Source organism: Amblyraja radiata, chromosome 17 (assembly GCF_010909765.2).
Source record: "Amblyraja radiata isolate CabotCenter1 chromosome 17, sAmbRad1.1.pri, whole genome shotgun sequence".
NCBI lineage: Eukaryota > Metazoa > Chordata > Chondrichthyes > Rajiformes > Rajidae > Amblyraja > Amblyraja radiata.
Window position 1 is genome coordinate 36,175,100 of NC_045972.1, and position 71,898 is coordinate 36,246,997.

The window sequence follows — 71,898 nt, forward strand, 5'->3', positions numbered from 1 at the left end:
CCTGGTGAGCTGAATGGTCTCTTTGCCCAGTTATAAGAAAGTTGTCGTTGCCAAGGAACAGTAAAGCAAAGTCATGTGCAGAATTTAGTTTTGTAATAGAGTGCAAACAGACACTTTGGTCCATCGAGTCCATGCCTACCAACAATCACCCGTACGCTAGTTCTATCCTGCACATTGGGGACAATTTTACAGAAGCCAATTATCCAACAAACCGACATGTCTTTGGAATATGGGAGGAAACCAGAGCACCCGGACAAAACCCACACCTTCACGGGGAGAACGTGCAAACTCTGCACAGACAGCACCCGAGGTCAAGATCGAACCTGGGTCTCTGACACTAGCATCTAGCCATAGCTAAACGACCATAGGCATGTGTAGGGAGTGGGTCATCGTTCAAAGGTACACAAAAATACTGGAGAAACTCAGCGGGTGCAGCAGCATCTATGGAGCGAAGGAAATAGGCAAAGTTTCGGGCCGAAACCCATCAGTCTGAAGAAGGGTTTTGGCCTGAAACGTTGCCCATTTCCTTCGCTCCATAGATGCTGCTGCACCCGCTGAGTTTCTCCAGCATTTTTGTGTACCTTCGATTTCCAGCATCTGCAGTTCCTTCTTAAACACGGGTCATCGTTCAAGCTGAGCTCACTCCCTCTTCTGGCTGTACTGAGCACTGCACTCAATGGAGCATCAGTGGAAATCTGAGGGTTTCCTCAGCCCTGGGGCACAAGTGGGAGGAGAGGAGAGCAGAATTACATATGGATGGATTTAAGAGAGAGTTAGATAGAGCTCTAGGGGTTAGTGGAGTCAAGGGATATGGGGAAAAGGCAGGCACGGGTTATTGATAGGGGATGATCAGCCACGATCACAATGAATGGCGGTGCTGGCTCGAAGGGCCGAATGGCCTCCTCCTGCATCTATTTTCTATGTTAAGGCAAAATGCACGAAAAAGGACAAAATGTTGGAATAACTCAGGTGATCGAAGTTGATGATTTTGATCTCTCCATCAGTCAACCACAAATATCTGGCCAGTGCTTTCCAGTCTTTATTGATCAATTCGGCCAATTGCATATGTTCAGTTGAAGTAACCACCGTTAAAATATCTGCAATCAGATAGACAATAAGTGCTGGAGTAGGCCATTCGAACCAGCACCACCCTTTCAATGTGATCATGGCTGATCATCCACAATCAGTACCCCGTTCCTGCCTTCTCACATATCCCCTGACTCCGCTATCTTTAAGAGCCCTTCTAGCTCTCTCTTGAAAGTATCCAGAGCATTGGGCTCCACCACCCTCCGAGGAAGGGAATTCCACAGACTCATGAGATAGTGTTTTCTCATCACTGTTCTAAATGGCTTACCCCTTATTCTTAAACTGTGGCTCCTGGTTCTGGACTCCCCCAACATCGGGAACATGTTTCCTGCCTCTAGTGTGTCCAAATTCTTAATGATCTTATATGTTCCAATAAGATCCCCTCACATCCTTCTAAATTCCAAAGTATACAAGCCCAGCCGCTCCATTCTCTCAGCATATGACAGTCCGGCCATCCCGGGAATTAACCTTGTGAACCTATGCTGCACTCCCTCAGTGGCAAGAAATTCCTTCCTCAAATTTGGAGACCAAAACTGCACACAATACTACAGGTGTGCTCTCACTAGGGCCCTGTACAACTGCAGAAGGACCTCTTTGCTCCTATATTCAACTCCTCCTGTTATGAAGGCCAACATGCCATTTGCTTACAAAGACCAGAAACATAAATGGAATAAAGGCATTCCAATACATAGGCTTAAAATGCTTCCAATCTTTTCCCAATGGGGTAGTGCTCTGTGGCAGAACCATCAATATATTCTTCAATACAATTTGTACTACTTAAAAAAAAAGCTGCAAATTCTAGTTTTCTAGAAAGCCTGGCTGATCTGGCTATGATGATAGATCTTTGACCTGGAACGTTGGTTCTCTATCACCTTAGATGTTGCCAGACCTGTTGAGTGTTTTCAGCAGAGACACAGCAACTGCGGACTCTGGTCTAACAAAAAATACACAAAGTGCTAGAGTAACTCAGTCTGTCCGGCAACATCTCTGAAGGTCGTGGATAAGTGAAGGGAGATTTATTTTAGTTTGGTGACACAGCATGGTAACCGGCCCGTCGGCCCCCCTGAGTCAACACCAATCACCTGTTCACATTAGTTCTTTGCTACCTCATCCACTCCCGACACACAAATGGGAATTTACAGAGGCCAATTAATGTACAACGGCCATCTTTTGGATGTGGGAGAAAATGGGAGCACCCAGAGAAAACCAAAGTGTTCGCGGGAAGAATGTGAAAACTCCACAGACAGAACCAGAGGTCGGGATCAAACCTGGGTCTCAGACGTTGTGGGCCAGATGCTCTACCAACTGTGCCACTGTGCTGCCCTGCAAGCCCACAGATAATAGACAAGGTCAGAAGGGACCAGTTACATTCAAGGTGGAGGTGACCCAAATAACTGAGCCAGCTCCGAGTCCATGATGGCACAAAAATCCCCTTCAGCCACACAACCAGATGGGAGCCTCCTGTGGGATTGTTTTCTCTCAAATGCCACAGTTACTCACTCTTCGTGATTTCCTCTCTGCTGGCATCAGGGCACACTTCTAGGAAAAGACGGAAATGCAGTAATAGTTATTTGCTGGCTGTAATGTAGAGTCCGCCATCTCTCCATCACCTTCCACCAACCCACCCACCTTCGTGCCCCTCCTTCTCCATCTTTCTCCTCCATCCTCAGGCTCTCCCTCCCCCCTCCCAGAGCCTTTTGTTTTTCCACCCGACGTTCCCTCCCTGCACAGGCCCCCTCGCCCCCAATCTCTACTTATCTCCACCATCTTTCTCTCCCCTCACTCTCCCCAGTTCTCACCAAACCCACCACTCCTCCTTGAAACCTCTCCCTACTTTCACCACCTTCCCCAGCCCCCTTATTGCCTCCTTGCATCCTCCCTCTCATAACCCCTTTCTTTCCCTCATCTCTTCTTTCCTCAGTCCCTCCCTGTCCCCACTCCCTTCTCTGTACACTCAAGCTGCATTACATCTGCTGGCTCCCTATATTTCCTCAGTCAAGCCATCCACTTAGTAATCATTATTATGGCATCACACTGCATTGACCACAGCAAAATGCCCCCCAGTCATGTATTGACCAATATGGCCAATTCCATGCATTCATCTTAAATAACTATGGTTAAAGCAGCTGCTAACAGATGCTGCTCAATAGATGAGCACTAAGAAGGAATTAGCCTACTAGGCTTCCTGGCACCACTGACCCTTGACAGGGGCTGGGGAACAAGGGGCCAGAGAAGACCCAAAAGACTTGGACTGACACAGAACTTACCAGCCTTGTATTCCTTCTGGGCGGATTCTTGAACAGGCTCTGGAACAGGAAGAAAAACCCATGGGAAGAAGCGGTTAGAAGTGGATCACAATTCGTTCAAATCGAACAATCAGATCCCTGATGATTTTGGATGGTTGAGAAAATACCATCAACACAGAATGGTTCAGGCACAGGAGGCCTTACAGCCCTTCCATCCTAGCAGTTGGTTCTGGGAAGAGAGGGCTATTCGGCCAACTGTACCTCTACTTACTCCCCTATTTGTCCCCCTCCTTGCTCTCCATCAGCCAGCACAGGGATAGACCTCCCAACCGAAGAGGTAAAATACTTATTTGATGACTCACCGTAGCTTTTATTCTGCTCCTCAACAGGTTCTGAACAAAACAAAGCAGAGATAGCAATCAGCTGGGAATATCGCAACAAGAATTAAACTGAGCTAGAGTTGACAGCAGAACAGTTAACTGTGGTCCTGAATTGCAACCTATCGGAGCCTTGAACAACTGCCCTACATTTTGAAAATTGTGCTAAATACGAGGAAAAATGCACAAAAAAGGACAAAATATTGGAATAACTCAGGTCAGGCAGCAACTCTGGAGAAGGGTCCCGATCCTATACGTCTCCTATCCATGTTCTCCAAAGATGTTGCCTGAACAGCACTTTGTGTACATTTCAGTAAACCAACATCTGCAGTTGTTCAAGAAGGAACTGCAGATGCTGGAAGATCGAAGGTACACAAAAATGCTGGAGAAACTCAGCGGGTGCAACAGCATCTATGGAGCGAAGGAAATGGGTGACGTTTCGGGCCGAAACCCTTCTGCAGTTCCTTGTTTCGACTCCAGGAAAAATGTACAACTTTAACACCTTTTTAAGGAAGTTTATAAACTGGCGTAATACTACAATTACCTTTCCATTATTGCCTGTTATTGTCACATTATCCACATTCTTTAGCCAATTAGTGGAGAATGCAATCCAAGGTTATTTGCCCCACTGTTTAGTTGTTAGGTTATGCAACATAGTTGGACCACTGAATAAAAATGGCTTTGTTTATTCCAAATGGAAATTGTGATCCAAGATGCTACGGCACCTGCTCCAAGTTTTTGGTGCAGACAGGGAAAGATTCTACAACATTAGGACATGTGTGTAAGGTGAGGAGTGAGATATTTAATGGGAACCCGAGGGCTAACCTTTTTCCACACATAGGCTGGTGGGTGTATGGAACAAGCTGTCGGAGGAGGCAGTTACTATCGCAACATTTAAGAAACATTTAGTCAGGTACATGGATAGGACAGGTTTAGAGGGATAGAAACATAGAAAATAGGTGCAGGAGTAGGCCATTCGGCCCTTCGAGCCTGCACCGCCATTCAATATGATCATGGCTGATCATCCAAACTCAGTATCCCATACCTGCCTTCTCTCCATACCCCCTGATCCCTTTAACCACAAGGGCCACATCTAACTCCCTCTTAAATATAGCCAATGAACTGGCCTCAACTACCTTCTGTGAAAGAGAATTCCACAGATTCACCACTCTGTGTAAAAAATGATTTTCTCATCTCGGTCCTAAAAGGCTTCCCTCTTATCCTTAAACTGTGACCCCTTGTTCTGGACTTCCCCAACATCGGGAATAATCTTCCTGCATTTAGCCTGTCCAACCACTTGGATATGGGCCAAATGCAGGCAGTAGAGGCTGGTTTAGATGGGGCATGTTGGCCGGTGTGGGCAAGTTGGGCCTCAATGGCGGTATGACTCTAATATTCAACAACTAAAATGATCCACGCCAGGCAGCATGGTAGCACAGCTGCTACCTCAAAGCACTGAGACCCGGGTTTGATCCTGAAGTCAGGTGCTGCCCGCGTGTACTTTTGCACGTTCTCCTTGTGACTGTGGGTTTCTTCCGGGTGCTTCGGTTTCCTCCCACACCCAAAAGACATGGAGGCTTGTAGGTTAACTGGCCCTCTGTAAATTGTCCCTAGTGTGTAGGGAGTGAGTGTAAAAGTGAGATAACATGGAATTAGTGAGAACGGGTGATCAACAGTCAGCGTGGACCAAAGGGCCCGTTTCCATGCTGTATCTCTAAACTAAACTCAACACGGCCCAGGAAAAACATGGCCTGGTGACACAGCGGTTAGTGCTGCTGCCTCACATGTCCAAAGACTCGTTCATCTTCCTGACCTCGGGTGTAATCCATATACAGTCTGGATTCTGTGTTCTTTCTCCTAGGTGCTCCAGTTTCCTGCCACAGGCACATAGGCTGGTTTGTTGGTTTAGAGTTACAACATGGAAACAGGTCCTTTGGTTCAATGAGTCCACGCCGACCAGCAATCCAAACACACAAACAATAGCCTATACACGCTCGGGACAATTTACACCAAAGCCAATTAACCTACAAACCTGTACGTCTTTGGAGTATGGAAGAAAACTGAAGATCCCGGAGAAAACCCACACAAGTCACGGGGAGAACGTACAAACTCCGTACAGACAGCACCCGTGGTCAGGATCGAACCCGGGTCTCTGGCGCTGTAAGGCAGCAACTCTACCGCTGCGCCACCGTGCTGCCTACTGACCATTGTAAACTGCCTCCAGTGTAGTTCAGTGGCAAAATAATCCAAGGGGAATTGCAAAAGGAGGGGTTATGGGGCCACAGGGAGATAGGGAGATGAGGGAATGGGAGTGCTCTGCTCGGGGCTGGTTCAGACCTGGTGAGCTGAATGGTCTCTTTGCCCAGTTATAAGAAAGTTGTCGTTGCCAAGGAACAGTAAAGCAAAGTCATGTGCAGAATTTAGTTTTGTAATAGAGTGCAAACAGACCCTTTGGTCCATCGAGTCAATGCCGACCAACAATCACCCGTACGCTAGTTCTATCTTGCACATTGGGGACAATTTTACAGAAGCCAATTATCCAACAAACCGACATGTCTTTGGAATATGGGAGGAAACCAGAGCACCCGGACAAAACCCACACCTTCACGGGGAGAACGTGCAAACTCTGCACAGACAGCACCCGAGGTCAAGATCGAACCTGGGTCTCTGACACTAGCATCTAGCCATAGCTAAACGACCATAGGCATGTGTAGGGAGTGGGTCATCGTTCAAAGGTACACAAAAATGCTGGAGAAACTCAGCGGGTGCAGCAGCATCTATGGAGCGAAGGAAATAGGCAAAGTTTCGGGCCGAAACCCATCAGTCTGAAGAAGGGTTTCGGCCCGAAACGTTGCCCATTTCCTTCGCTCCATAGATGCTGCTGCACCCGCTGAGTTTCTCCAGCATTTTTGTGTACCTTCGATTTCCAGCATCTGCAGTTCCTTCGTAAACACGGGTCATCGTTCAAGCTGAGCTCACTCCCTCTTCTGGCTGTACTGAGCACTGCACTCAATGGAGCACCAGTGGAAATCTGAGGGTTTCCTCAGCCCTGGGGCACAAGTGGGAGGAGAGGAGAGCAGAATTACATTAAAAACATGGACTTTACAACAAAGCATGTGAACAAGCTCCAAATTAGAACAAGAATTATGCTTTCCCTCTGAAAGCAGGAAAAAAGAGCATCGGATCATAGTTACCACAAAGATTTCCACAGCTCCTCATGTCTCCTTGGCTGCCAGGCCCAGAGTCCACGACATCATTGGACTGTTGCACAGAAAATAAATCCAGGATCAGAAAACAAATGACACAATAGTGTACCTCACTACCATCCTCCTTAGTGGTCTAGAATCTGTACAAATAGCAGACAGAAGCAAGACGGGAACCGGCCATTTGCCAGAGCAGTTCTCTGGGAGTCCGTACCTGTTGAGTCAGGCTCTGCACTGCCTGTTGAAGCTCCTGCTCGTTCCTCTGTTCTGGTTCAAGCTCACTAACACAACCTGTGATGAAAGATAAGGGACAATGAACACAGTCATTTTTTACACAACATCCCAAGATGCTCCCATCTCATTTTACCCCCACCTACTCCCTCTGACGACCACTCCCCAGGCCATTCCCACCTAAACAGTCTGACTGTCAGTCCCCAGGCCATTCCCGCCCAAACCATCCGGCCTTCACTACCCCTAGGTCATTCCCTGCTCACCCCTGACTGCCACCAACTAGAGGTATAAAAAGGTTACGAACAAAACTGTTCTAAACCCGAGCTTTTTTGAACCTTTTCCTACCTCTACTTTCCCTCTCCACTGACTCCCAGTCTGCAGAAGGGTCTCGACCCAAAATGTCACCCATATAATTTCCCCAGAGATGTTGCTTCACCCGCTGAGTTACTCCAGCTTTCTCTACATACTCAAAATGATTCAATGGCTCTATTAGCTTAATGGGATCAAACTCTATGGATGGTGTTAAGTGTTAATGATATTGGAAGGTGCATCTGTGGACAATAGTGACAAGGGGAGCGGTGACATGTAAAAGTATCATTGCCCACAGGCCCTCGCAGTTACACATTGTTGGTTGAAACATACTTGAAAAGGGAGGACGATCATTTGGATTTTGAGTCCAACATCGTTTCATCAGGTTAATGAGAGTTTTACAGGGTTCCAGAAAGTTTGGGGGGATTTCATCCAGGTCAGGTCTGTCTCCATTGCTTACGCACACTTTTATGTGCTGAGAATGTAGAGCATCTGAGGATGATAAATGGCATGGTATTTTGTTTGTGATATGTACTGAGGCACAGTGAAATTCAATGTTGTATACAGTTCAGTACAAGTATCACTATACATAAGCACTTAGATACATATTAGATTAGCATCTCGGATACAACACAAGTGTACAACAGTCGCCGAATCAGTATACAGAGTTGCCGGTTTGGCACCATGTCAATTTCCAGTTGTTTGAACAGGGATCTTGATCTGACCATGAAGGTCCGTTGTCCTGGCAACATTGTAGAGTAGCCACAGTGTCCTCTGCCGCCGAAACATCGCCCACTCCTTCTGTCCAGAGATGCTGCCTCACCCGCTGAGTTACTCCATCATTTTGTGTCTACCGAGCATTTATGTACCTTCAGACTAGACAACACAGGAAATCTCAAAAAAATCCAAGATCCAACTGTCAGGAATCGCAAAGTTCAGGCAGCTGACTCAATAATTAGTCCAAGTGTGAGTTAGGTGTCCAGAGGGTGAGAGGGGTATACAGCCAGGGCTGGAATATATGTGGTGGGCAGAAGTTGGGTTCGAAGTATGAAACAGAAGACATGGTGAAACATATGAGCTGATGTTCACCAGGATTCTGATTGCACTCTTTTTAAATCCCAAGCCAAAGATTAAAATAAAAGTGTTGGAGCATACGTGGGAATAGCATGCAATAGTCCAGAAAACTAACGTTTAGAGATACAGCATGGAAACAGGCCCTTCCACCCTGACCAGCGGCCCCACACTACGTACTAGGGACAATTTTTTTTTTTTACCAAAGCCAATTAACCTACAAACCTGTATGCCTTTGGAGTGCGGGAAGAAACCGGAGCACCCAGGGAAAACCCATGCAATCGTGGGGAGAACGTGCAAACTCCATACAGACACCAACCGTGGTCAGGATCGAACCAGGGACCCTGGCACTGTAAGGCAGCTACCGCTGCACAACTATGCCGCCCAAACTTGAAGGAATAAAAGTTTCTGGAAAATAGTTTTGCCGAAGGGTCTTTGGGCTTTAATATTATCTTTCTCTTTCCATAGTTGCTGCCTGACCTGCCGAGTCTTTCCAGCACTTCCTACTTTAATTTAATATGATACAGTTACAGCTGTACTTACATTTATAAGGTTCTTGGCAAGTCAGTATCTCCCAGATAACAATTCCATAGCTATGAGATTATAAACAGAAAATGATAAAAACATTATTGTCGTGATCAGTTTCAAGACAAGCAACACGACTCCATTAAAGGTCTGACTGAAAGCTAAGAGCTTAACAGTGAAATTGCCTCTAAATTGCCCCAAGTGTGCAGGGATTAGAAGTGAAAGTGGGATAACATTGAACATCGATCATCTGCTCTCACTAGTTCTATGTGAACACAGTGGACAAAATGCCCGTCTCCATGCGGTATCGGTCAATCAGTGCCAACTTCATCTTTGCCAGATACCACTGTCAACAACAATAAGCATCTTGCATCAGGATAATAACTTCAACTATAACATCAATCGATCAACAATTTAAAAACTCACATAACATTGAGAAAATAGGAACTTGTTTACACAAGGGCAAGGATTTGACATAAGTGCAATAAAGATTAATGTTAAGCTTTCACCGATAAAATGTGTGAGGGCAAGGTGCATAATCCTTGGCAGGGAAGGGCTATACGTGAAGGGAAAGTGGAACTTGGGGACTCTTGCTGTGACTCCACAAAGCTTCAAAGGAGAGTTGCATCACTTCCTGGCTACGGGACAATACGTCAGGCAGTTTAAGCATAAATTGTCATGGAGTCATAAATTCATAGTGTGGAAACAGGCCCATCATCCCAACTTGCCCACAACAACCAATGTGCCCCATTTACACTAGTTCCACCTGCCTGCATTTGGCCCATATCCCTCTAAACCCATCCTATCCATGTACCCGAGTCTGTGCTGACCAGCGATCCCAGTACACTAGCATTATCCTACACTCTAGGGACAATTTACTATCTGTACCAAGCCAATTAACCTCCAAACCTGTACATATTTGGAGTGTGGGGTGAAACCAGAGCACACAGGGAAAACCCACATGGTCATGGGGAGAACGGACAAACTCCATACAGACAGCACCCGTAGTCAGATCGAACCAGGGGCTCTGGCGCTGCAAGACAGTATCTCTAGTGCTTGTAGGATACTGTTAGTGTGTGGGGGTTACTGGTTGTCACAGACTCAGTGGGCCAGAGGGCCTATTCCCGTGCTGTATCTCTGAGCTAAACAAAGCTGACAGCCAGAATGTCCTCAAAGGATTTAAAATAATAGATTACATTAGCATTTCCAAATTATTTAAATTTAAAAAATGATCATTAGTCAAAAAAGGTTTGAGGGGGGTGTTGAATACAAGTTCCAGGCACATGGGACAACACTGCCATTTAGAAACTTCACTCACTAACCTGTACACATCAAACTTTTTGTCTTTCTTGGTATTGATGTTCTCCAAGCATTCAGGTGGCATGTAACTAAGGGTGCCGTTGTTTTTGCAGGAATCATTGCTGTATTCACATGTTAATTTCCGCCATTTTGCCAGACCAAAATCACAGATCTGGAGAAGGAAAAGGATGTTGTAAGACAAGAATGGGATGTTTCTTGGACTGAGGCTTTATAAGGCGCTGGACAAACCACATTTGGAGCATTGCGAGCAGTTTTGGGCCCATATCCGAGGAAAGATGTGCTGACGTTGGAGAGGATCCAGAGGAGGTTTACAAGAATGATCCCAGGAATGAGTAGGTTAACATATAATGAATGTTTGACAGCACTGAACTCAATTAAGTTCCTGTTCCTGTTTTGGACTTTTTTCATTAAGCCACTGCCTGGTAATGGCCTTCTTACTTGCTGCAAGCAAAACTTTAATCAAATATGTATCTTCTATCTTTACAATATCTTTAATGTGCCCCAAATACATCACAGGGCAGGTATTTGGGATTTTATAACCCAAGATATTTTTAACAACTGCGTTAACATTTTCCCAGTATGGCATTATCTTTACACAGTTCCAGAAAATATGCGAGTGGTCTGCCTCCGTACTCCCGCACAGCCTCCAACAGTGTTGTTGGACACTAAGTTTTCTGCTTTTTATTTTGGGTGTTACAAAAAAGCGAGTTAGATTCTTCCAGCAAAATTCTCTCCATACTAGTGAGCTCGTGGATGTACATTGTGTTTCACACGTTTGATACCATTCTTCTTCTTCTGTTATTTTGAATTTTTAATTCTGCTTCCCATTTTGTTTTTATGTAGAGCATTGATTCTCCCCCGCTTCCCACCAGAGCTTGGTAGAAAGCAGAGATGACCTGAGACCCCTTCTGTTTGTATGCATCCACAATCACCTTGATCACATTATTTGAAGTTTCATCTAGTTCTGGCCTTATCTCTTTTGTAAAGTAGTCTCTTAATTGCAAGTATCTAAAAAAAGTCTTTGTTTTTGAGACCATACGTTAACTTTAAATCTTGGAAGCTCATAAACTAGCCATTTTCTGAAACTGTATACATTGCCGTTATGCCTTTTTGTGCCCATTCTTTGAACCTTGAATCATACGCCGCTGGCTTAAACTTTGAGTCATATGCGAACCACTTCAATGCATGAACCCCTCTTTTTAGTTTGTATTTTTCCACTATAACATTCCATATTTCTAACGTAAATGCTACTATTGGATCCATAGCACGTCTCAAAGCCCCTCTCAGATATTTGTCTCACACCAAAATCTGGGTCTGGTAACCCTGTATCTCCCTTTCCATCGAGATTCATAATCAGGTCTACACCAACAAGCCAGAGGTCTGAGTTGAGTTGCATAAAAGTATTTCCTCAGATTTGGTAAAGCCATTCCACCCTTGGTTTTCAGCAGTTGAAGTGTTGTAAGTTTTATTCTTGTTTTTTTGCTATTCCAAATGAATCTAGAGATCATCTTATCCCAAGCTATGAATTTGTCTCGGGGAACATTAATTGGGAGAGATTGGAATAAATATAGTAGTTTAGGTAGGATATTCATTTTTACCATTTGTATTCTGGCACTGAAGTCTAGAGGAAGGGTGAACCGCCTTTCAACGTCCTTTTTGATGTTTTCTTCAATTTTGTTATAATTAGTTTCAAACATGTTGGAAAGTGTTTTGGTTATAGTTACACCAAGATACTGCATCGTTTTAGAATTCCATTTCAGATTATATGCGACTCTGATTTGTTGGGATGGAGAATAATTGAATGAAAGAATTTGTGTTCGTTATATTCAGTTTATATCCCGAGTAGTATCCATATGTTTCAAATAGGTTCATTAGATTTGGGAGACATATCTGGTCATTCAAGAAAAATAATGACATCAGCGAAAAGACCAATGATATGTTCTCCCTCCCCTATTTTGACCCGCTGCAGGTCTTCTCTCTGCCTTATTGCTTGTGCTAAGGGTTCAATATACAAAACAAAGAGTAGGAGAAAGACAGCATCCTTGTCTTGTGCCCCTCTCTAACTGGATCCTTTTTGATAGGTTTCCATTTACCTTAATCCTAGCTGTAGGCTCCTGATATATTGTTTTAATACTCCGAATTGCATCTTCATTGAGACCAAATCTCCTCAGTACTTCATATAAAAATACCCAACTAACACTATCAGGATTTTCTGTTTTTATTTTAGGTTTTCTGTCTGTGTTTCTCAGAGGCCACTCAGCTGTTAAGTGTTAAATTTGGCAGGAACAGGATGACTACTGCCAATATAGACACAATATACTAGAATAACTGAAGAGTCTGAAGAAGGTTTTCGCCAGAGATGCTGCCTGACCTGCTGAGTTACTCCAGCATTGCGTCTATTTTCGGTGTAAACTAGCATCTGCAGTTCCTTCCTACACATTGGCTGCTCCACTGCGATATCTCCTCGAGATATGCCTACTTTGAAGTTCCCCTCTGATGGAAGTTCTGCAACACACCCTCTCACTGCACCCCCTCGGATTCCTCCTGCTCTCCAGAGAGTCTGAAGGGTCTCGTCCTGAAACATCACTTATTCCTTTTCTCCAGAGATGCTGTCCGACACATTGAGTTACTCCAGCAGTTTGCGTCTATCTTCGGTGAACAACAGCTTCCGCAATTCCTTCCTACCCATTTTGATTGCTCCTCATGCTTGTTTGCTTTGTGTTCAGATAACCATGTTGGTAGTTGCTGCTTGGATTTGTCTCACCACAGCTTTTTGCCAACTTTCCTTGCCCTATTGAATTGGATGCAACCTCTCCAAGTTTGCGGATGACACGAAGCTGGGGGGCAGTGTTTGCTGTGAGGATGCTAGGAGGCTGCAACGTGACTTGGATAGGCTGGGTGAGTGGGCAAATGCATGGCAGATGCAGTATAATGTGGATAAATGTGAGGTTATCCACTTTGGTAGCAAAACAGGAAAGTAGACTATTATCTGAATGGTGGCAGATTAGGAAAAGGGGAGATGCAACGAGACCTGTGTGTCATGGTACACCAGTCATTGAAAGTAGGCATGCAGGTGCAGCAGGCAGTGAAGAAAGCGAATGGTATGTTAGCATTCATAGCAAAAATATTTGAGCATAGGAGCAGAGAGGTTCTACTGCAGTTGCACAGGGTCTTGGTGCGACCACACCTGAAGTATTGCGTACAGTTTTGGTCTCCTAATCTGAGGAAAGACATTCTTGCCATAGAGGGAGTACAGAGAAGGTTCACCACCGATTCCTGGGATGTCAGGACTTTCATATGAAGAAAGACTGGATAGACTCGGCTTGTACTCGCTAGAATTTAGAAGATTGAGGGGGGGGGAGAATCTTATAGAAACTTACAAAATTCTTAAGGGGTTGGACAGGCTAGATGCAGGAAGATTGTTCCCGATGTTGGGGAAGTCCAGAACAAGGGGTCACAGCTTAAGGATAAAGGGGAAATCTTTTAGGACAGAGATGAGAAAAACATTTTTCACACAGAGAGTGAAATCTCTGGAATTCTCTGCCACAGAAGGTAGTTGATGCCAGTTCATTGGCTATATTTAAGAGGGAGTTAGATGTGGCCCTTGTGGCTAAAGGGATCAGGGGGTATGGAGAGAAGGCAGGTATGGGATACTGAGTTGGATGATCCCGGAAGGTGTAGAGGGCTGCCTGCCTGCTACGGCCCGGACACGCCGCCTCGGAGGGGACGGGGGCGGTCGCTGGGTGTGCCGGCTGCTTCAGGTTGCTCCTTTCTCCCCCCCTCCCCCCCTACCCGCTTACGATCGGAGGCTGCAGCGGGACCGGCTCCGCTCCTCCTGCTCTCCTCGACTCCGCTATCGCGGGGTGAATATCCGGAACCTGCGGACACTGCCCCGGGCTCCCCGATCTGCAGACCTAAAGAGTCCATCCCCTTCCCGGGTTGGCCTGGTGAACGCCAGATCGCTGGCAAACAAGACTTTTATTTTGAGGGACTTCTTCTGTTCCCGGGCTCTGGACTTCCTCTGTGTGACAGAGACTTGGATCGGTCCTGGTGAGTGCAGCGCTTTTACTGAACTTTTGCCGGCGGGCTGCTCTTATTTCAACTCGCCACGGATGTCGGGCCGTGGAGGTGGAATTGCAGTCATTTATAAAAGCACTTTTAAATGCAAACAGTGCACTGCATTATCAACGTTCTCCAGCTTTGAGGCAACTTTATTTGAGGTGGGTCGCTCCGACACGGTGCTTTGTGCTGTCATCTACCGACCCCCCAAATACCACAAGGACTTTGTGACTGACTTTTCTGAGTTTCTGGCTGGGATTATGCCCAACTATGACCGTGTCCTTATGGTTGGGGATTTTAACATACACGTGTGTTGTCCTGATAAGCCGTTGGCGAAGGACTTTTTAAGTCTTATTGATTCTTTTAATTTTGTGCAGTGTGTGTCTGGTCCCACACACGAACATGGACATACATTGGACCTTGTTCTCTCCTATGGCTTGCCTGTATTAAACTTGGAGGTCTGTGATAGTTTGTTTTCTGATCACATGCCTGTACTGTTTGATGTTGGTTTTTCCAGTGCTGCAGTTAGACCTGTATCGTCTGCTCGGCGCTGTCGGTCCTTTAACCCTTCTGCTGCTGGCCAATTCTCTGCTGCATTCGATCAGCTCTGTGCCCCCTCTGCGTCCACTCCCCTTGGTGCGGAGGAGATTAGTTCTTGGTTCCACTCCTCCTGCACAACTATACTGGACTCTGTGGCTCCTTTAAAAACTTTGCAGCCCAGAGCTAAACCCGAGCCCTGGTTTAGTGACGCAACTCGTACAGCTCGACGGGATTGTCGCAGAGCTGAGCGAAAGTGGAAGAAGGACAGGCTGCAGGTTTCATCGCAAATCCTAAAGGACAGCTGGCGAAATTATCAAAATACTGTTAAAGAGGCCAAAAGATATTACCTGTCTAATATAATAGTGGCTAAGCGTCACGACCCACGCGTATTATTCAAAACTATTGATTCTGTTTTAAATGCCCCACAGCCTGTTTGCTTGGAAGCATCGTCCGAATTGTGCAATGACTTCCTGCACTTCTTTATCAATAAGGTCGTTTCTATAAGGGCTCTCATCTCAGCTCCTGCCTCTGACCCCTCTGTTCCGGCCCCATGCCTGGTGGCATTTGAAAAGTTTGTGCCTCTGACATTGTCGGGTCTAGAGGATGTGGTTAGGCATATTAAGCCGTCGGGTTCCCCCTGTGATGCTGTCCCTCCTCTTCTTTTTAAAGAGGTTTTCCCGAGTATAGGGCAGTCGGTTCTCGCCATTATAAACAGTAGCTTGTGTTCTGGGGTTGTCCCCATAAATTTTAAACATGCTGTAGTGCAACCACTACTTAAAAAACCAGGCCTGGATCAAACTGATCTGTCCAATTTTAGGCCGATCTCCAAGTTGCCTTTTATCTCCAAGATCATGGAGAAGGTAGTTTATGCGCAGCTGAAACTCTTCCTGGATGAGCACAATATTCGGGAGGTTTTCCAGTCTGGATTCAAGGCCATGCATAGCACAGAGTCGGCTCTGCTAAGGGTCTTCAACGACATCCTCCTGGCAAACGACTCAGGTAATTATGTGGTTCTTGTCTTGCTGGACCTATCTGCCGCCTTCGATACAGTGGACCATGGAATTTTAATTTCCAGACTACAGCACCAAGTGGGCATTTGTGGCAGTGCCCTGGGATGGTTCAGGTCCTATCTGGCAGACAGAACCATGCAGGTAAGCCTTGCTGACTTTGAATCCTCCTCCACTCCCTTGGTATATGGGGTTCCACAGGGCTCAATTTTAGGGCCCCTGCTCTTCTCCTTATACCTACTTCCTCTGGGCTCAATTTTAAGAAGGCATGGCATCTCCTTTCACTTTTATGCGGATGATAGCCAGTTATATATGCCACTCAGGAAAGAGGAAGACTATTCTCTAAAATCACTTCTGTCTTGTCTTGAGGACATTAAGTCCTGGATGGCCTTAAACTTTCTGGGACTAAAGGAAGAGAAGACAGAGGTGATTTTGTTTGGCCCCAATGGCTGCCGTGAACCTCCCCTGGTTGACTTGGGTCCACTGGCAATGTCTGTAAAGCCAACCGTCTTGAACCTGGGTTTTAGGATGGACGGTGATTTTAAACTAGACAAACAAATAGGCGCGGTGGTTAAGTCCAGCTTCTTTCACCTAAGGAAGCTGGCAAAGGTGAAGCCCATTCTCGAGCGGGAGCATTTTGAAACAGTAATCCATGCCTTTATTACATCTAGGCTGGATTACTGTAACGCACTCTACTGTGGAGTCGCACGAGCTTCATTGGCTCGTCTCCAGCTTGTTCAAAATGCTGCCGCTCGCCTTTTGACTGGAACTCGAAAGATGGAGCACATTACGCCAATTTTGGCCTCCCTACACTGGCTCCCAGTGCACTTTCGAGTTCATTTCAAAATTCTTTTATTTGTTTTTAAATCATTGAATGGGCTCGCCCCGCCTTACCTCTCTGAGCTGCTCCACCTATATGCTCCTGCCCGGTGCCTCAGGTCAGCTGATCAGCTGCTCCTTGAGGTACCAAGGTCTAAGCGGAAGCTCAGAGGGGATAGAGCCTTTTCTGTTGCTGCTCCGGCACTCTGGAACACCTTGCCGTTGCACATCAGACAGGCCCCCTCACTGTCCATCTTCAAATCCTCCCTAAAAACATATTTTTATTCTTTGGCTTTCGACACTGGCTGAGGCATTGCTCCTGTTTTTAGTGCTTTTAATGTCTTTTAATTTTTAGTGTGTTTTTTATAGTCCTTCGTTGTACGGTTTTTAATGGTTTTTAATTGTTTGTAATAGCTTTTCGTTCATGATTTCTCATGTACAGCACTTTGTGGCAACTGTAGTTGTTTAAAGTGCTTTATAAATAAAGTTATTATTATTATTATCAGCATGATCATAATGAATGGCGATGCAGACTCGAAGGGCCGAATGGCTTACTCCTGCACCTATTTTCTACGTTTCTAACCCACACCTTAGGCACGAGGTTAATGTTGGAAGGTTCAAGATTAGCATTTCAGTGCCCAGCAGCGGATCTTTATAGTTTACAGGTCTTGGGGTTTTATTTGTGAGGGGAAGATATTAGCAATTGTCACAAATGGGCTGAGAATCAGTGATTAGGGGCAGGGGATGGGGTGAGGTACATTGGTTCATATTAAAAATTACATTTTAGGGTTTGGAACATAGAAGTTAACAGACCAAGTAACTAAGAATTAGATATGGGTGTCTTAGAGGTTGAGAGTGTAGGAATACATAGGGTTAACAATTCACCGTCCATCAAAGGCAAAATACTTCACTTCACCCCCATACATAGCATGTGCCTTACTGCTTACACCTGGATTTGTACTGCAGATTGTGATGGGGATCATACATCTAAAATGTTAACTGGTCTAATAGATTGTAATTGACTGGATGATGTTAGATTTTGGCCATATGTAATTTTGGTTCCTTTACATCACTGGTCAACCCCTCGATCTCAATCATCACTGTAGGTTAATTGGGCTCTGTAAATTGCCCCCTAGCATGTGGGGAGAGGAGGCGAAAGTGAGATAACAGAACTAGCATCAATGGACTGTATCTCTGTGGGTGGCACAGTGGCACAGCAGTAGAGCTGCTGCCTCACAGCACAAGAGACCCGGGTTCAATCCTCACAAATGTGCAGTGTTTGCATATTCTCCCTGCGACAGTGTGGATTTTCTCCGAGTGTTCCAGTTTACTCCCACACCCCAAAGATGTGCAGATTTGTAGGTTAATTGGCTTCTGTAAATTGCCCCTGATGTGCATGATGCAAAATTAGGAAAACAGGACCAGTGTACGGGTAATTGACGGTTAGTGTGGACTCGGTGGGACTGTTTCCATGCTGTGCCTCCAAACTAAAAAAAAAACTAAATATTTTAAACATGTTCTGCCCTACACAAGCCAACACCTCGTGAAACTTCAACTGACAGCACTGATCTACTGTGATGGCAAGATTTGGGTCATATTTTTTGGTCCGTCACGGGCACTGACCGCCCCACCATCAAAAGCATCTACGGAGGTGTTGCCTCAAAAGGGTTGCCAACATCAAGGACCCACACCACCCTGGCCACTCTCATTTCACTCCTGCCATCGGGAAGAAGGTATAGGATCCCAAAATCTAACGTCCAGGTTCAGGAGCAGCTTCTTCCCAACAACAATCAGGCATTGAGCACAATGAACTCCAACTAAACGCCGAACTGTCTTGATTGCACGAGGGACTCGGGGCTTTGTTTTTGTTATGTATTGTTTTTTTAATTATTGAACTTTTTGTTGTTTATTGTGGTGTCTTCCGAGTACCATGGTTACATACTTGTGCTGCTGCAAGTAAGAATGTCATTGTCCTGTATTGGGAAATGTAACAATATTAAAGGCTTGTAAGAATAGTTCATGCACTTTAACTTACCTTAATGTGATAGTCCTTATCTAGTAGAATATTAGCAGGCTTTAAGTCATGGTGATAGAGAGCTGGGCTAAGGTTATGTAGGAAGTTCATCCCCAAAGCAATCTCGTACACAAAGCGCAGTCGAAGAGGCAAACGGACGTCATGGTGGTGAATGAGTTTTTCCAGTGATCCATTCTCCACGTATGCAGTTACCAGTCCCAGCGATTTGGTTCTAGTGATCGGGTGGCATTTTGTAATTCCATACATGCGGAGAATGTACTCAAATTGTGCCTTGTGCAACTTTTTTGCTTCTTCCAACAGTTCATGCTCATCACTGTATTGGTAAACAAAGAGATGTCACACTAATACAACTAATCGACATATAGGCCAAATGCAGGCAGGACTGGTGCAGATGGGACAAATTGGCCAGAGTGGGCAAGTTGGGCTGAAGAGCCTGTTTTCACGCTGCGACTACGACTCTGTAATTACTTTAACCTTATTTTCAATCTCCCTCATCTCTCCTGGCCCTCGTTACCTTTAACTTCTTGTGCTTGTGAATAAAACTATAACATAAAATGGAGAAATCTGAAATCACAGCTAGAATGGAGTAATCTGAGTGGAATACAATGTTGCACAAGTACTTTGTGGTTTAACAGTGATTAACAATGGTTTGGCAGCTGCATATTTGCTGGTGACAACTAGTTACAGCGTAAAGTATTTATTTAATTTGTTCTCTGTTTATAACAAGTGGGCACAAGTCATGGGGTGGGTAATTTAGAGGAGTTGGGAGGAACAAGAGAGTGGGTTTGAAGTACAATTTTTGTCAGAGGGTGTTTGAACTCAGCAATATACTGGAGGAGGTAGTTACTCACGTTTAAGTATCCAGACCAGCACTTGAATCAAGGTTTAGAATGATCTGGACCAACCGCTGGTAAATGGATGGGTTATTGTTGGCCAGGGGTGGGGCTACGGGTGTTGGAAGGAACTGCAGATGCTGATTAAACCAAAAATAGACACAAAAACATAGAAAATAGGTGCAGGAGTTGGCCATTCAGCCCTTCGAGCCTGCACTGTCATTCAATATGATCATGGCTGATCATCTAAAATCTGTTCTGGGTTTTCCCCCCATATCCCTTAACCCCAAGAGCTAAATCCAACACCCTCTTGAAAACATCCAGCGAATTGGCCTCCACTGCCTTCTGTGCAGAGAATTCCAGATTCACAACTCTCTGGGTGAAAAAACTTTTCCTCACCTTAGTCCTAAATGGCCTACCCCTTACTGTTAAACTATGGCCCCTGGTTCTGGACACCTCCAACATCGGGAACATTTTTCCTGCATCTACCCTGTCCAATCCTCTAAGAATGATATGTGTTTCTACAAAATCCTCTCACATCCTTCTGAATTCCAGCAAATACAAGCCTAGTCGACCCATTCTTTCATCACAAGTCAGTCCTGCCATCCCGGGAATTAACCTGGTGAACTGCATTCCCTTAATAGCAATAATGTCCTTCCTCAAATTAGGAGACAAAAATTGAACACAATACTCCTGGTGCAGTCTCACCAGGGTCCTGTACAACTGCAGGAGGACCTCCTTGCCTCCAAATTCAAATCCTATTGCAATGAAGGCCAATGAAGGCCATTGGCTTTCTTCACTGCCTACTGTACCACCATGCTTACTTTCAGTGACTGATGTAGAAGCACACCCAGGTCTCATTGCACCTGCCCTCCCACCGAGCATCCTCCTCCCAGCTCACTCTGCCACCCAACTTTGTCATCCGCAAACTTAGAGAAGTCACATTTAATTCCCTCGTCTAAATCGTTAATATATATTGTAAACAACTGGGTTCCCAGCACCAAGCCTTGCTGCACCCCACAAGTCACTGCCTGCCATTCTGAAAAGGACCTGTTAATTCCTACTCTTTGCTTCCTGTCTGCCAACCAGTTCTCCATCCATGTCAATACCCTACCCAAAAATTCCATGTGCTCCAGCTTTGCACACTAATCTCTTGTGGGACATTGTCAAAGGCTTTTTGAAAGTCCAGACACACCACATCCACTGGCTCTCCTTTATCCATTCTACTTTTTACATCTTCAAAAATTCCAAAAGATTAGTCAAGCATAATTTCCCCCTCCTAAATCCATGCTGACTTTGACCGACCCCGTCACTGCTTTCCAAATGTGCTGCTATAACATCTTTAATAATCGACTCCAGCATCTTCCCCACTACCGATGCAAGGCTAACTGTCTATAATTCCTATAAGCAACAGGATTGGTCCAAGTCAGCATGGATTTACGAAGGTGAAATCATGCTGGACTAATCTTCTGGAGTTTTTTTAAAGTATGTAACTAGGAAAATGGACAAGGGAGAGCCAGTAGATGTAGTGCACCTAGACTTTCAGAAAGCATTTGATAAGGTCCCACACAGGAGATTAGTGGGCAAAATTGGAGCACATGGTATTAGGGGAAGGGTACCGACATGGATAGAAAATTGGTTGGCAGACAGGAAACAAAGAGCAGGGATTAACGGGTCCCTTTCAGAATGGCAGGCAGTGACTAGTGGGGTACTGCAAGGCAGGGTGCTGGGTCTGCAGCTATTTACAATATACATTAATGATTTAGATAAAAGGATTAAAAGTAACATTAGCAAATTTGCAGATAACACAAAGCTGGGTGGCAGTGTGAACTGTGAGGACGCTATGAGGATGCAGGGTGACTTGGACAGGTTTGGTGAGTGGGCAGATGCATGGCGCATGCAGCTTAATGTGGATAAATGAGATGTTATCCACTTTGGTGGCAATAACAGGAAGGCAGATTATTATCTGAATGGTGTCAAGTTGGAAAAAAGGGAAATTACAACGAAATCCGGGGGTCCTTGTTCATCAGTCACGGTAAGTAAGCATGCAGGTACAGCAGGCAGTGAGGAAAGCTTATGGCATGTTGGCATTCATATTAAGAGGACTTGAGCATAGGAGCAAAGAGGCTCTTCTGCAGTTGTACAGGGCCCTAGTGAGACCACACCTGGAGTATTGTGTGCAGTTTTGGTCTCCAGATTTGTGGAAGGACATTCTCGCTATTGAAGGAGTGCAGCGTAAGTTCACGAGGTTAATTCCCGGGAAGGCAGGACTGTCGTATGTTGAGAGAATGGAGCGGCTGGGCTTGTATACTCTGGAATTTAAAAGGATGAGAGGATATCTTATTGAAAGATACAAGATTTATTAAGGGTTTGGACACGCTAGAGGCAGGAAACATGTTCCCGATGTTGGGGAAGTCCACAACCAGGGGCCACAGTTTAAGAATAAGGGGTAAGCCATTTAGAACGGATGAGGAAAAACTTTTTCACACAGAGGGTTGTGAATCTGCAGAATTCTCTGCCTCAGAAGGCAGTGGCAGCCAATTCTCTGGATGCTTTCAAGAGCATTGGATAGAGCTCTTAAAGATGTGGAGTCAAGGGATATGGGGAGAAGGTAGGAACAGGGTACTGATTGTGGATGATCAGCCATGATTACTGTGAATATTGGTGCTGGCTTGAGGGGCCGAATGGCCTATGCCTGCGCCTACATTGGCTACCCTCCAGTCCACAGGAACCGATCCAGAGTCGAGAGAACATTGGAAAATGATCACCAATGAATCCACAATTTCTCAGGTCACCTCCTCGAGTACTCTGGGATGCAGACCATCAGGCCCTGGGGACTTATCCGCCTTCAGTCCCAACAGTTTGCCTAACACCATTTTCTGACGAATGTGGATTCTTTCAGTTCCTCCCTCCCACTAGATTCTCGGTCCCCTAGTATTTCCAGGAGGTTGTTGGTCTTCCTTAGTGAAGACATAACCAAAGTACTCATTTAACTGTTCTGCCATTTCCTTGTTTCCCATTATTAATTCACCAGTCTGATTGTAAGGGACATACATTAGTCTTCACTAATCTTTGCCTGTTTACATATCTAAAGAAACTTCTAGAGTCAGTTTTTATACTCCCCACAAGCTTTCTTTTATGCTCTATTTTCCCCCCTGTTAATTAACCCCTTTGTTCACCTCTGTCAAGTTCTAAATTTCTCCCAGTCCTCTGCTTTGCCGCTTCTTCTGGCCAATTTATATGCCTCTTGCTTGGATTTGACACTATCCTTGACTTCCCTCGTCAGCCATGGTTGAGCCGCCTTTCCAGTTTTATTTTTTCACCAGACAGGGATTGTTCATGCAGTCTTTAAATCTTTGCTATTGCTGCTCCACTGTCAACCCTTCAAGTATAATTAGCCAGTCTATCCTGGCCAATTCCCATCTCATACCTTCAAAGTCTCCTTTATTCAAGTTCAGAACACTCGTCTCCAAGTTAAACTGTGTCACTCTCCATCCCAATGCAGAATTCCACCATATTATGGTCACTGTTGCCCAAGGGGCCTTGTACAACAAGATCGCTAACTAATCATTCGGTGTGACCAAGCGGAGGGTGGGCGATCGTTTCGCCGAACACCTCTGCTTGGTCCGCAATAACCAACCTGACCTCCCGGTGGCTCAGCACTTCAACTCCCCCTCCCATTCGGTATCCGACCTCTCTGTCCTGGGTCTTCTCCATGGCCAGAGTGAGCAACACCGGAAATTGGAGGAACAGCACCTCATATTCCGCTTATGGAGTCTGCATCCTGGGGGCATGAACATTGAATTCTCCCAATTTTGTTAGCCCTTGCAGTCTCCTCCCCTTCCTATCTTTCCCTCAGCCCTCGGGTTCCTCCTCCTTTTTCCTTTCTTCTCCCCCCCATCAGTCTGAAGAAAGGTTTCGGCCCGAAACATTACCCATTTCCTTCGCTCCATAGATGCTGCTGCACCCGCTGAGTTTCTCCAGCATTTTTGTGTACCTTCGATTTTCCAGCATCTGCAGTTCCTTCTTAAACAATTCTTCATTACACAATACCCAGTCTAGGAAGCCTGACCTCTGGTCGGTTCCTCTACACATTGGTTCGAAAACCCACCCCGTATACATTCCTGGAAAACCTCCTCCTCAGCACCGTTACCAATTTGGTTGGCCCAATCTATATGTAGATTAAAGTCACCTTTGCTACATGCATCCATAATTTCCTGTTTGATGCTATTCTCAACCTTCCTACTGCTGTTTGGTGGTCTGTATACAACTCCAACAGGGGTTTTCTGCCCTTGGCTATTTCACAGTTCTACAGCATCCAAACTAAAGTCTCTCCTTGCTATTGCATTAATCTCCTCTTTAACCAGCAATGCCACCCCACTTCCTCTTCCTTTCTGTCTATCCTTCCTGAATATCAAATGTTTATGTTTAGCTCTCAGCCTTGGTCACCCTGGAGCCATATCTCCGTAATTCCAACTATATATCCCTTAACTATTAACTGCGCATTAATTCAGTAACCTTATTTCAAATGCTCCTCGCATTAAGGCACAAAGCTTTCAGGTTAGTTTTTCCTTATCTCCGTTCTACCCTTTGCTTCTGTCCTCATTTTATGGCCCTCTGTCTCCTTGCATCGGGTCCCACCCCCCTGCCTTAGTTAAAATGTGACCTTTCCAACACTCTTTCCCGTTAACTGCACAGATACTTGTCCATATTGTTGACACCCCCACCCACCCACCCACCCACTTTTTAGTTTAAACTCACCCTGCTGGAGTAACTCAGCGGGCCAGGCAGTATCTCTGCAGAGAAGGAATGGGTGACATTTCAGGTCGAGACCCTTCCTCAGACTGGTTATGGATAAGGGAAACGAGAGATAAAGAACAATTGAATGAAAGATACGCAAAAAAGTTATGATGATAAAGGAAACAGGCCATTGTAAGCTGTTTGTAGGGTGAAAATGAGAAGCTATTGCGACTTGGGTGGGGGAGGGATAGAGAGGGAAAAGCCAGGTCTACCTGAAGTGAGAGAAATTAATATTTATACCACTGGGCTGCAAGCTGCCCAAGCAAAATCTGAGATGCTGTTCCTCCAATTTGCGTTTAGCCTCACTCTGACAATGGAGGACAGAAAGGTCAGATTGGAGATGGGAAGAGAGCGAAAGTGCTGAGCCACCGGGAGATCAGATCAGGCAGAAGGCGGACTGAGTGGAGGTGTTCAGCGAACGATCGCAGAGCCTGCACTTGGTCCCGCCGATGTGCAGAAGTACTGAGCGGGGGTATTCGGCAGGGTGGGAAGAAGTGTGGGCGAGATAGTTGTGAGAGTCGAAGGGCTTGCGTCTGTGCTGCATGTTTCCACCAACTGTGCAGACTGCTGTTCAACTGCAGTTGCATTAAGTTGCAGTCTGTTCCTTGCCCAGTTTTGACTCTGGTCCCAGGTGCCCTGTAGATGTTCTCCGGCCGTTTTACCCTTCTACTTTCAACATAACAAAAGCAGGGAAGTGACATTAAAAACGAAACCTCGCAAATGCTGGAAATCCACAGCACGACGGGAAACTCTATAATCACTGAACAGCAGAGAAAAAAGCGGAAGTAAGACTGGACATGTTCTCAACTAACAAGTAAAGAAGGCGCCCCGACACGTCGCCCATTCCTGTTCTCCAGAGATGTTGAGTTACACCAGCATTTTGTGTCTATCTTCGGTGTAAACTGGCATCTGCAGTTCCTTCCTGTACAAGTAGAAGTAACCACCAAGCCATGGGACGGTTGAAAAGTTACTCTTCCCTGAACTTGTTTGCAAGTTGTTTAGGAGATTGAGAGGGGATCTTATAGAAACTTACAAAATTCTTAAGGGGTTGGACAGGTTAGATGCAGGAAGATTGCTCCCGATGTTGGGGAAGTCCAGGACAAGGGGTCACAGCTTAAGGATAAGGGGGAAATCCTTTAAAACCGAGATGAGAAGAACTTTTTTCACACAGAGTGGTGAATCTCTGGAACTCCCTGCCACAGAGGGTAGTCGAGGCCAGTTCATTGGCTATATTTAAGAGGGAGTTAGATGTGGCCCTTGTGGCTAAGGGGATCAGAGGGTATGGAGAGAAGGCAGGTACGGGATACGGAGTTGGATGATCAGCCATGATCATATTGAATGGCGGTGCAGGCTCGAAGGGCCGAATGGCCTACTCCTGCACCTAATTTCTATGTTTCTATGTTTCTAAGTATTCGCCCTGCTTCGAGTGAGGATTTCATAACCCCGATTTCATTCATTCAGGAAGGAACTGCAGATGCTGGTCTGAAGGGTCTCGATCCTGAAACGTCGCCCATTCTTCTTACCTCCCGTTCTCCCTCACGCCGAACTTCACCGCCAGCTGAATCCTCCACACTCGGTGCTGCGCTCGGTAAACTTCTCCGAAGCCTCCGACTCCGATCTTCACACACTCCTGCAAGTCCCGAGTGTCGATGCAAGCGAAGTGAGCAGCCGAGTTGCCGCTGGAGCCGTCCGCGGATCTGCCCGGCCCTGGAGCCGGTGCCGCCCCGCGTTCGCCCTCCATTCTCCGGCCGCTCCACTGCCGAGAGCCGCCGCAATCCTGCCCGCCCCCAGCGGAAACACAGCAAAACAGGCACTTGTACATTGAACACGCTTCTGTCGCCGTGGGCAAAGCCAGGGTAGTTGCTGCACCGAAGACAGGTTGAAGTCTGCAGTCTTTAAACTGTGTATAGGAAGGAACTGCAGATGCTGGTTTACACTGAAGTTGGACAAAATGCTGGAGTAACTCAGCTAGACAGGCCCGAAGGATGTCTGCCGGAAACATTACCCATTCCTGCTCACCGGAGATGCTGCCTGTCCCGCTGAGTTACTCCAGCATTGCGTGTCATCTTTAAAACTTCACTCACTTTAAGTTGTGCCCTCCAGTCCAGTCTTTCCACCCTGGGAAGAAAGGTACTAGTCATCGACCCAATCTCTGCCACTCAAATCATATATTTATATCAGGACTCCTCAGCTTCTGAGGCGCCAGAAAAAGTAATTCAAGGTTTATACAACTAAGGACCCCTAATTCCGGTATTATTTTCAGCATACTTTCCCCAAGCCTCCACATCCTTGGCATTATGGGGTAAACAGGTGCACACAATACTCCAGTAGTGGAGTACTGGTAATCAAAGTCTTAATGCATCATGGTAACCCGACTGTTATAGAGAAATGGCCCAACCAATGAAGGCAAGCATACTATACACCTTTATCACTATGTGTGTCATAACAGTCTCTGCTGTTACCAAGTATGAAGTGACCTGTGTTTTCTCCAGCTCGATGCCTGAAGTTGAATAATACCAAAGCTTCCCATAGCCCGTCTCCACATTTTCTGCTGGAGTTGAGTCAGGGTAGACCATTACAGCAAGATGGATAAAGCCATAGGATGGTTGATTAACAGCAGTGCAAGAACATTAGCTCGGTTGTGGATCAGCTGGATAGGATGGCTTGTGCCAAATTGTATTAGTCAGGATGGAGGCAAATTCCTGATTGTCAACTGAAAGGATGGCCCCGTTCCTATCAATTGCCTTTACATCACCAAGAACTTTGAACTGCAGTGTCAGTGACTGATGCAAGAACAGATTGATCAACCAGTCAGGGAGTGGCTCTTCATCCATCGAGAAAGCCCCTGGTAGTGACTTTCCTGATGATCATTACACTGTACTAGATGCGATAAAGATTACAGTAGCTAAAGAAATACTGTTAGATTTCATTCCTTCCAGCAGCAATACCTTCTCCAGAGCTTGAATTTTTTTTTTTGTTTAGTAGATGTCAAGTGATTTAATGCACTCAATGTTTTGGCAGCCAATACTTGAAGATCAACCCAGAACAAATTTCTAGCAAAATAGGGAATCTACAGCAGGAAGACCAGTTTACTAAATACTCCCAACATGTTGACAGGCAAAGTGAACTGGCATTAGCATTAATGGACCAACATCTCCACGAAGGCCCCAAGTAGGCTGTTGGAGATATCACATTGAAAATAGACTTCCAACCCAGGTACCATTTCCAGATCCATCTCAGCAATAGATAGAGAAAGCCTATGTTCTGCCCAGTTGAAAACCCAACATCCCAGAGTCATTGAAATGCTGTCCCATAACCAAGAAATAATCTCACTGAACCAAAGATGTGGATAAATCCACTACATGCCAAAATATGCTCTACTCAAATGAAGAACAGATTCCAAATGTACATCAGCAATCATGACTTTAGTCATTCTATTAGTAAAGGTCAAACACTGGGATGTTGTGCTTGAATAAGACATGAACATTTTTCCTAACTGAAAAAAAATTTGCTTTTAAGGCTATGTCTATACCATCGGATTGAAGAATGTAATCTTTGTCACACAAGATTAGTTAGGTAATGGTTTATTCTTACAATGTTTTAAATTTTTTTTTTTTTATAAACGGTAAACAATTAAAGGTAAAGTCAATTTACTTTCTCATTACTTTAGCCAAAGTAATTGCAAGGACAAGGAACACCATTGAAGATATCACAACTATACCAGGAATGGTAGCAAGCACAAGATCTGCAAAAGATGGAAAGGAATTATGCTAGAGCATCAAACCATGAACAGGTGCAAGTTAATCTTCCCAGAAGTACCAGTCAAATTGAGCACATACAAATCAAATTCTTGGTTTAGTTAGACTTTAAATCAAGAACATATGCAAATTTTTACTGCAAAGTTAGTTTTTCCAGAGAGAATAAAAATTGCCAATAAACTACAGATAGTTTCAGGCAGTTATAGTACCTTTAGGCTTAAAGAAATTACTGTTCAACTGGGAGCAAAATATCTATTTCTCAAAAATAGCAAACCTTAAATCAAATGAAGGCTGATCTACTGGTGCAAAGTAGCGTCAGGCCATTAATATTATTTAGTAAAGAACAGTCAATTCAGCTAGAAAATGTTTTGGTGAAAGTAATTGGCCAAGGCTTGAATACCTCATGCTTTGGGCAGGTGTAATTCGGTAAAACTTGTGGAAAATGTACTCGGATGTGTCCTAGTTGTTGCAATACAATTTAAAAAAAAAAAGAAACTTACTAGGTTTATGAACTTCAGGCATGTGCGACTTAAGATGGGTCCATTGAATAGGTCCATAAGTCAATAACCCTTTGTAGTCAGTGTGGGTTTCCCTTTTGGTTTTTAGTGATGATTGGCTCAGGCAATCCTGCACAATTTCACATTGGAAAGCAAAAAGTGTACACCATTAAATATTATTTCCCCGTGCTACTCCAAAAGGTAGTACAAGTGCGCAAATTCTTTGTTAGAGCCAAACTTACACTCATACAAGGCTCCAGACTGTCAGGAACACAAATTTCAGTCCTGCAATGCAGGAACACGACTGGATACTTGGTGAAACGAAACATTTGCACACTGAAGTTGGCTGTTGTCTCATTCCCGATTTGATTATGATACTGCACAGTTTCATCAGCAGGACATCTAATAAGCAATCAAATAGCTTGCTAAAATCATTAAGTGTGCAAGTGAGAGAAATTAAACACCATTGTCAATTTTACTACAATTGGATGAGAAGCAAATTTATGCATTTTCTTGATAAAGTTTCTAACCAGCGAGGCAGCAGGAATTAAAATTTACAAACATGCATTTCAGAGACCTTGACGCAGTCACATTCAACACTCAAGTTGATTTAATCTTTTTCCTCATTAGATGAAAATAATTGAAAGGCCATTAATTGTAGCTAGTGCAATAGCTATACTTAGGGCTATTTACAAGAACATTAACCAATTTGTAGACTACCAAAAATCCACCAACATACATCAAGTCTTAGAAAACAGTATGAATATGTTTGCGAGGTACAGACTTAAAACTATGCTGTTCCATGCTGGTCAAGAATCAGGAAACTTACCCCTTCTTTATTAAGTAATACTGAGGAGAGTCATTTGGATGTTTGGTTGGTGTAGCCCAACAATCATTTATAGTCAAAACAAAGAAGTTTTGCTCTCCAGGTTCAATCTTCAAACTGATGTACAATCTTTCCAACCAAGGTATGACTGGCAATTCCACATAAGCAGTCTCATACTTGGGACTTTGATAGAGTGCCATTGATACTGTGACTAGTCCCTCTTGCACATGCAGCACTGCAACTCTTAAGATGAACAGGTTATTTTAGTCTTAGTTCACAGCAACATTTGTAAATTACAGGCATAAACAAACATACTTTAATTATAATTGCATGTTGTATGCAGTGAACAGGTAACTCAGAATGCATGTATTCATTTACCTTACAGTCATCCTTCGGCCTACAATATCATGCTGAACATGCCAGGTTAAACCATTTTCTGCTACCTGCAAATTATCCATCAAAAGACTCTTGAATGCCACCATTGCATCTGCCTTCAACAAACCTGGTGGTGTTCCAGGCATCCAACACAAAATCTGCCCTGCATATCTTGTAGTCCCAATCTCTATTGCTAATGTAATCAGTAATCACTTTTAAGAGCACTTTCAAGTAAACAAAGCTGGGTGGCAGTGAACTGTGAAGAGGATGTTAGGAGGCTGCAGGGTGACCTGGACAGGTTGAGTGAGTGGGCAGATGCATGGCAGATGCAGTATAATATAGATAAATGTGAGGTTATCCACTTTGGCGGCAAAAACAAGGGGGCAGATTATTATCTCAATGGGGTTAGGTTAGGGGAGGTGCAGCGAGACCTGGGCTTCCTTGTACACCGATCACTGAAAGCTGACTTGCAGGTACAGCAGGCAGTGGAGAAAGCTAATGGAATGTTGGCCTTCATAACAAGAGGATTTCAGTATAGGAGTAAAGAGGTTCTTCTGCAGTTGTATAGGGCTCTGGTGAGAAGAGGGGGAATCTTATAGAAACATATAAAGTTATAAAAGGACTAGACAAGCTAGATGCAGGAAAAATGTTCCCAATGTTGGGAGAGTCCAGAACCAGGGGCCACAGTCTTAGAATAAAGGTGAGGTCAATTACGACTGGTGAGAAACTTTTCCACCCAGAGAGTTGTGAATTTATGGAAATCCCTGCCACAGAGGGCAGTTGAGGCCAAATCACTGGATGGATTTAAGAGAGTTAGATAGAGCTCTAGGGGCTAGTAGAGTCAAGGGATATGAGAAGGCAGGCACGGGTTATAGATAGGGGACGATCTGCCATGATTACAATGAATGGCGGTGCTGGCTCAAAGGGCCGAATGGTCTCCTGCACCAATTTTCTATGTTTCTAACACTTCCCACATCGTATTATAATTAAAAACTAGATTTGCAAGATTTAAAGATCTCAAATCTTAAAGTTATTTTCAACACTAATTCAAGCCAACGTTTTGTAATATCTCTGTGGTAGTGAGAGATAAAGTGACCATCACAGACATGGGGCATTGACAGTGCATACAGCCTTGACAAGTTGCTGCATAGGTAAGGTTAAAGTGCCAGCTTAACCAACATAGAGAGTAAAAACACAAGTAGCCAAGGGATACTAGGAATGGGAAAATACCAGCAGTAGAATAGACAAAGAGACCGACACCAAACTACCACAAGAGACAAAATCTAAATGCAGTATTCTCTCAACTTCACTTGCACAAGTAAATTCAGCACTGAACTCGAGCTTATATTTGCAACAAGATCTTTAGATGAAAGTGCACTGAACAGTTAGAGAATACATTTTAAATTCCTTAGTACACTTATAATAGAGTTGGATACATTCCACCAAGTGGGAAATCACACCAATTTCTACAAAATCACTGTACCAAGCAGATATAAAATTCTAATCTACCCAACTTACGCAGTCCTTGGCTGGATTGGAAATGCAAGTTGCACTGTCCTTTCACGGTGGTACACACAAGTGAAGTCAATTGTTTCAGAAGGAAGCCTGGTGATAATGCCTGTTGTATGTCGAGTCTCCAATCCGTTCATGTACATGATGTGTGTTGCATTACTCTAGAATGAACAGGAACAATGTTCAACACTATGTGTTTAATGGTCATTGTTAAAAGTCAAATATAAAATGTTAGGTTTATGAAATTAAGCTGCTTCTGACCAAGATGCAAAAAGGGATAATTCATTTTACTCAAAAGAGATAATTCTATCAGCATTGGATACTTCAAATTGTCAATTTACAGCAAGCCCAGCCATAAATCTGCTTGAAGTGCAGGAAACTGGTGTACAAGTTGGAATTAACCCTGTAGGCAATCATTCAATGTCTCATATCCCTAGTTCTTGTCATCCATGAAATGGCCACCCAACTTAATATTGAAGAAACATCCCCTAATCCTTGAAGTTTTAGACAGGCTCACAGGTCAAGGCAACAATATATCCAGATTACTTTATAGCAATCAAATGTAGGTCAATTACAATATCATCTTACTATATTTAAACTATTTGTCTGCTCTTCCTGAACTCATGGGAACTCATGGGAAACCAACTAGGCATATTTGATGAAAACAAAATGAGGTCCTCACCAGCACAACCGTACCACAAGATGAATAATTGTTATGATGTATACTGATGCTATAATATTCTTCTCCATTTACAACTTCTATTGCAGCTTTGCAGGCATCCTCAGCCAATTGTACAGAGTCCATGCTGACATTTTTCCAATCAAAGTAATCTTTGATGATTAGTACTTTTATGTAGGTTTGCTCACACTTGACTTCCATTTTTATATCTGCAGAAAAAGACTCAAGTTAATGACCTTTCTTGCCACAAGGTACACAATTGTTTAGCATTCCAATATCAATACAAGTTTTGATTTATGGAAGATGAACATAAAATGCTGGAGTAACGCAGGTCAGGCGGCATCTCTGGAGAAAAGGAACAGGTGATGTTTTGGGTCAAAACTTTTCTTCAGACCAAGGGGTCGGGGGGGGGGGGGGGGGGGGGGGGGGGTGAAACTAGAGGCAGGAAAAGGTTAAGCATGCAGGGAGAATGAGTGTTGCAGAACTCCCAATGCAAAGAAAACCTATTGAAAGTAGATGTAGGTAAGGCCAAAGACTGCATTTGTTCATGCTCAACTGTTCATAGCCAATGTCCAAGGGTATATTAAAAGATAATGCCATCAGGAGTTACAGGCTGGGAAAGATCCTCTTAAAAGGGTAAACTAGGTGGTTTCAGTTCAGACTGATTTTAGCTTTATTTCAAATTCAGATTCTTAACGCGGGGGGAAAGGTGGAGGTTTTAAACTTCTGGGTCAATAGTGTAGACCATTAATAAACGGCAACGTTTCTGCAGTTCCTTCTTAAGCACTAGATCGTAGTTTGTTTTACCATGCATTAACAGCACACAAATAGGAAACACATTATCCCCTAGAAGTGACAAAATATGCAGACAGACCTGCTAAAGAGAAAGCTATTTGTAGACCGCCAGATAGTAGCACCACAAAGAATACTGTGCATTCAATCTGCACTAAGCATTCAACTATCCATGTTACATTCTCTTGGACTATTACCTGATCACAGGCCAGAGTGGTAGCCAGTTCAATTTGAAGTATTGTACAAAATTGAAAGATCTACAATACTGTTAGTCAAAAAGATTGAAAGGGCAGGAAGAGATTGTGTTTAAAAGCATCCAGTTGAATGAGCAATTCACAATTTTGTAGACCAATGGAGTTGAAAGGATTTGGACATTAAGAGAATGAAAAGGATGTTAGAGACTGGGTGGTATCAATAGAAACAGCACAAACCAAACAATCATATCAAGGAGTTTAGTTTAACCACACAATCCAAATTAAACTGACACAAACACATCAGGATGATCATTCGTACACTGGGTGCACTTTAAAGTTTAGCTGCTCCAGACTTTAATGAGGTGATTTACCTTCACAAGTCTCGCCTCTGAGCCCATGAAGACAGTTGCATTGATTAATCCCATCAACAACCACACAGGTGCCCTCATTTTTACAATGGTCAAGATCACAGTCTAGTAGGGAAATAAATAAAAGCAAAATTAGGATAAACAGAAGTAATATTTAATCACGTGTACCAGAGCCAAAATTTCCACGTCTTTCTGTGTACCTTCCAAACTTTCCACATACTGAGATTCAAAAAGTCGTGACTGAAAGATTTTTCTGACACAAAATCTCAGACCCAAGGTAACAACTCTGCCACAGATATTGCCCAAACTAGAGTGTTCAGACATTGTTTAATATTTCCAACATCTGCAGTTTTGATCTATCACTGCAACACAACAGCCATTTAATATTTTTTTCAAACCTAAAAATCAACTACACGGTGGCGCAGCGATGGAGTTGTTACTTTGCAGCGCCAGAGGCCCGGGTTCGATCCCGACTACGGGTGCGGGCTGTACGGAGTTTGTACGTTTGGAGATCTTCGGTTTCCTCCCACACGCCAAAGACGTACTGGTATGCAAGTTAATTGGCTTGGCGTATGCGTAAAATTGTTTCGAGTGTCGGTTAGTGTTAATGTGCGGGGATCGCTGGTCAATGCGGACTCGGCGGCCGAAGGGCCCGTTTCTGCGCCGTCTCTAAACTAAAGGAACTCCAGTTGACTTAGAAACCTAGAAAATAGGTGCAGGAGTAGGCCATTCGGCCCTTCGACTTGCATTACCCTTGACTTTTACACCCAAATCCCGGTAATGAAAGTTCTGCATTTCTTCACTATGGGGTAGACGTTGAACACCATTTACAAGATGTACCTAGACCACTTCAATATCACCTCCCAAGTTTAGGACTTCCACCATTAAGACACTAGATCTATGGAAACATCATCAGCTGTAAATGTCCCTCCGAGACATACCACCCTAACTTGGAATTCTATTACCAGTCCTTCAATGTTACTGGGTCCAAATCCCGGAACCGAGTTCAACAGTCCCGTTGGGGACATTTTAATAAAGGAGGAAGCCGTGATTCAGCAGTCTTTACTACAAAATATCGCAAAGGCAAAATTTCAGGCGCTGCCAGCGAAACCCAAGTCCAATATCAAAACACTTAAATCCCAGCAATTCAGTGTAGGTTTAAGTTTTTCTTGTCACTCCATCCAAACGAGTACTTCACCCAAATTATCTTTAACTTAGTGGCCAAGTAATTTGATGAAGACTTTACATTACGAGAAACCTTAAAACTCAACTACTTTGGAAAGAATGGATGCGAGCGATTACAGAAGTTTTACTTTAGCGATAGAGTATAAGATAATGGGAGAGATAAAGTTCGTGTAGGATACGAGAGGAGACAACTTTTGTGCGCCAGTTGTAACATAGGTTACCATTACAAGCCTTAAACTCGAGGCACAATCACTGATGCCTTACAAATAATATTTAACATTACAAACTTACCAACACAGCAGACGGGAACAAAAACCCCACAAAACAGCAGGAGCGATATCTTCAACAACACCTGCAAAACAAAAAATGATATTTTAGATTCCATCAAATAACACTGACGCGCTTCATTCTACACTACCACACATACCATCTCTACCCCCATCCTCGAAAGACTATACTCAAGCACCGTCAAATCAGGCTTTTAACCTCTGGGTGAGGGGCTGGGCTCAGAAAGCCATATTGATTTCACCTGCGGTGTGTCGCTTCAAGACTAATTAAGTTTAATTAATACAAAGATTATTGCTGATTATTTGCGATAAGGAAAGGTGGAAGAGCACGCTGTTGACATAATGAACGTTTAAAACAAGTCCCTCTGTTCATTGCTTAATTATTGAAGACTTGTATCACGCCACTCGGTATTGGAAGGGTAATTAACATTCATTGGGAACCCAATTGGTGGGTTGTGGGGGGGACCCGAGACCTAAATTAGACCGTCAGTGGGAAACAGATTGTATGTTTCATGTGCCTTGGGGTGAGTGACAAAGGATCAATCAAATGTACAAGAAGGAACTGCAGATGCTGGAAGATGGAAGGTACACAAAAATGCTCCAGCATTTTTGTGTACCATCAATCAAATGTATGTTTGATTGATCCTTTGTCACTCACCCCAAGGCACAGGTCGCTTGGATGAAAACTGGAAGTAGCATAAGCTGATTCTGCTACCATCACCATCTATTGCAACAAATAGAAGGGGCACGAAAGACTCACCCCCCCAAAAAAATAGCTGCTCTAGTTTGCCTTTCATTTGAGATGATAACATAAATGTAAAATACATGGATAAGAAAGATTTAGACAGATATAGGGCAAATGTATGCAGATGGGGCATCCTGGTGAGATGGATGAGTTGGGCTAAATAAGCCTGTTTCAGTACTTTATGACTCTATGGCATTGGTGGAGATCCATGCTAATCCTGCACCTGATTAGTATTTCGAAAAGGACAAAGGAAATTTAGTTTTAATAAGATTGCAAATTTATGATGAAAAGATTCTTGATGAAGCACAAGGATCAATTGTACTGTTTTCATTAATAGACACAAAACGCTAGAGTAACTCAACAGGACAGGCAGCATCTCTGAAGATAAGGAATGCCTGTCCTGCTGAGTCACACCAGCATTTTGTGTCTATCTTTGGTGTAAACCAGCATCTGCAGTTCCTTCCTACACTGTTTCCATTAATAACTGGTCAGTCCTCTGCATTTTACAACTTCCTGGCTGAAGAAGCTGCCAGGATGACAACCCCTAAAATATTAAGCCTGATCTCTCTTTCTATCTCTCCCTCTCCTGTGCATATACTTGGTGGGCTGAAGGGCCTGTTTCCATTCTGCTTCTCTAAATTAAAGTACAGTTGGAAGCATAGATTCACTGACCATTTGTGCTCAGTCTGCCATGACTTACGGGATCTCCCAATTGCTAACTATTTTAACTTCCATTCCCATAATGAATTTTCTGTCCTGGGCCTTCTCTATTGCCAGAGTGAGGCCACACAAACTGGAGGAACAACACCTCACATTGTGCTTGGGTAGCTTACAACCCAAAGGTGTGAACATGGAATTCTTCAATTTTGGTAACTACAAAACCTTCCCCCACCCGCCCCATCCCTGTGCTCCATCTGAATTCGCACCTATTTCTCCCCTTCCACCTGCATTCCTTTCCATAGCTTCACAATTTGAAACTTCAATCTTTTTATCTCACACCTTGTCTTTTCATTTCTAGCCTTTGTCCACTATCTGCCTATAAACTCCTGCTTCCCCACCCTTCACCCGTATCAGCCTATTACCAGGCTTTATCCTGGCCTTTCTTTGTTTTCTTTTCCCTCCTATCCCTCTACAATTAGCCTGAAGAAGGATCCTGACCTGAAATGGTTCCTATCTATGCTCTCCAGAGATGCTGCCAGACATGCTTAGATACTATAGCACGTTGTGCCTAAATTTAGGAGTGAATTGGGTACAGAAGTAAAGACCTCATGATATCCATTATTTTTTTTTTGTTGTCTACAGAGAATCCATGCCCCCAACACCTTGAGAATGATGATGCCTTTGTGTATTCCCATTACACTCCATATCTGTGTCTTGCAGCTGTGGGACCAGCGATGGGAGTCAAAAGGTTGATCTATCCTGGTAGTCACTGTCCATATATGGTGTATTCACTCGTTCTTAATGGGCGAGTTTGGAAAGTTTTCCCTGGCTTGGAAGCCCAAAGCAAAGAATCATAGTCCAAACATGGAGTAAGCAATTTAGAAAATGCTGGAGTAACTCAGCAGGTCAGGCAGCATCTCCGGAGAAAAAGGATGACTATCATTTTGGGTCGAGGCCCTTCTTCAGACTGAAAGTAGGAGGTGGGTGTGAAGAGCTGGAGGTGAGAAAAGACGAGGACAATCAGGGCCGGTTACAAACGACTTCAAACACGGCACTGCCTGGTAAGCCCATTGTTGGCTAGGGAAGGTGTGATCTCAAGATGAAAATAATGTGGAGAACTGTGGAACTGGTAAAGCAACTAGGTTGGAGGAAGGGGGCAAGGGAGAAGGCGAATGGAGGTAGGAGTTACTTAAATCAAGATTTCAATGTTCATACTGCTGGGTTGTAAGCTACCCAAGCAAAATATGAGGTGTTGTTCCTCCAATTTGCATGTTGCCTCATTCTAGCAATGGAGGAGGCCTAGGACAGAGGTCAGTGTGAGAATGGGAGGGGGAGTTGAAATGGTTGGCAACTGGGAGATTCCGAAAGCCTAGGTGGACCCGGGTAAGTGTTAAGCAAAATGGTCGCCGAGTCTACGTGTGGTTTTGCAGGTGTAGAGGAGCCCACATCGGGAACACCGGATACAGTACTGGCAACATGACTAATGGGATTGTTTTCCTAACAGCAAGCATGATCCAGGTTGGCCAAATGTTATAAGTATATCTCCTTAGACAAAGGAAAATGTACACCAGCAGAAATTATACACTGTAGCAAACAATAATACAGAAGTCCATCTGGACATTAAGCCGAGTTGAGTATATTGGCATACACACAAGTATGGTGAGGTGACATTATAATAAAAATCTTGTTTATAGCAGCATCACAGGCACATAGACTCAGACAGCACATGAAAAGATAATTTATATATAAATTATACATCACTTACACATAAATTCTAGTGAAAGGAAAAAATATTATGCAAAAAATAAGACATCAATACAAAAGAATTATAAAACAATTCCATATTAGTGCAAGAGATGGTCCGTAGTGTTCTGTCATGAGGTAGTGTTATGGTTGTAATTCAAGAACTTGGTTGTGTTAATAAAGTAGCTGAACCAGGTGATGTCTGACTTCGGGCTTCACCTGCCTAACGGTAGCAGCAAGAAGATGGTGGCGATCCTTGATGAGCAATGACAACTTGAGGCAGAGTCTCACCTGAAGATTTTCGATGGTGGAGAGAAAGCTGTTCCCGTGATGGATGGGTTGAGTCCACCACTCTCTGCATCCTCCTGCCTTCTTTTGCATTGGATTTGCTGTGGCGGGCCATAACGCAACCAGTCAAGGTGCTTTCCACAGTGCATATGTTGAAATTTGTTAACGGGTTTTCAATGACATGCCAAATTTTCTTAAACTTAGAAAGCCGAGACGCTGGCGTGCCAGTTTCTGCTTGCTGAAGCCAACAATTCTGAAGTCAATGGTTTTGTCCAGAGGTCCAAGTTCATCAGGGATAAAAACATACTAAAATAGAGAGCAAGTACAATTATAACAAGCATCAAGCTCAGGCAGCAAAACTGTGGAACAAAAACTACATTATAGGAAGAAATAGGATGCAAAGAGCTGAGGAGGTGGAAAGTGGTGAAGCTGGGAGAGTGGGTTCTACACATGATAAAACAGGTTCATTAATGAAGAAAAAAACAAAATACAATGAATAATGGAAACCTGAAATAAATAACCAATCATGCGTACTCAGCAGGTCAGGTAATATCTGTGGAGAGGAGGAAATATCATTTCAGGTCTTTAGCTTTTCATCAGAACTCTAGCCTGAAATGGACAGAAACAGAGCATTCGATTTAAAAAAAAATTGAAGACATACCCCATGTTCAAAGTCTGAAGAAAGGTCCCGACCCAAAATGTCACATCTCCACTTTTTCCAGAGATGCTGTCTGACCTGCTGAGATACTCCAGCATTTTGTCTCTATCTTCCTCAAGTCCGATGTCGGTGATGTTAAGGAATTGAACACAGGAATTTTGGCGAACAGCATAGACAGTGTTAGGCAGAATGCAGAAAGGTCAAGAATGAGAATGAGAAAGAATTCAATGAAGAAAGTCATGAAAACCAGAGATCTTTGAACTCTCCAACATGAAGAGACCTTGCATTGTGCACCCAATCTGTAAGTTATTTCAATACAATGGGGCAATTATGATCTATCAGTGAAGGAGGATTTCGGGCCTTGAACAGAGGCAAACCAATAGCTCAGCGGTTCTTGCAGTTGTACAACAAGACAGTGGAGAAATGTGACAAAGGGTATCAAGAGGGAATGATCTTCTTTGGAGTAGAACAGGATTCATGGGATTCATTCACAATTTTTTTTTTTTTTAATCAGCAAAGATACATTAGAAATATTGCATTGATGCCTGGACTTCTAAGAAGTATACAAATTACTGCGTCAGAAACCTCCGCAAGGGAGGGTGAAAAAAATCAAAAACTTAAAATTGTGAAAGGCAGAAGAAAATAGCAAAAGTTCATAGCAACATAATCAGTTTCTTGAGACAAAAGTTTTGATAAAAATGCATGACAAACTTATTTTCCATCTTTAAAAGCCCACCAAGAAGAAAGCGCTGACTAAACATGGTGCAGCTGTAATTGTTTCACTGACTCCAAAGTGCACGGACACAAAATGATTCCATTCGAATGCCATGGTGAACAAAAAGACCAAAGAAAAGGATGTGACCAAAGAAACCCAACGAACTTCCGCCATTGTCATCCTCAGGTTGTCTGAAATACCTTGATACCAGTGAAGTATAATGTTATTGTCTTTGTGCACATTAATCCATTGCACAAAATAACCATGGGATGAGTGAGCAGGTAATCAGATTTGATAGTGATAGTCAAAGAGTAAATATTGGCCATGTTAACTTCACACCTCCACTTTGTAGAAAAGGATGTCCACTGAGGTAACACTCAAGACTTTGCTGTGACTTCACATTTGAAAGACCAATCTCCTGCAGTGCTGCGCTGCTTTAATACTTCATATGAATTTGGCCCAGGTTATGTGCTATTGTCTTTGGTGTGAGATTTAGTCAGAGTCATATAGCGTGGAACAGACCCTTCAGCTCAACTTGCCCACACACACCAACATGCCCCATCTACACTAGTGCCACCTGCCTGCATTTCACCCATATCCCTCTAAACCTATCCTAACTACGCACCTGCCCAAATGCCCTGCCTCAACTACCTCCTTTGGCAGCTCAGTCCATAAACTTACCACCCTTTGTGTAAAAAAGTTTCCCCTCAGGTTCCTATTAAATTGTCCCCCCATCACCTTAAACCTATGGCCTCCGGTTCCTGATTCCCCTACTCTGGGCATTTACCCAATCTATTCCCCTCATGATCTTATATATCTCTATAAGATCACCCCTCATCCTCCCGCGCTCCAAGGATTAAACTCCTAGCCTGCTCCACCTCTCCCTATAGCTCAAGCCCATGAGTCCTGGTAACATCCTGGTAATCATCTCTGCAACCTTTCCAACAACACTTGAACCTTGATCCCATCAAGGTTCAAGTGTTCAAATACCATCTGTTGGGTTGTTAATATATGGGATACAGTTTGCATACAATCAATCCGATCTTCAAAAACTTACATTTAAACACACATATTATAGTTAATATCTATTAATAAGATGTGAACATTTGTAGGATTTTGTGGAAAGTATTTTGTGGTTCTGGCCATACCAATTTAGATCAAGGAAAAATAACAGGTTGGATCATTCACTCCAGTCATCTGTGCACCATCAGATTCTTCACATAATATTCTTCCTGGATGATACTGCAAGGATCCTTTATATCTGCAAAACATTTAGCTGGATATCTTAATAGAAATTGTCTTTAATTATATAAATCTACATTTACTAATGTAATTGAAAGAACAGATTGCAAACTAATTATCTAAAACAAGACACTGAAATTCTTAATGACGGCTGCACCAGAGAGTTACAGTTTACCACCAAGGTTAATTTAGTGCAAGTTTTTTGGGGAAATCATGTACGTCTGGACTGGTCCAAGATTCGATGCATTACATTCTAAAAGCACTGTAGAGAACGTCAGTTCCAGTCTGCCTGTCTAATGCAGATTTCAGGTAGAGCAGCCACATTTGCCAGTCCTCCTTACACTGCACTATCTGCAAGGGCTGTCAGTGGGAAACAGACTGCCCAGAGCTCCCTCCAGAGAAGCAAGCAGCAGTAGTCCATTTGAGCAAACAATGATGGGTCGAAACCCATTCCAGGTGCATCAATGGTCTTTATGCCGCGGCAGTCACCTTACGTCTACTAGCCTGATTGTAGGGTGGCAGAAACCGTAACATATGCAAAGAGATAGGAAGTGACACTTTGTCACTATGATGAATAAGGATCAAAATAACTAGCATGTTCATTTGCTTCAGTTGAAAACATGTTTTTATTACTGTACACTTTGCACTAATTATGTTCCGTTATTCATGAATAGTGAGGTCATTCAAGAAGGGAAACATTCAACCAGTATGAACATTTGTCCTCGGGAGATAAATATTGTCACAGTGCTATTTGGGCTTTGTCGGCTGCTCAGCAGTCACATACTAATGCTAAGATTGGTAGTGGTTTGAACGTTTATTTCTCTCTCTGGCACAGGAGTTAGTGTTGCAGTTCAATGTCAGTGACTGAACTCTTCCTGCACAATCTGCTTCTGGATGGCCCTTGCCACATCCAGGGCTGAATCCTCCACCTGATCATCCTCTTCAAATGCTGGGGCCTGCAATTCTCTCTCTTCCGGCAACAGTGGCTCCTCGTCGTCTATGTTGAAGAGGTGGCCTTCCTCTAGTGCAAAATTGTGCAACACGCAGCATGCTATGACAATTCTTGCCACCCTCTGGGGCGTGTACTGCAGAGCTCCGCTGGATCTGTCCAAGCAGCGGAATCTGCTCTTCAACAGTCTTATGGCCCTCTCCACCACAGCTCTTGTCAATGCCTGAGCCTGGTTGTAGGCCTCCGCAGCCTGTGTTCTGGGTTGGCTCAGTGGAGGCATGAGCCATGTCTGTAGTGCATACGCCTCGTCTCCGAGAAGCCACCCCTGTACGTGGTTGTCTTCGTGGAAGAGGTCAGGGAGTGTTGAGTGTTGCACGATGACAGCGTCGTGACAGCTGCCGGCATGCTTGGCGTTTACGTACAGGATCTTCTGGTGGGCGTCACAGACAATCTGAACATTCAGCGAGTGGAACCCCTTTCTGTTCACGAATATGAGTGGCTGTTCTGCCGGTGCCTTTAGTGCCACGTGTGTGCCTCCTATAATGCCCTGCACCTTAGGGAATCCAGCAATGCAGCAGAAGTCCTTGCCTCTTTCCCTCTGCTGCCTGGGCGTAATACCAAAGTTGATGAACCCTGCAGCTCTGTTGAAGAGCACATCAGTGACCTGTTGAATGGCCGCCCTCACTGCTCCCTGGCTGATGTTGCACATGTTCCCCGTCGCACCCTGGAAAGATCCCGTGCCGAAAAAGTTCAGGGCAGTGGTCACTTTCATTTCCACAGACAATGCCGTTCTGGCAGTAGAGTGCGGCTGAAGATCCTCACGTAGGAGGTCACACAAATTTGCAATGGCACCCTTGGACAGCCGCACTCTTCGAATACAGAGATCTTCCGAGAGATCCTCAAAGGACTGCCGTTGTCTATAGATCCGCTGTGGAGGATAGTACCTGGTAGGATGGTGCCTTTTGCCATGTTGCCTTATTCTCTTTGCCTCCATACGCTGCTGTTCCTCTTCCTCCTCCTCCTCATCTTCCACAATGATGGTATACAGGGGGATACCCATTGGGAATGCCATGCTGTCTCAAGAATTGGTTTGACCTGGGTATTCTGGTATGTGCTCTTGTTACAATCTACTGGGCTGGAGGAGAGACTGCAGACCTATTGGGAATTGAAATGCTGGTCTTAGTGACCAAAACTCTGCAACAATAGGTTGGGAGCCCTCCCTGTGAAACCAGAAACCAGCAAAGTTTAAGGGAATCTTCCAAAGCTCCCAATTTCCTCACTTCCGCTCGGGCCACGTGACTGGCGAAGCCGAACCCTTCCCAGGCTGCAACGGCGGCGTAAGGGCAGGAAATTCCCAGCCGCCGGCAATCTCCCCAACCCCCACAGTCCAGCCAGGGCAGCCCCGCGATGGCCGGCAACCATCAACGACACTCACCGCCACCCTCCATCCGCGGTTTGGTGCAGATTTGGCGGCGAAACGGCGTGGGTCTCCCCTCCCCCTGCCGGCCGCACGCACGCCCGCACGGCCGGCGCCTGGACTGGAACACCCCGCGCGCGCGCGCACGCGCCCAACGGTCGCGGCTCCTCGCGACGGCTCGAGCTCCTCCGCCCGCAGTACACGATCTCCTCCCAACTACCCGAGTCAGGCTTGACAGTATCCACTCGGTCGCCGGGCGCTTGAGTATTCCAATATATCTTTCAAGAAAAGGTCTGCGAGTCTTTTATTTTTAAATCCCCATGTTCAATGTTACTGGGGGACTGTTTGTGGGAATGTACGACGAGGCTGCCCGGCAAATAATCTTCCTTCGGAGAGCGAGCTCCTGCCATTTGGTACCGGGGCTGTGCAGTTACATAGAAAAATAGAAAATAGGTGCACGAGGAGGCCATTCGGCCCTTCGAGCCAGCACCGCCATTCATTGCGATCGTCCCCAATCAATAACCCGTGCCTGCCTTCTCCCCATATCCCTTGATCCCATTAGCCCCTAGAGCTCTATCTAACTCTCTCTTAAATCCATCCAGTGATTTGGCCTCCACTGCCCTCTGTGGCAGGGAATTCCGCAAATTCACAACTCTCTGGGTGAAACAGGTTTTTTCTCACCTCAGTCTTAAATGGCCTCCCCTTTATTCTAAGACTGTGGCCCCTGGTTCTGGACTCGCCCAACATTGGGATCATTTTTCCTGCATCTAGCTTGTCCAGTCCTTTTATAATTTTATATGTTTCTATAAGATAACCCCTCATCCTTCTAAACTCCAGTGAATACAAGACTAAACTCCAGTGAATACAGGACTAAACTCCAGTGAATACAAGTGTCGCCCGCAGTTGCTGCCACTGTTGGAGCTGCAATTCAATGATTCAACGATACTTTGTTGTCACATGTACCTAGGTACAGTGAAATGCTTTGTTTTCGCATACAACCCAGTGAAATCATACAGCAGACCTCACCAAGGCGGTGCACAAGTGTCCCCGCGTTTCTGGTGTCGACAAAGTTACAAAAATTCACCGAACAGTCCTATTTTCTGCCTGCCGCCGCACATGGCTGCAAGGCGCCTTCCCATGCCAGATCCCACTCGTTCTTGGAGCCCCCACACTACCGTGAACCCCTTCGTTCTCGGCGCTCCTTGCCGGGTAGCCCTAGGCGGTCCACCACACTCTCGACAGTCCACCTACACTGGCAGGACCCTCCTTGCTCTCAGCAGTTGCCCGCTGGTTCTGTCAACGCAGGTGGCTCAGGGCCATGTTTGCAGCCGGGCCTGCTGGTGCGCTTGGTGCGGCAGTCCGGCATACTCCTGGCCCGTGGCGCACCGAGTCTCCCGGGTCCCCAGCCCGACATGGAGGCCTGTCGGCCCTCTCGTTTCCACGAACTCTGGCCGGCCAAAGAGACCATGGCTGACTCCAGGGAAGACAGACATCTGCCTCTGTCTGAAGAAGGGTTTCGGCCCAAAACGTTGCCTATCTCCTTCGCTCCATAGATGTTGCTGCACCCGCTGAGTTTCTCCAGAATATTTGTGTACCTTCGATTTTCCAGCATCTGCAGTTCCTTCTTAAACAATCTGCCTCTGTCAGATCATCGGAGACCTACAAGTGAGATGGACCTGTGTTCTTATCTGCAGTCGATAGTCACTATTAATAATATTTTTAGACTTGACTACGTTAGTTTGTCTGGAAATAAGGGGGGTGTAAGGGCTTTTAGTTCAGGGAAAGGCAGCACAGTCACTGCAAATCTGCGTTCTGAACTTCAGGTCCCCCACAGAATTGTTTTGCTAATATCCAGCAACCATCATGCTGTTGAACACTACACGATACCAACCGCAGGAGTTATGAACTGCAATTGACGATGCCTTAGGTTGCACTAGGGACTTTTTTTTGCACAAGTATTGAGGTTAATAAATTATAAAAAATTGTATTGTTATTTATCCGCATGTGCATTTATGTGTCCGTGTAACATCTGTAAGTAAAAATTGTTCTATTCAGTACATATTACAAATAAAAACATTGTAAGGACTGGCATTTTTGACAGTTTAATACATTCCAGAAATATAGCTACTTTCTCATTATGACAGAGCTTCACCTTGCCACAGATTTGGCATTTCATCCGACATTATTAAGCCAGATGCACTGGAGTTCATTAAGGGTCAGGCAGCATCTGCGGAAAGAGCAACGGTGATGCTTCAGGGCAGAGATCATTATCATGACACAGTTGCTGCCTGACCTGCTGGGTTGTTGCAGCAGCTTCCTTTTTTTTTTTGGATTTCCAGTGTCTAGAATTTCATTTTTATTTTTTACTTACATGAGCTAATCACGATGACTGGGTAAGAAGCAGAACATGGTATTCATTAGGTGATAATATAGGTTTGTTTTTTATCAATAGATGCAGCCTGACCTAAATATTGCAGCAATTTCTCCTCTTAGATTTTTCACATGAGGCAGTGCATTAGATTTCATGTTATAGTGTTGAACTTCAGATGGCATTAATGTGCAGCATAGCTTTGTTGCATTTATGACTTAATTGAACAAGAATTGTGATAGTAGATTGAAAGGTATTTGTATTTTAAGAAAATAATTAAAATCTACATTCAAGTTATGCTTTTGATTAAAAATGATAAATGATTAGGTCTTTGATTTGTCTGAGAAGTATTTTGGATGTGAATCAAATGGACTGATTGTCAGATAAAGCTCCTCCAGATATCAATGACCATTCTTAAATCAAATAGAAATTAATGGGTGGAGATGCCAGGCAGGTGTGTGGGGTTTCCATCCATTTTAAAGTGAATTTCTTTGACAGCTCTGATGAGGGCAGCAAAGGACAAGGCAATATCAGGAACTGTTGCTTCGGCCACTGCATCGGATAATTGGCACAGAAGCACGGTATTCAGCATTATCACTTGCTCCACTCCAGGTTTGGACACCAGTCCATACAAAATTAAAGTTCTCTTTTGGGCTTCTGAAATGTAAGACACAAAGAACTGCAGATATTGGTTTACAAAAAAAAGACACAAAGTGCTGGAATAATTCTGGGTCAGGCAGCATCTCTAGAGAACATGGATAGGTCACGTTTCGGGTCGGGACCTATCTTCAGACTTAAATATAAGTTCACTTCAGCATCTCCCTATCCAATAAGTTTCTTCTGAATTCTCTGTTGAAATTTCTTGGTGACTATCTTATCTTGATGACATACAGTCCATCAGTATCCTTTAAAAATCATGATTAGTTTGGCTTTTCTCAAGATGAAAGCGTCCAGTCTATGCCCCCTCCCTGTCTTTACATCCTAGCATTTCATAAGAAAATAGGAATAGGACCAAGGTTCCACTCGGTCCGACAAGCTGCACCACGGTGTTGGCTAATCTACCTCCGTTCCCATTCTATGTCACTTCCATGGAGTCCTGGTCTTTCAAAAATATATTAATGTAAATATCCTATATCATCTGGCCACCGCATCTCTCCAGGACAGAATTCCAGAGATTCACCAGATTGGAATACAACTGAACACGACACTATTAAGTATAGTCTAAACAAGGTCAATAAAAGCTTAGGATTCGCTTGTCTGAGTCAGGACTCGAGGGTCTGAGCTATAGGAATAGGTTGAGTAGACTGGTATTCTATTCCCTGGAGCCTAGGAGAATGATGGGTGATCTTATAGAGGTGTATAAAATCATGAGAGGGATAGATCGGGTAGACGCATCGAGTCTCTTGCCCAGTAAGGGAATCGTGAACCAGAGGGCATAGATTTAAGGAGTAGGGGGAAAGATTTCATAGGAACCTAAGGGATTCCTTTTTCACACAGAGGGTGGTTTGTGTATAGAACGAGCCGTCGGAAGAGGTAGTTGATGTAGGGACTATTGCAAAGTTTAAGAAGCAATTAGACAAGTACATGGATAGGATGGGTTTAGAGGGATGTGGGCAAAACACAGGAAAGTGTGACTAGTATAGATGAGACAGTGTGAACAAGTTGGGCCGAATGGCCTATTCCCACACTGTATGACTATATCTACTTTGCTTGTAGAAGTAAGTCATTGTGCTTGTAGGGTTTGTTTTTAAAGTCCTTGTTCTGGGTTATTTTCGTGGCTCTGTTTTTCCTCTATCCCTCCTACCAACTGATAAGTGAGCACTTTCAACCAAAATGTACAAACTTGCATCAAACTGATAGACGAAAAGAATGGTGCTAACCAGAAATTGAGGAGCAGCCCTTCCCACTCTTCTGATTTTGGGGCTCGTGTGCAGATGGGGATGGGTCGTTTGGTGGTTCTCTTGGTGAATTTGCTGCTGGGCCTGGCCAAGCTGGCCATTCGTGGATCATGGCAGCAGGCAGCCGAGGGATTAACCCAGGTTGACTGCCTGTCCTTCTTTCTGACTTGCGTCCGTGCCTGGATGTTGCTGGAGCGGGAGCACACAATGTCCATGGGCACCTTGGCTGCTTTCTGGGGAGATGTTGGCGCTTGTGTGCTTCTTAGATGAAAGTAACAAAGTTTTGGTTTGTTAAATATGTGTATTCCTTATTTTAGATAGATGTCTCATAGATTAGTGTTCTTACTGTCATTTTGTACCAGCAAATAAACTTATTTTGTTTTAAAAAAAAAGATAGCCGAGAAACTAATTTGCAGCAAATCTATGATAGAAACAGAAAAATAGGTGCTGGAGTAGGCCATTCGGCCCTTCGAGCCAGCAACGCCATTCAATATGATCATGGCTGATCATCTAAAATCAGTACCCCCTTCCTGCTTTTTCTCCATTTCCCTTGACTCCTTTAGTCAGTCAAAGTATCCTTTATTGTCATTTATTATCAACAAAATTTTGTTGCCTTGCAGTCATACATATAATAAAATAACAAAACATACAATAAACACAAATTTAACATCCACTACAGTGAGTTTACCAGACACCTCCTCACTGTGATGGAAGGCAAAAGTCTTAAAGTCTTTGTCTCTTCCCTCCTTGCTCTCCCTCTGCGTTGAGGCGATCCAGGCCTCCGATGTTGTGACCCCCACCGGGTGATGGTAAGTAAGTGCCGCGGCTCAACCGTGCTCCACGAACGGGCCGGTTCAAACTCCGCGGCCCGGGGTGGCCGAAGCTGCCACCCTCCAGTCCAGCGGACGAAACTGTTGTTGCGGGAACTCCGGAAGAACAGGTCACCAACCTGTGACCTGCGAGCTCTCGACGATGTCGTCCACTGACCCGCGGCCGAACCTCCGAAGTCGGGTCGTCGCCGCCTCAGCTCCGAGTCGGGTCGCCACCGTCTCAGCCCCGAGTCGGGCCCCAAGAGCTAAATCTAATTCTCTTGAAAACATCCATTGAATTGGCCTCCACTACCTTCTGTGGCAGAAAATTCCACAGATTCACAACTCTGCGTGAAGAGGATTTTCCTCATCTCAGTCCTAAATGGCCTTCCCCTTATTCTTAAACTGTGACCCCTGGTTCTGGACTTTCCCCCAACATTGTGAACATTTTTCCTGCATCTAGCCTTTAATCCTTTAAGAATTTTATATGTATCTGTAAGATTCCCTCTCATCCTTCTAAATTCCAACGAGTACAAGCCCAGTCAACCCATTCTTTCATCATATGTCAGTCCCACCATCCCGGAAATTAACCTGGTGAATCTACGCTGCACTCCCTCAATGGCAATAATGTCCTTCCACATATTAGGAGACGTAAATTGCACACAATACTCCAGATGCGGTTTCACCAGGGCCCTGTACAACTGCAGAAGGACCTCCTTGCTCCTAAACTCAAATCTTCTCGCAATGAAGGCCAACATGCCATTAACTTTCTTTACTGCTATTAACTTTCTTTACTGCCTGTTGTACCTGAATGCTTACTTTCAGTGTTTAAGAAGGAACTGCAGATGCTGGAAAATCGAAGGTAGACCATCAGTCTGAAGAAGGGTTTCGGCCCGAAACGTTGCCTATTTCCTTCGCTCCATAGATGCTGCTGCACCCACTGAGTTTCTCCAGCACTTTTGTCTACCTGCTTACTTTCAGTAACTGATCTATTAGCAAACCCGGGTCTCGTAGCACCTCCCCTTTTCCTAATCTGACACCATTCAGCATCAATGGGACTAATTGCATTTTCTTTGCTAATTATTTGCTTTGTTCTATTTCAACACTTCTTGTCGAGTTGATTGCTTACTTGCTTGACATTCTTGGTAAATAGAAAGCTGCTTTCAGTTGAAGAAAAAAACCCTGCTTGAATTTTCTGCCTCAGCCACTGAGTTTCTCCAGCATTTTTGTCTACCTGTATGAAATGAATGTGTCCACAGGTAACAGGTAGAAACACCAGTATAACAACATTCCAGCACTTTCAAATGATCACAGCGTAGGATTCAATGGAGAAGTCATTTCAAAACAATGGGAATGCCGCACATACCCCAATGTGAATGCTGTTTTTAAAGCAAGAAATTGTTACTTTTTGTTGTTGGTTTAATTTGTTTATAACATAGCTAGTCTTCTGGTTAAGACATTTAAATAAGTCCTGTTAACATGTATCTATGGACACCTGGGATTAAATACTAATCTGTGTAGTTCATTATAAGAAGCAGCAACAGGAAATTCAATGGCAAAAGGGAAAGAGATGTTGAGTATTTTAAGACAAGAAGCCAATGGTAAATATATAATTTAATTAAACCTTGAGGGATGTTTGTTTTTAGTAATAGATGCATGGCTCAAAATGGAAGATAACCTCTGGCTACAGATGAGGCAGGTTAGAAAATGGGTTGAAGCAACGTTAGTCAAATAAGCCACTCATGCTGCAAAAGAATGGTGCAATTGAGGCATCAAAGACACCGTCTCTTTGTTTAGAGTTGATGATGGTGGATGAAACTGCAGTTATGGCAATTAGTGTTCTAAATTTGAAACAGGGCAAAGGTGTACATACGTCAGAGCTACATGTACAGTGGAACTTTGCTCTTGCAAACATCTTGCAATCAACACCTTTCTCAGTCCCTGTGGGACTTTTTTTATAGTAAGTAAATGGAACACTAAACCCCAGAGACTGAACTGGTGACATCAAGAGCTGCATTCAGTTATTTCCCATGGGTTTATAATGAGGACTGATATAGTCCACCAGGTCTCTATATAACCGCATAACTCTTCAGTACTGTTTAGGGAGGGAGAAACTGGATTAGCATCCTCACACCAAAAGCTTGGTGCGCATGTTTGCGGCATAGTCTGCTGCAGACTTGGTCGATTCTCGGCATCATTAGTGCAATAGCTTCAGTTAGGATATACATTGATCTTTGAATGAGCTATTGGTTTAAGACATAAAGAGAACTGTTTTGTATTGAGTAGAAAATTAATTATCTCGCCATTTTCAACACTTGTACCTGTTTATGTCTGAGAAATGGGCGATCACCAAACATTGGAGATCAACAATAATGATAATTAGTTAGGGAATAAATAAAATGTAATTTATCATAATTGGATTTTGTATATTGATAATTATCTGATTATTTTGGGGAATTCAAATCTTTTAGTTTTACATAGAAACTGCAGATGCTGGTTTACAAAAAAGCCACAAAGTGCTGGAATAACTCAGCGGGTCACGCAGCATCTCTGGAGAACATGGATAGATGATGTTTTGGTTCAGGACCCTTCTTCAAACACACCTTTTTCCTGTGCCCTACATGGGAGTGCACCCATTTCTCCCCTCCCCTTCCACCTACATTCCTTCATCTGGCTTAATAATTCGCAACTCTTCCACCCTTATCTCACACCTGTTGTCTTTTCATCCCTGGCCTGTGTCTAACCATCTGACTATCAAAACTCCCAGCACCTATATCCACCTCACTTGCCAGTCTTGTCCTGCCGCTCCCCTCCTCCAGCTTTCTTACATCCCCTTGCCACCACAATCAGTGTGAAGAAGGGTAGCACGGTGGCGCAGTGGTAGAGTTGCTGCTTTACAACGCCAGAGACCCGGGTTCGATCTTGGTTATGGGTACTGTCTGTATGGAGTTTGTACGTTCTTCCCGTGTCCTGCATGAGTTTTCTCCGAGAACTTTCCTCCCACACTCCAAAGACATACAGGTTTGTTGGTTAATTGACTTGGTGTAAATGTAAAAATTGTCCCCAGTGTAGGATAATGATAATGTGCGGGGATCACTGGTTGGTGCGGACTCGGTGGGCTGAAGGGACTGTTTCCGCGCTGTACTTACTTAGTTACTTACTGCCTATTATGCTTCCTGGCATGTAGGGCTGCAACAAAGGTCCTCCACTCAGTAGTGTTCATTCCTTCAGTTGCTGTTTCCATAACATAACATATTTGTTTTACGAGACAGGGTTGTTAGCCCTGTGCTCAACCTCTAACCCGGAGGACTAGTGGATCGCTCTTCGTCTCGCCTCTACCCTTCGACCTGTCCAGCATGGGAGACCCTAACAGGAGACAAATCTCCCGCTGGCGTAGCTCTGAGACACCCAAGCTCCCCGACCACGACAAGGTTGCAATCCAAGGGGGAGTATCTCTAAACTAAACTAAAACTAAACTAAAAGGGTCCCGACCCGAAACATTACCTATCCATGTTCTCCAGTCTGACCTGCTGAATTACTCCAGCATATTCTGTCTTTTATTTTTATTTATACTGAAATGATGAAAGCAGCCTTTCCACTTTTGTATTTTGTAATGAAAATGTGCAGTAAAATTGCACTTCAGAGTCATGAAGGAGGAGATGACAGTGCTTTTCAAGATTTTATTACACTTCTCAAAGTGGCAGGCATTTAAAAGACTAAAATCCTGTGCAAAGGACAATCTAATCTTGCACATAAAATTAAATTTTGTTTATGAAACAGGTTTGTTGTAATATCCCAGTAATTTCCCTCTGGCATGTGGTCCCACACATTCCAGAAATTCTAGAAGAATCTTTCACAGCCAAATAATATCCATTTGTGTCCAATGAACTGTAATGTGTAGTCAGTGTTATAATGTGGAAAATGCAACGGTTAATTTTCAGCAGCAAACAATGCTAACCAGATACACTTTCTTCTGGTGACATGGGTGGTCATGCTGCTGAGAAGAGGTCTTCTGCTCTTCAAAGTATTAGAGATAGACATGTGGCCCTTGTGGTCGGCTCCGCCTATCACCGAGACCGTATCTGAAACTTGAGGTAATTTACCTGCACTATCCCACTGCTCCTTGACTTTTTAAATACACAAATTTGTCATGTTTGAATGTAATTGACTGAACTTTGCCAGGTAGAGAATTCCTAAGGTTCAGTCCTACACTTCCCATGAAGAAATGTCTCCTCATTTCAGTCCTATGCAGTAACCTTTATTCTGAGACCATGACCCCCTGGTTCTAATCTTCTCAACTAGGGATTTATTCCTGAAACCATCTGAAACTGACAAACTTTACTAATGCTTTTCAGCCACTTTAATTAACTGTTTATCAATCATTGCTCACAATGCTGATGGGAAACGCAGTGAATAAAAATGTCTGAAAAGCAAAATGACTTGCCTCAATGAAGGTTTGATGGTGTTCAGTCTCTGGAAGCTGATGTGTGCAGAAGTGACGGTGTTTTTTACCTGTTACTACTTCATCCTTTTAATATATAGGTCCCAGGCCTGAATCCCATGGCTGCTTCTTACTTGGACTGAACATCCAATCTCCTCAGATCACGCACCATATTTTAGTCCAGATATATTTGAAAACTATTTCAAATTACGCCATTATGCAAAGTCTAAATTTGCAAGCAATAAGATGTTGGATTTCTGTTCAAGATTTCTGAGTTGTATGGATCTGTTATTAGTTAATAGTTTGTGTGCAGTTGTTGCGATCAGCTATCTAGGCTCATGCAAATGTAATTAATACTATTTGTCATGTTGCTGGAGAGTTGGCCCATTAAGGAATTTAATTAGGATTAGGACATTTGCCCCTCATGCCTGCTCCACCATTCAATTGATTATGGCCATTCTTTTATCTCAGCGCCTCTTTCCTACACTAATCCCACGTTCCATCACTGCCTTAATGAGAAAGTGTTATTGCATCATCCCCAGCTTTAAAGTTTTTAAAGGAGAAAAAGGAGTTAGTACAGATGTCAGAGGTTATGGGGAGAAGGCAGGAGAATGGGGTTAGGAGGGAGAGATAGATCAGCCATGATTGAATGCAGGAGTAGACTTGGACGAAATGGCCTAATTCTACTCCTATCGCTTATGGTCTTATGATTCCTGCATGCTCAACATACCCCTCTATGTGTGCCAATCCCAGATGTCTTCAAGCCACTGTTCTGGCAAAACTTCCTTTCACTCCTTGTCAGCCAGCTGAGCTCACACTTTCCACCTGGAAGACACCCAAATACTTGAGTAACTCAAGGATGCAATAGCTTGGCATGCTCCCATAAGCTCCCACTACCGACATTGAACCTTTAATCCTGAAGCTTAGAACACCGGAACAATATACTTGTTTACTGCCTTGCCTCTAAGTGAATGTCATTGTACTTGGAATCTTTTGAACTCTTTTGTCTGCATGGTGGTGTTTCAGTTTAATTGTGGTGACAATTTTTGAATGTAGAAAATATGGAATAGCTTGCAGGAAGTTAATGCTGTTATCGAATTATGAGCTAATTCTTCGGTCCTTTTTAATTCATCCATCTCCGGAGATTCTCCTGCCCCATATTTTAGACTACTTTGGTGAGCCCAGGACTTTGGTTTCAATGTTTTCTGCCCCAACTTTAACGTTTTTAAAGGAGACTAGACCAAGTGGGGCCCGTTGGGTAGTGGATGCTGGGAATATGCTGCCTGGGATGATGGTGGAGGCAGATACAATAATGCCATTTGAGGCTTTTAGATAGGCACATAGATATGCAGGGAATGGAAAGATATGGATCATGTACAGGCAGATGAAATTAGTTTATCTTGGCATCATGTTTGGCTCAGACATTGTGGGCTGGGGAGTGTGTTACTGGGCTGTATTATTCAGTGTCCTAGGCGCTATAATGGTTGAGGAAGGCTAGGCAGAACCTAAGTAGAAATGTACTAGAGCAAATAATGCAGATGCAGGAAATCGGAAAGCATATTTCTGTATGTGGTAAAAAGGTCAGATGGCATTAATGGGGAGAGTTGAAGTTTCAGGCCAATTACCCGTCCTCAGAACTGGGACAAGTTTGAAATAAACCAGATTTAATGTGCAGGATGGACATGGAGGGATGGACGGAAGGAAAATATGTAATAGAGTCCAAGATAGAAAACATATAAAATAATAAAAAGGACTGAATGATATTTGTCTGTGCTATGTTGTAATAAGGAAACAAGTATCCTTGCTTTAAAAAAAAGAATTGCACTTCATGATTTTTAGACTTAAGTGTTACAGATGCTGTGGCTTTGTTTTGAGGAAGTATGGGACAGTTGTACTGGACCTGGTCACTGCCTGAACTCACCAGGTGCAGTTCCCTCCTACCCACACCTACCTGTGTTAGTTGCAGAGAGTTGGACAACCTGATCCTCTACCCAAGAGATCATGGTCGAAGCTGAGTGCATTTTGATTGGCTTGTGCCCTGGTCCTGGAACAACCTGACAGCCTTCAACAACTTGTCATAAAAACCCGAAACGCCGCCTATTTGTGTTCTCCAATGATGCTGTCTGACCCGGAGTTACTCAAGCACCTGATGTTGTTTTTTTGCAAATTTGATTTTAAATGATGGAGAAATTTAAAAACTATTTGCATACTTGAATAAATAGATAAACAACTTGTAAATAATTAAAAGCATTCACATAAAGGCTATCTAATCTAATCTAATCTAATATAATAATTCAAACACAGCCACTTGACATATTTCACAAGCTCATTAATCCTATTCAAATAAATGGGTATAAAAAGCTGCAGTAACTCAGCAGGGCCGGCAGCATCTCTGGAGAGAAGGAATAGGTGATGTTTTAGGTCGAGACCCTTCTTCAGACAAGTTAGGGAAAAGGGAAACGAGAGATATAGACGATGATGTAGAGAGATAAAGAACAATGAATGAAAGATATGCAAAAAAGTCACGATGATAAAGGAAATATGCCATTGTTAGCTGTTGGGTGAAAATGAGAAGCGACTTGGGTGGGGGAGGGATAGAGAGAGAGGGAATGCGGGGGTTCTTTAACTGGAGCTGGAATCCCTGAGACGCAGATAAATGGGGTTGCTTTTCTTAACTCAGATCTCTCCGGCATTAGACTGAGGTGCCTGATGTGCAATGTTCCCAGCCCCTCTCTCTAACTGCTTGGCTCAATTGCAGGACAGAGGGTCCAATATCCCAGAGGCCTGACCTGAACTCGAGCAGAGATGTGAACAGCTGATGGCAGTGATTCACTGCAAAACTACTGGTATTGCCACACCAGCTGGCTTGTCCAAAATTTAAAAGCCAGAAATGTGGTCCCTCATATTTGCAGATTTGTACATTTCTCAATGCATTCAACGTTTGCATGTACAGGCACATGATAAGGGCCATCGGAGGACTTCCATGTTGGTGGAAGCAGGTGGTACTGGCACAGCACAAACCTAGAATAACAGCTGCTCTGGCCTTAAGGTCCTTCATCAACCCAAGAAGTGTTAGCTGAATTGATAAGACAATGAAGCAGTTGATATTTCTTTCCCATGCAGTTTCTCATACCCTTTTGGCATCCATCATATAAACATCATAAATGCCTAGATTAAGGCACAAGCATCAAACACTCCAGCTTTATTCCCTGAGTGCCTGTCATTTGAACTTGTCAGATAAATTACTGCTCTCTGCCACTCTGCATGTTGGACTAAATACTTTTGATCATAATACAATTTAAACATCTTTCACCCATGTTTTTATTTTATAGATTCAAATGATTGGCATTTATATAAATGAACTGGGTTGTAAAATCTTTACATCTTAATATATTGTGCCTTTGTTCTGCTATCAGATCAGGAAAGGATTGCAAACTATTGGCAGTGGTGAGCGTTGAGCCTGAAAGTTGCAATGCACTCCACATTTAAGCAACGCTGATCTTAAATGCCGACTTCACAACTTGATAGACATTTTTGGACTTGCTTGATACAAACCGAGAAAGTCTACGAATTCCCCTGTGGATAGAAATCATCGTTCATGATGGAACGTTTATGCATGGGTGCTTACAGGGTGTCTTTGACCACATTTGCTTTGTATATGGTGACGCAGACCTGAACACAGGATGTTGAGGTTAATAGTAGAAGGCATCGAGATGATTGAGTATATCTGAGGTTTGCTCACTTTCAGCAAATTGCAAAGCTGCAAAAATGGGACAATGTGCATCAATTTTTGTGTTATTTCTAGAAAAGCCACTCTATATAATCAGAGTGAGGCCTAATGCAAATTGGAGGAACAGCACCACATATTTTGTTTGGGCAGCTTGCAACCCAGCGGTATGAATATTGATTTCTCTAACTTCAAGTAACCCTTGCATCCCCTCTCTCTCCGTCCCGCCCCCATCTTAGCTGTTGTCCTAATTTCACTGTCGTCCTGTTGAGTTTCACTGTCTGTCTAACTCGTTATCATCTAGCCCACCGCCAACAACAGACGATTGTGGACTCCACCTTTCTTTGATCATTGGTACTTTTTGCATATCTTTCATTCATTTGTTCTATATCTCTATATTACCGTTTATATCTCTTGTTTCCCTTTCCCCTGACTCTCAGTCTGAAGAAGGGTCTCCACCTGAAACGTCACCAGATCCTTTTCTCCTGAGATGCTGCCTGACCCGCCGATGTACTCCAACTTGTTGTGTCTATCTTTATATATAATCCTAATTGCATGTTAGACCTAGTCAGCTATACTGAATGCAAGTGCCTACGAGGTCAATTCATTAAATGACGAAATAAAGACTATTATATTTCTCATTTCACAATCCCCATGGGTTCAGTAGGTGGGGCTTTCCTGTTTCAATTGCAGCTTATTTTAGCAGCAGCAACGTGCTTACAGGTTTTGTGCTTACAGCTTCATAAACTGAAGGGAAATGGAGAGTGAAAGCAAACATCGGCGCAGAAATCGCACTGCTTCCTCGTCTAGCTCGTGGAAGTGAAAACAAGTGCAGAATCTCACAAACAGCCAGTTTAATCTGATTTTCGAATTAAACCTTTGCCATTGAGTTTGAAACTTTAAACTAGAACTCTAATCAGCTGTAGCAGCAATAACAGAAGCAGCTTGATTTTCTTTTAACTGTTGAATTCCACAATGATCAACAATTAAATATTTTGATTCAATGACTGGGGAGCAATTTTATTAAAAAAAATATTCACCATATAATAAGTAATTCATTGTTTATGATAAAGGGCTCTACGTATTAAAAGAAAGGGTTGGCGAGAACCAAAAATTAATTAAAATTCAGAAAGAAGATTTCTAAACATAAGACTGAGGTGATCTCAGAGTTTTTAATGTACAAAGTGACCAATTGTGAATATGGAAAATTCTCTGTAAAATTAGGGAGGCATTAAAGCTAAATGCATGGATGATTATAGAGGATGCACTTGTGAGACAAAAGAATATTTGTTCTTGTTCTGTCTGTGTGGCATTTGCATGTTCAATCTGCGAACGTGCGAACTACGGGTGCTCCAGTTTCCTCCCACATTGCAAAGAAGTGCGGGTTTGCAAGTTAATTGTCCTCTGTAAATTGCCCCAGTGGATGTGACAGTGGTATAATCTTCTTCTATACTATTACTAAAAGTCTCATCTTGACCACTTCCTGTCTACGTTGTAAATACATTTTAGAAAAAACGCTACCCTATATCGCTATGATTTTTTTTGCCATCTTACTCACCGTCCTCTCCTCCAACCGCCCCAAGGTTTTTTTCGATTGGTGAAATAATTAAAAAGTTATGAATGTTTAAAAAAATTGTGAGATCAGCAGATTGGTCTTCTCGCCAGTCAATCACCATGATGAAGGTAACGCCCCTTCCTGGCGGGCCAGGAGAATAAAGCCCCCGAAGACCTTGAGTGAGAGTTGTGTCCAGAACTGTGAGTCTATGCCGCGAGTGAACTGAACTGTGATTCTTCACTGTGCTGCTTGAACTGAATTGAATGGTTGGTCTACACTGTGCTGCTTGAATTGAATTGAATGGTTGGTCTGCACTGTGCTGCTTGAACTGAATTGAAGGGTTGGTCTGCACTGTGCTGCTTGAACTGAATGTCGCGCTCATTCCCGAAGTCCCGCTCAGGGGAGAGGCCGCGCACAACCGTGTGAGTAGATTCAAGATAGTTTTACTGTCATATACAGTGCATTGAGAAAGTATTCAGACCCCTTCACTTTTTCCACATTTTGTTACGTTACAGCCTTATTCTAAAATGGATTAAATTCTTTTTTTTAAATCAGCAATCTACACACAATAGCCCACAATAAAAAAGCGAAAACAGTTGTTTAGAAATTTTTGCAAAATAATTAAAAATAAATAACTGAAATATCACATTTACATAAGTATTCAGACCCTTTACTCAGTACTTTATTGAGGCACCTTTGGCAGTGATTACAACCTCAAGCCTTCTTGGGTATGACGCTACAAGTTTGGCACACCTGTATTTGGGTAATTTATTCCATTCTCTGCAGATCATCTCAAGCTCTGTCAGGTTGGATGGGGAGTGTTGATGCACAGCTTTTTTCAGGTCCCTCCAGAGATATTCGATCCGGGCTCTGGTTGGGCCACTTACGGACATTCACAGACTTGTCACAAAGCCACTCTTGCGTTGTCTTGGACGTGAGCTTTAGGTCGTTGTCCTGTTGGAAGGTGAACCTCTGCCCCAGTCTGAAGTCTTGAACGCTCTGGAGCAGGTTTTCATCAAGGATCTTTCTCTACTTTGCTCTGTTCATCTTTCACTCGATCCTGACTAGTCTCCCTGTTCCTGCCGCTGAAAAACATTCCCAAAGCATGATGCTGCCACCACCATGCTTCACCGTAGATATGGTATTGGCCAGGTGATGAGCGGTGCCTGGTTTCCTCCAGACGTGGCACTTGGCATTCAGGCCAAAGACTTCAAGCTTGGTCTCATCAGGCCAAGGAATCTTGTTTAGGTGCCTTTTGGCAAACTCCAAGCGGGCTGTCATGTGCCTTTAACTGAGGAGTCGCTTCTGGCTGGCCACTCTACAATAAAGGCCTGATTGGTGGAGTGCTGCAGATATAGTTGTCCTTCTGGAAGTTTCTCCCATCTCCACAGAGGAACTGGAGCTCTGTCAGAGTGACCACCGGGTTCTTGGTCACCTCCCTGAATATGCTAGTAAGTCTCTATCCTAAGGCCCTTCTCCCCCGATTGCTCAGTTTGGCCAGGCTCTATGAAGAGTCCTGGTGGTTTCAAAGTTCTATTTAAGAATGACGGAGGCCACTGTGCTCTTCGGGACCTGCAACGCTCCAAAAAATGTTTTATATCCTTCCCCAGATCTGTGTCTCAACACAATCCTGTCTCGGAGGTCTATAGACAATTCCTTCGTCTTCATGGCTTGTTTTTTGCTCTGACATGCACTGTCAACTGTGGGACCTTATATAGACACGTGTATGCCTTTCCAAATCATGTACAATCAATTTAATTTACCACTTGTAGACTCCTATCAAGTTGTAGAAACATCTCAAGGATAATCAATGGAAACACGATGCACCAAAGCTCAATTTTGAGAGACACAGCAAAGAGTCTGAATACTTACGTAAATGTGATATTTCAGTTATTTCTTTTTAATTATTTTGCAATAATTACTAAACACCTGTTTTCGCTTTTATATTATGAGGTATTGTGCGTAGATTGATGATTAAAAAAAATGACTAATCTATTTTAGAATAAGGCTGTAATGTAACAAAATGTGGAAAAAGTGAAGGGGTCTGAATACTTTCTCAATGCACTGTACATGTTGTGTGAGAGTGTGTGATGGATGGTGTGAGTGTATGTGTGAGAGATGGTGTGTGTGTGAGATGGAGGGTATGTGAGTGTGTGTGTGAGATGGAATGGGTGGCGATGGGATCTAACCAATGAGTTGTGGACTCTTCCCAATTACCTAGACAGACACCCATTTTTCCCATTTCCCCTCAAAATTTGTGTCATTGAACATCAACTGGAAAACTATGGAGTCATGTATTGCACAAAGCAAAGTAATTGTGGTTGTTGAAAATTAATTGTCCCTTGTATTCACAGCAGTAGTTCCTCAGAGTAGTGTCCTGGCCCAGTAATCTTCAGCTGCTTCATCAGTGATCTTCCTTCTGTTGCAAGGTTATTGGTTCTGATGGGTCCTTGGTCTTTATTGACTCTGGGGTACATGTTTACTTTTGATGGGAAAGGTTTCAGCTAACGTATATCTTCCCGATGTCTTTTTAGACTTCAGATGTACAGGCCCTGCAGCCCACCAAATCCGCGCCGACCAACAGTCACCTCGTACACTAGCACTATCCTACACACTAGGGACAATTTACAATTTTACAGAAACCTATTAACCCACAAACCTGCACGTCTTTGGAATGTGGGAGGAAACCGGAGCACCCGGAGAAAACTCACATGTTCACAAGGAGAAAGTACGAACTCCGTACAGACAGCACCAGTAGTCAGGATCGAACCCGGGTCTTTGGCTCTGTAAGGCAGCAACTCTACTGCTGTGCCACGGTGCCATTCTCTATATTTCAGTTTTGGGTGCCTTGAGACCTTTTTGCTGATCTCAGTTTTTGAAATATTTGCCTTTCATTTAAGAACAGTGCATCTAATTCCTTCAAACATCTTGTACAACATTCCATAATACATTTGCCTATGAGGCCTCCATTATACAGGGCTGTGACTCCAATAATCAAGTTCAAGGGCTTCACAATTGAATGTATATAGAGAGTCACAGAGTCGTACAGTGTGGAAACAGGCCCTTCGACCCAACATGCCACACCGACCAACATGTCCCATCTCCACTGGTCCCACCTGCATGATGTGTTTGGCCCATATCCATCTAAACCCGTCCTATCCATTATATTAGAAAGTAACAATTCTATAAACTCAGATGAGATGCAATTTATTTGGGGTCTTATTAAACTGCATTACTCAGTATATTTATCTATCTCACAAACTCTGAACCATGTCCTTGGGTTTTGCTTGCTTATTTTGTTCAAAAGGAGTGTTTTGTGCAAATCTCCATTGAATTCTTTTACTGGGTTTGAAGTATATCTTTTCATTTATGTAAATTTTGTTTATCTTCCAACAGCAAAATTGTGACCTAATATATCTGTAAGACTTCATGACCATGGTGCAATGTGCAATCTGATTTACCACATAGTAGGTTTAACACTGTGGTTAAAATGCAGAGATAAGTAGAAGAAATATAAATGACTTGCATTTCTCAAGCATTTACATAACCTCGTTCACTGTATTAATGCAACCAGTAAAGTACTACAATCACTGTGTATAAAATCATGCGACGAATAGATCAGGTAGACACACAGACTCTTGCCCAGCATGTCATTCAGCTAATAAAAATTGTGTCAAGCAGACACAACCAACTATAGATGCTGGTTTACCAAAAATGACATGAGGTGCTGGAATAATTCAGCGGATCAGGCAGAATCTCTGGAGAACATGGATAGGTGACGTATCGGGTTGACACCCTTCTTCAGTCAAATTATGGTAAGTGAGGGTAGAGAAAGCTGGAAGAGAGGAGAGGCAGGACAAAGCTTGCTAAGTGATAGGTGTATATCAGTGTGGGGGTGTTTGATAGGTAGGTGTTTGGACAAAGAAAGGAGATGAAAAGGCAAAAGGTATGAGATAAGGATAGACAAAGTGAAAATCGTAAAACCGTAGGTGGAAAGGAAGGGGAGGGGGAAGGGGTGAATTTGATACAAGTCCAGGTGGGGCACAGGGAGAGGGGAAAAATGGGAGAGTGTTGTTTGTCAGTTAACCAAAATTGGAGAATTCAGCGTTCATACCGTCAGGTTGTAAGCGAACCGAGCAGAATATGAGGTTAGATGCAAAATACTGGAGTTACACATTGGGTCATGCAGCATCTCTGGGAAATAAAATAGGTGATGTTCTTCAGACTGCTGTATCTCCAGTTTGCACATGGCCTCACTCTGGCAATGGAGGAGGCCCAGGACAAAAAGGTCAGTGTGGGAATGGCAAGTGGAGTGAAAATGGTTAGTGATTGGAAGATCCACTTGATCTTGTTGGACCAAGCACGAGTGTTCAGCGAAACGGTCATCCAATCTACGTGACAATTGTGACGAGTTCAATTGTAATAAACGTCAAGTGTGAACAAAAGGTGGAACTTGAGTTTGTCACTTCACCGTATGTTCTTACAGTTGTTTAGGGCTTTTGACAATCATCTTTTAGAATAATACCCTATCAACTTTGTAGATTGATGAGGATTCTGGCGCGGTCGCTCGGCTCTGACGGTGTATAGTTCAGCCGTGATGCTTGCACAAGGTGCTTTCACTCAGACCCAGCTCAAACACGAGAAAACCCCCCCACCTGGACAAGGATTTCAGTGTCAGTCAAACTATCCCCAAGCATTTGGTTAGGCAGAATTCAGGTGGGGGATGTCACATCAATGTGTTGAGAGTGATGTTTACTGCCTTTTCCATTTAAGCCTAAAATGCAAGATAAACACACACAATTTCAGGTGGTCAAAGAAAGATGGACTTAAATTGTACTTTTGGAGAAAAATCATATTCAATTCTGTATATCTGATTGCAATGTTGACATCTAATGTCTTAGACAACTATGTTTTTTCATATTTGATATTGTTTATAGAGTACTAATTTTACCAGTCTGATGAAGGGTCTCAACCCAAAAGTTCAACTCTTCCTTTTCTCCAGAGATGCTGCCTGACCCGCTGAGTTGCTGCAGCGTTTTGTGTCTATCTTCTCACTAAGTTTACATATTCTTTGCAAGGGCTGCTGCAAGTAAGAATGTCATTGTTCTGTCAATAAAACGGTTTTGACTCTTCAGAAATCTATTGAGCTCAACCAATATTCTCAGTGACTGGGCACTGAAAGTCTTGTTAATCTAAGCGTTCAGAGTGAAGATATTCTGCCTGATCTTACTCATTCATCTAACTCAGTTGTAGAGTGATCAAGAAGCAGCAGGGAATAACCACTTCAGCCCATTAAGTCTGTACATACCTCTAGTCACCCATTAACACTAATGCTGTATTATTACTTTTTTAAAATCTTCCCATATTATCATCAACAAATTCCTCTGTCATCCCCCCCACAAAGGTTCTCACACTCACCTAAACACGAGGAACAATTTACAGTGGCCAACTAACCTACAAACTCACACGTCATTAAGTTGTGGGGGGAAACTGGAGTGCCCAGAGAAAACACATGTGGTGACAGAGAGAACGTGCAAACTCCACACAGACGCCACCCGAGGCCGGCAATAAATCTTGCTCTCGGCCGCGCTGTGAGGCAACAATTGTGCCACTGTGCTACCCTCCTCCTGAACTGTCCAGCCAGGGGTAAACGCCCTCTCAGGTTTACTGTGTTGAGCCCCTTCAGAACCCCGTACATTTCAGTGAGGTTACCTCTTTTGTTCTTCTGAAGTATTTATTCTGGATTGAATCCAGTAATTTTTAACGTGTTGTCATTACCCAGCACTATTTTCTCAGTGACGTAATGCAACATGATATATGTTTACAGGATGTTATGTACAAGATATAGCTGGGATGAGTAACAATTGAACAAAGGCAGGTGATGCAAGACTCCATTGTACTGAAATTCTAGCAAGCTGAACGACATTAGGATGTCCTGAGGTATCAGATGTTCCAGGGTATAGTTTCAGGCACTTGTGTTTGAGTGCAGGGTACATTTCCTAATGTATATTTGAGGGGGGTGAGGGAGACAGTGAGGGACAGGCAGACAAGTACATTGGGAGGGGAGGCTTGCAGAGAGATGATAGAATGGGGGGGGGGGAGGGGGAGATATTGTGGAGGAAATGGTAGATAAAGATGCAGATTGGGGAGGGATTCAGATAACGTTGGAGGAGTGAAGACGATAAGAGACCACTGTTGTGGTGGGGAAGCATGGGGGGGTGGGGGGGAATGACACAGCTTGTGCAACAGGGTGGCATGGTGATGCAGAGGTAGAGTTACTGCTTTACAGCACCAGAGATCTGGGTTCGATCCTGGCTAGGGGTGCTGTTTGTACATTGTTGATGTGGGTTTTCTCCGGGCGCTCTGTTTCCTCATACACTCCAAAGGCCTCTGTAAATTGTAAATTGTCCCCAGTGTTACTGCTAGTATATGGGGGTTGGCATTGTCCCGGTGGGCTGAAGGACCTGTTTCCATGCTGTATCTCTAAAGAATAAAAGGAGTGGTGAGCAAAGCTCTATGAACTTTGGTGGTGAGTGCTGATAGACAGTGTGGGGGAGGGTTATACAGAGGGGAGGGGAGTGGAGTGACTGGTGTTTCAAGACGGATGGTGTGGGAGGGGGAGGGAGGAAGAGTGAGTCCCTGCACCAGAATTGATGGGGATTTCATCCTCGTGTTCCTCCCTCTCTCTCTACTTCTTCAGCCCCTTTCCTTCTCTATTCAACCTACTCACCTCACCCCTTCCCTGTCTCTCGTCGTACCCTGCCCCCATCACCTCCTCTGAGCTGGGGCAGTTGGTATTTAACTTCTCTGTTTTGAACTATTTGCCAGTTCACTGAAGCAACTGCAAGGCTGCTAAAACAAGTGGACTGATTTTTACAAACTGCGACTTGGTCTCACAGTAGCTAGCGCTGGAGAGTAATAGAAGGACGTTGGCTACGCAACTGAATGAGCTTATCTACGCAGTTCGTCATAAAATGATTATCTGCAGTGGATTAGTTGCACCTTGGATATTACATGAAGTCTAAAATGTCATTGCACAAATTAGCCGTTCGACCCATTTATGCCTGTATTAATTCACCACACACTCTGCCTTCCACCTCTCCCTGGACCTGACCATGTCCTTTTATTCCTTAGATAGACACAAAATGCTGTAGTAACTCAACAGGGGTCAGGTAGAACCTCTGGCGAAAATGGATAGGTGACATAGAAACATAGAAACATAGAAAGTAGGTGCGAGAGTAGACCACCAGGTCCGTCGAGCCCGCACCGCCATTCGCTCATGGCTGAACACTAAACAGACACACTTACCCACAAACAGTAGACACAAGACACAGAACACAAGACACTACCCTCCCCTTTATACCGCTATCACCCCTCTCCACCCCAAGAACCTCGCGATCTCCTGGGGGAGGCAAAAAACCGGATAAAAACCCAGGTCCAATTCGGGAAAAAAATCCGGGAAATTCCTCTCCGACCCCAATCCAGGCGATCGACACTTGTCCAGGAGATCACTCAGGTCTTACTATACTAACCATACCTAGGTCCATATCCCTGCCCTCTCCCCGTAGCCCCTTATCCCCTTGGCAGCTAAAAAACCATCTATTTTAGTCTTAAATATATTTAAAGTTTCTGCTTCCACTGCTCCCTGGGGCAGTGAATTCCATAAATTAACCACCCTCTGGGTGAAGAAGTTCTTCCTCATCTCAGTTTTAAAAGAGCCCCCCCTTATTCTGCAACTATGTCCCCTAGTTCTAGTTTCCCCGATCATTGGGAACATCCTCGGTGCATCCACCCGATCAAGGCCCCTCACGATCTTATATGTTTCAATGAGATCGCCTCTCATTCTTCTAAACTCCAAAGAGTAGAGTTCCAGCCTACTTAACCTTTCCTCATATGTCAATCCCCTCATTGCAGGAATTAATCTTGTAAACCTTCGCTGCACTGCCTCCAGGGCTAGTACATCCTTTCTTAAGTATGGACCCCAGAACTGTACACAGTATTCCAAATGTGGTCTCACTAATACTGTGTACAGCTGCAGCAAGACCTCCGTGTTTTTATACTCAATCCCCCTAGCAATAAAGGCCAAAACTCCATTGGCCTTCCTGATTGCTTGCTGCACCTGCATACTAACTTTTAGTGATTCATGTACTAATACCCCTAGATCCCTTTGCGTTGCATTACAACGCAGCTCCTCCTCATTTAGAAAATAACTTGCCCTATCATTTTTTTTCCCAAAGTGAATGACTTCACATTTATTAGTATTAAATTTCATCTGCCAAGTTGTTGCCCACTCACCTAGCTTATCTATATCCTTTTGCAGACTCTTCCTATCCTCCTCATCCCCTACTTTTCCTCCCATTTTTGTATCGTCCGCAAATTTTGATATATTACACTTGGTTCCCTCCTCCAAATCATTTATATAAATTGTGAACAACTGGGGTCCCAGCACCGACCCTTGCGGAACCCCGCTAGTTACCGGTTGCCATCCCGAGTATGAACCATTTATCCCCACTCTCTGCTTCCTATTTGTTAGCCAATCCTCTACCCATGCTAATATATTACCCCCAATCCCATAATTTTTTATTTTTAGCAATAGTCTCTTATGTGGCACCTTGTCAAAAGCCTTTTGGAAGTCCAAGTATACCACATCCACCGGTTCCCCTTTATCCACCCGGGTTGTTACTTCCTCAAAGAATTCGAGCAGATTCGTTAAACAGGACTTCCCCTTCACAAAACCATGCTGGTTCTGTCCGATGAAGTCATGTTTATCCAAGTGCCCCGTTAGTGTTTCTTTAATAATTGTCTCTAACATTTTACCCACCACCGATGTTAGACTAACCGGTCTATAGTTACCCGCCTTCTGTTTACTTCCTTTTTTAAATATAGGTGTTACATTGGCCATTTTCCAATCCACTGGGACCGTTCCTGCCTCCAGGGAGTTTTGGAAAATTATCACCAATGCATCCACAATCCCCACCGCTATCTCCCTCAAGACCCTTGGATGTAATCCATCAGGCCCAGGGGATTTATCCTCCTTCAGTCTCATTAATTTCCCTAATACCACCTCCTTGGTGATCTTAATAGTATTTAGCTCCGCCATTCCTACCGCCCCCTGTTTATCCAGCGTTGGAATATTTTTTGTGTCTTCTATGGTGAAGACTGATACAAAATACTCGTTTAATGCCTTTGCCATTTCCATGTTCCCCACCAACAACTCTCCAGTCTCACCCTCCAATGGACCAACGTTCACCTTAGCCACCCTTTTTCTTTTTATATAGCTATAAAAACTCTTACTATTAGTTTTTATGTTGTTCGCTAAATTCCTTTCATAGTCTATTTTCCCCGTCTTAATTAATCTCTTAGTTATTTTTTGCTGACCTTTAAATGCTTCCCAATCCTCTACCCTCCCACTATCTCTGGCTACCTTATATGCCCTTGCCTTCAGCCGAATACTATCCTTTATAGTTTTACTGAGCCATGGCTGACTGTTCTTACCCTTACCCCTTTTTTTCTTCATAGGAATAAATTTTTCTTGAAGGTTATACAGTATACCCTTAAACGTACACCACTGCTCATGTACCGTCTTATTCTTGAGTCTGCTATCCCAGTCAACTTTGATCAGCTCAGTCCTCATACCTTCATAATCCCCCTTATTTAGACTAAGCACCCTAGCCTGAGTTTCAACCTGCTCCCCTTCTATTTGAATATGGAATTCGACCATATTGTGGTCACTTGTTCCCAACGAGTCCCTAACTATGACATTTTTAATTAATCCTGCTTCATTACACAGGACCAGATCCAAGATTGCCTCCCCCCTTGTCGGTTCGGTGACATACTGTTCTAGGAACCCGTCTCTAATACATTCTATAAACTCTTCCTCTAGTCTACCCTGCCCAGTTTGGTTTGCCCAATTAATATGAAAATTGAAGTCCCCCATGATTACAGCAGTTCCCTTTTTACATGCGTCAACTATTTGCAGATTTATGTTCTGACTAACAGCGTCACAGCTATTTGGAGGTCTATAAATTACACCCACTAGTGTTTTTTTCCCCTTATTATTCTCTATCTGTACCCAAGCTGTTTCACTATCCTGATCCTTCAACGCAATATCCTTCCTCTCTATTGCCGTTATTCCCTCCCTTATTAAAAGGGCCACCCCTCCTCCCTTTCTTTCCTGTCTATCTTTCCTAATTGTCGAGTACCCCTCTATATTTAACTCCCAGTCCTGATCTCCTTGCAGCCATGTCTCCGTAATGGCCACGATATCATACTATATATACTTAATTGCACCGATAATTCATTTATCTTATTACGAATACTCCGTGCATTTAGATAAAGCACTTTCAGATGATTTTTACTACCCTTCCTTTCCGTTTTTGCCCCTTTTACATCTAGATCTTTATCTTCACAAATTCTGTCTCCTGTCACATTTTGAATTTCCGCTTCCCCACTGATACCCTGCTCTATTTCCTCTACCCCTGCCGTTATTACCCCCCTTGATACCTCCCCCCCGCTACTTAGTTTAAAGACCTCTCTACTGCCCTAGTTATATGATTTGCCAGGACCCCAGTCCCAGCACCGTTCAGGTGAAGTCCGTCCTTACAGAACAGATCCCCCCTGTCCCAGTACTGGTGCCAGTGGCCCAAGAAACCAAACCCATTATTCCCACACCAGTCTTTGAGCCACGCATTTAGCTTTTTAATTTTACGTACCCTCGCCGATTTGGCCCGTGGCTCAGGTAGCAATCCGGAGATCAGTACCCTCGAGGTTCTGCTTTTTAATTTATTCCCTAACTGCTCAAACTCCTTCAGCAGATCCTCCTTCCTCGTCCTTCCTATGTCATTGGTCCCCACATGGACCACGACCACTGGATCCTCCCCCTCCCTCTGCAAATTTCTCTCCAGCATCGCAGAGATATCCTTAACCCTAGCACCGGGTAGGCAACACAGCCTTCGGGACATGTTCTGCTGGCCGCAGAGAACCTTATCTACCCCCCGAATAATACTATCCCCTATCACTACGGCATTTCTTCTAACTCCCCCCTCTTGAATGGCCTCCTGATCCACGGTGCTGCAGCCAGGTTGCTCATCCCTCCCACAGCCCCTGATCCCGTCCTTACATTGAGTAAGAGCCTCGGTCATGCTCGTCAGGGACAAGGGCTGTGGCTCCTGCCGCATCTCCTCCTGGTTCCCCCTACCTGCCTCGCTTATGGCCACACCTTCCTTTCCTTGCTCACTGCCTACTGAATTAGTTAAACTGGTCGGTGTGACCATCCCCTGGCACAAAACATCCAGGTAATACTCCCCCTCCCTGATGTACCGCAGCGTATGAAGTTGGGTCTCCAGCTCATCAATGCGGAGCTGGAGTTCCTCTAGCCTCAAACACTTACTGCAGCTGTAGGGATCTTCTACATCAATGGTGTCGACAAATTCCCACATCTCGCAGTATTGGCACATCTCCTGACCGCCCATCTTATATAGGTAATTAACTGGTCCTGTTTAAGAATCCCCTACTGTATTGATACACCCCTTATTTATATAATCCTACCTCCTATAAATGGGAAAGTACTCACCCCAGCCGTAAATTACCTACTGGTTTGGCTGTCTAGTGGTAATTCCGTCCGCTCTTCCTGTCTGGTCCACTGCTCCCTTGCAGTGCGAGGCAAACCTCTTTGCCTCTGTTAGTCTCTCGAGCCGCGGCTCCGTCCGTCCTCCCTCGGCGACAGCACCTGTGGCACCGCGGTCGTGACGTCCCTTCCGTTCCTGCAGAGCCTTCCTGTCCTGGGCGGAGTCTGCAGCTAACTGTGTGCTCACGTCCGTTAAATCAAACGAACCTTGCTACTGCACACCCCAGGCGAATGGTGAGAAAGGCCTCAATCAGGAAGTGGTGTGCCTCAATCAGTCTCTGCAAGTGGTGTGCCTCAATCAGTCTCTGCAAGTGGTGTGCCTCAATCAGTCTCTGCAAGTGGTGTGCCTCAATCAGTCTCTGCAAATTAGAACTGTGGCCTCAACTACCTTCTGCTAGCTAGAACAGAGAATATGGGGTTGGGACGCTTCGTCAAACATAAAATTCATTTTTATTCCTCATTCCCTCGCTTTCCTGTTTAGTTTCTTCTTATGTGAAGGAGGGAACTGCAGATGCTGGTTTAAACCGGAAATAGACAAAAAGTTGGAGTAATTCAGCAGGTCAGGAAGCATCTCTGGTGAAAAAGAATAGGTTACGTTTTGGGCTTAGACACTTCTTCAGACTGAGAGTCAGGGGAATGGGAAATGAGAGATAAAGAAGACACGGAGATAAAGGGCGTGGCTCAGTCTCTGCAAGATGGGGGAGGGAGAGGTCATGACTCGCTGTCTTTGGTGGCCTTGCACCCTGCTCGAAATGGTATGAAACTGAATTTGAATTTGGTGGCCTTGCACCCTGCTTAAAATGGAATTTCAAGGAATAGCCGTGAGTCAACAGCCGTGATAGGGTGAGCTACCAGCACAACAGGCTTGAGTGACTGAGCCGCCAGCCCAAGAATCCATTCGGCCCACAATGTCCATACTAGCCCTCTGGAAACCAGTCCCTTCAGCCCACAACACCCATACTAGCGCTCCAGAAAGCAGCCCCCCTCATATTGGAATTGGTGGAGAGGTGGAATATTGCGTTGGGGGACCAGCCCTCCCGTGTGATGCTGGGACTCAATGGGTCCCACTTAGTCTAGTAATTAATATAATTGTGAGGTTTTTTTTGAACGAGACTGCCACAGTGTGCAGAGTGGGGGTCATGGCTAAAGTGGGACTAGTACAGTGCCAGGCTGGGGGAAGGATAAGGCATCTTCCACTGACAGGAAAATGCCTAACCCTAACTCACCCCCCTTCCAGAGCTGCCCACGGCTGGAGCTGGAGCAGGTTTGGGACGGACTGCGGGCTCCGTTCGTGTGGTCCCGCAGCGCGTCCACCTCGGCCAGCGTGGTGTTCTGGTGGTGATGATGGTTGTGAGCAGCACTGCCCAGCACTCCGCCTGGGCCACCTTCAGCACCCCCATAGTGCCGGCTCTGCCAGACTGCCCGCAAGCTTGCTGCAACACCGGCAGCCTGACAGCCCGACCGACCCCTCACAGCACCCACCGGAGGCCCGGCCCAACGCTCACCACCCACCGGAGGCCCGGCCAGGCCCAATGCTCACCACCCACCAAAAGCCCGGCCCGGCCCAACACTGACCACCCGCTGGAGGCCCAGCCCGACTGACCGCTCTCACCACCCAGCGGAGGCCTGGCCCGACCGGCCGCTCTCACCACCCACCGGAGGCTCGGCCCAACGCTCACAACCCGCCGATGGCCCGACCGATCCTCCACAGCATCCATCGGCCTACCGACAAGCCCGACCAACAGACTGACTGATTGACTGAATGACTGACTGACATTGACTGACTGACTGACCTACTGACTGACCCTAACCCTAACCCTAGCTCTACATTTGTTATTTATCATTTTTATTTAACAGTTCACATCATAACTTTATAAAGACAAATCAATTGAAAAACTAAATTATCAGCAAGGTGAGCATTACCTTTATCCTTGGAAACCTTGTAATTGTTTTAATGTAATGAGGAGGCAGCCATGATCCCCGGGTCCTCGCTGCCTAGCGACCATAAAACAAAGCGCGGGATTGGTCAATTTGCATCCGACCTCAATGTCAAACGTGCATTGATTGGGCAATTACTACTCAGAAATTTTGAGGTTTTTCTCATATTTCTTAAAATTGTGCAG

The 71,898-nt window shown here is 44.1% G+C and overlaps 3 protein-coding genes across 4 annotated transcripts; all 3 read right to left on the minus strand.

The window, feature by feature from the left end:
• Positions 1-2,405: 2,405 nt before the first annotated feature.
• On the minus strand, positions 2,406-26,340 carry LOC116982746 (receptor-interacting serine/threonine-protein kinase 2-like). Its single transcript, XM_033036159.1, has 10 exons — positions 25,985-26,340; positions 18,829-19,141; positions 10,371-10,519; positions 9,067-9,116; positions 7,786-7,944; positions 7,127-7,203; positions 6,904-6,970; positions 3,695-3,724; positions 3,354-3,392; positions 2,406-2,625 (listed from the first exon to the last, which is right to left on the minus strand). The coding sequence occupies exons 1-10, from the start codon at positions 26,281-26,283 to the stop codon at positions 2,579-2,581; spliced, it is 1,230 nt and encodes a 409-aa protein (XP_032892050.1). The 5' UTR covers positions 26,284-26,340; the 3' UTR covers positions 2,406-2,578.
• A 1,689-nt stretch (positions 26,341-28,029) lies between these two features.
• LOC116982748 (pancreatic secretory granule membrane major glycoprotein GP2-like) lies at positions 28,030-43,491 on the minus strand. 2 transcript variants are annotated; one of them, XM_033036160.1, is made up of 10 exons: positions 40,892-41,455; positions 38,374-38,676; positions 34,939-34,999; positions 33,466-33,567; positions 32,112-32,317; positions 31,436-31,590; positions 29,546-29,785; positions 28,959-29,118; positions 28,720-28,846; positions 28,030-28,206 (listed from the first exon to the last, which is right to left on the minus strand). In XM_033036160.1, the coding sequence occupies exons 2-10, from the start codon at positions 38,461-38,463 to the stop codon at positions 28,112-28,114; spliced, it is 1,236 nt and encodes a 411-aa protein (XP_032892051.1). In that variant the 5' UTR covers positions 38,464-38,676; positions 40,892-41,455; the 3' UTR covers positions 28,030-28,111. The 2 variants fall into 2 exon arrangements, with proteins under 2 accessions (XP_032892051.1, XP_032892052.1); XM_033036161.1 differs by lacking the exons at positions 38,374-38,676; positions 40,892-41,455 and adding an exon at positions 43,370-43,491 and having other exon boundaries at positions 28,076-28,206.
• Positions 41,593-43,375, minus strand: LOC116982749 (putative nuclease HARBI1). Its single transcript, XM_033036162.1, has one exon. The coding sequence runs from the start codon at positions 43,004-43,006 to the stop codon at positions 41,843-41,845; it is 1,164 nt and encodes a 387-aa protein (XP_032892053.1). The 5' UTR covers positions 43,007-43,375; the 3' UTR covers positions 41,593-41,842.
• Positions 43,492-71,898: the final 28,407 nt, after the last annotated feature.

Coding starts and splice junctions, on each gene's coding strand:
- LOC116982746 (XM_033036159.1), bottom strand. CDS start 26,283: ATGTACAAGTGCCTGTTTTGCTGTGTTTCCGCTGGGGGCGGGCAGGAT. Junction 7,945..9,066: donor TTGCCAAGAACCTTATAAAT/GTAAGTACAGCT, acceptor TATCATCCTCAG/ATGCTCTACATTCTCAGCAC. Junction 6,971..7,126: donor TGCAGAGCCTGACTCAACAG/GTACGGACTCCC, acceptor TCTGTGCAACAG/TCCAATGATGTCGTGGACTC.
- LOC116982748 (XM_033036160.1), bottom strand. CDS start 38,463: ATGCAAAAGAAGGCAGGAGGATGCAGAGAGTGGTGGACTCAACCCATC. Junction 35,000..38,373: donor CCACCATCGAAAATCTTCAG/GTGAGACTCTGC, acceptor TTTGTTTTGCAG/GTGTTGTTGAAGATATCGCT. Junction 32,318..33,465: donor CAGAGGCGAGACTTGTGAAG/GTAAATCACCTC, acceptor CTTTTTCTGCAG/ATATAAAAATGGAAGTCAAG.
- LOC116982749 (XM_033036162.1), bottom strand. CDS start 43,006: ATGGCATTCCCAATGGGTATCCCCCTGTATACCATCATTGTGGAAGAT.